This window comes from Durio zibethinus, chromosome 6 (assembly GCF_047325235.1).
Source record: "Durio zibethinus cultivar Kanyao isolate XHJ-2024 chromosome 6, ASM4732523v1, whole genome shotgun sequence".
NCBI lineage: Eukaryota > Viridiplantae > Streptophyta > Magnoliopsida > Malvales > Malvaceae > Durio > Durio zibethinus.
The window spans coordinates 6,767,057-6,826,014 of NC_143167.1; the positions used below are offsets into that span (position 1 = coordinate 6,767,057).

At 32.4% G+C, this 58,958-nt stretch overlaps 6 protein-coding genes and 1 pseudogene across 10 annotated transcripts; 3 read left to right on the forward strand and 4 right to left on the reverse strand.

The window, feature by feature from the left end:
• Positions 1-12,325: 12,325 nt before the first annotated feature.
• Positions 12,326-29,774, forward strand: RNL (RNAligase). 5 transcript variants are annotated; one of them, XM_022876783.2, is made up of 28 exons: positions 12,343-12,596; positions 12,690-12,906; positions 12,983-13,028; positions 13,134-13,179; positions 13,663-13,745; positions 14,371-14,470; positions 15,195-15,273; positions 15,614-15,737; positions 16,399-16,505; positions 17,360-17,488; positions 18,142-18,206; positions 18,348-18,497; positions 18,973-19,133; positions 19,253-19,284; positions 20,311-20,486; positions 21,037-21,116; positions 21,491-21,556; positions 21,653-21,942; positions 22,965-23,072; positions 24,161-24,258; positions 25,424-25,484; positions 27,454-27,530; positions 27,631-27,702; positions 27,778-27,854; positions 28,414-28,494; positions 28,720-28,822; positions 28,983-29,141; positions 29,225-29,774. In XM_022876783.2, the coding sequence occupies exons 1-28, from the start codon at positions 12,447-12,449 to the stop codon at positions 29,615-29,617; spliced, it is 3,330 nt and encodes a 1,109-aa protein (XP_022732518.1). In that variant the 5' UTR covers positions 12,343-12,446; the 3' UTR covers positions 29,618-29,774. The 5 variants fall into 5 exon arrangements, 4 of the variants coding, with proteins under 4 accessions (XP_022732518.1, XP_022732517.2, XP_089618125.1 ...); XM_022876782.2 differs by having other exon boundaries at positions 12,690-13,028; positions 13,129-13,179; XR_016342768.1 differs by lacking the exon at positions 28,720-28,822 and having other exon boundaries at positions 12,326-12,596; positions 12,690-13,028; positions 13,129-13,179.
• Positions 29,775-30,533: 759 nt separating this feature from the next.
• LOC111284277 (3-hydroxyacyl-[acyl-carrier-protein] dehydratase, mitochondrial-like) lies at positions 30,534-36,368 on the reverse strand (annotated as a pseudogene).
• Positions 36,369-37,419: 1,051 nt separating this feature from the next.
• LOC111285412 (exonuclease V, chloroplastic-like) lies at positions 37,420-41,429 on the reverse strand. The gene is made up of 7 exons (XM_022874861.2): positions 40,932-41,429; positions 40,734-40,838; positions 40,162-40,283; positions 39,286-39,435; positions 38,963-39,116; positions 38,577-38,653; positions 37,420-37,929 (listed from the first exon to the last, which is right to left on the reverse strand). The coding sequence occupies exons 1-7, from the start codon at positions 41,301-41,303 to the stop codon at positions 37,683-37,685; spliced, it is 1,227 nt and encodes a 408-aa protein (XP_022730596.1). The 5' UTR covers positions 41,304-41,429; the 3' UTR covers positions 37,420-37,682.
• A 981-nt stretch (positions 41,430-42,410) lies between these two features.
• On the forward strand, positions 42,411-44,787 carry LOC111286653 (RmlC-like cupins superfamily protein). The gene is made up of 5 exons (XM_022876737.2): positions 42,411-42,766; positions 42,870-43,051; positions 43,188-43,268; positions 43,351-43,725; positions 43,957-44,787. Exons 1-5 carry the CDS (start codon positions 42,436-42,438, stop codon positions 44,428-44,430), a joined length of 1,443 nt encoding a protein of 480 aa, XP_022732472.2. The 5' UTR covers positions 42,411-42,435; the 3' UTR covers positions 44,431-44,787.
• Positions 44,788-48,301: 3,514 nt separating this feature from the next.
• PDIL5-1 (PDI-like 5-1) lies at positions 48,302-51,708 on the forward strand. The gene is made up of 5 exons (XM_022876740.2): positions 48,302-48,548; positions 48,975-49,033; positions 49,126-49,301; positions 50,861-50,966; positions 51,436-51,708. Exons 1-4 carry the CDS (start codon positions 48,396-48,398, stop codon positions 50,953-50,955), a joined length of 483 nt encoding a protein of 160 aa, XP_022732475.1. The 5' UTR covers positions 48,302-48,395; the 3' UTR covers positions 50,956-50,966; positions 51,436-51,708.
• Positions 51,709-52,638: 930 nt separating this feature from the next.
• On the reverse strand, positions 52,639-54,696 carry LOC111286654 (elongation factor 1-alpha-like). The gene is made up of 3 exons (XM_022876738.2): positions 54,622-54,696; positions 53,908-54,378; positions 52,639-53,824 (listed from the first exon to the last, which is right to left on the reverse strand). Exons 2-3 carry the CDS (start codon positions 54,367-54,369, stop codon positions 52,937-52,939), a joined length of 1,350 nt encoding a protein of 449 aa, XP_022732473.1. The 5' UTR covers positions 54,370-54,378; positions 54,622-54,696; the 3' UTR covers positions 52,639-52,936.
• A 1,366-nt stretch (positions 54,697-56,062) lies between these two features.
• Positions 56,063-57,946, reverse strand: LOC111286655 (Tetratricopeptide repeat (TPR)-like superfamily protein). The gene is made up of 2 exons (XM_022876739.2): positions 57,011-57,946; positions 56,063-56,204 (listed from the first exon to the last, which is right to left on the reverse strand). The coding sequence occupies exon 1, from the start codon at positions 57,805-57,807 to the stop codon at positions 57,031-57,033; it is 777 nt and encodes a 258-aa protein (XP_022732474.2). The 5' UTR covers positions 57,808-57,946; the 3' UTR covers positions 56,063-56,204; positions 57,011-57,030.
• Positions 57,947-58,958: the final 1,012 nt, after the last annotated feature.

Genomic DNA, 58,958 nt, shown 5'->3' on the forward strand with positions numbered 1-58,958 from the left:
ATATTGAGGTCTCGAATATATGGGGGTCTAGAACATATGGATATGTGAACCCATATTGATACGATGATTTCTTAACAACAGTTTCTCCCTTACCTTATGTATTTCATCAATTCCTTTTCATTTTGTCAATCCTGCTAACATCTATTTTAATTTGGCCAACTATCTGTCTATATTTTTTACATTCTAGTAACAGTTTTCTTAATTTTTTTGGGCCCTTTCCATTCTATCTATCTAACTTGCATTTTCATTTTCATGATTTTGGTATTGGCTCAAGTGTTATAAATATGTAAATTTAACTGATCTCGTTTCTTAGGACGCGCTATCCTTAAACCTTTTATTAATTACCCAAAAGTAGAAAATGCATTACATGTATTCTATTACTAAAACTTTTAAAAATATCGTTTTACTTCAAAAGTTTGACAAAAGTATATTCACAATCACCATTCCTTATCCTTAGCTGGCTTGAAAAATAATAAATTCAAACAAATGATGTATGATATGTAAGTCAAATTTTATTATTATTGTTGAGAAGAAGCTTAAATTCTATCCCATATTCAAGTTAGGTTATTTAAAGACATTTCTTCCACCTCAAAAGTTTGGTGAAAGTACATTTACAACAATATTTCTTTTTCATGAACTCCTTTAGGCATACTATTATTTAAAAAATGAAATGTAAACAAAGACATTTATCCATAAAAAATTCAAGTCAAGAGAAGTTTTCATTCATTCTTAAAAGTTTTAAGTTTATAATCATGAACCATCCTATGACTAAGGCCTAAAAGTGCTAGACCTGTTCTTATTCCCTTTTACGTTACTTAAGAAATCCTAAGACTATGATTGTTGGTACAGACAACCTTTTACTTTAAAGCTTTTACTTTTTATTCATTATTCTTGCCAACTTTACTATTGCCTACAACATTGCTTACTACCTCGGCATAGATCGATGAAAGATTCCTATAAATAACTTGTTTCATTTTAGCATCCAAACTCAAATATTCGATTTTTATCAATCCCTATACCTTATATTTTAAAGACGTATAGTATTTTAGAGAATGACCCATGACCCTAAAATGGTATCCATATCAGACATTAGGCTCATACCATTTGAAATAAGGTAGTTTAAGGAGTTCAATAAGTTTTGAGGCAATGAGGTAATTTTTTAACAACATTGAGTATAAATCTATGTAGGACATGGGTATTTGATCAATAGGAATTTTTTCTTTAGTGTTGGTGGTGCGAGAGTTTTTCTATTCTATAGTTAGGTTGTTTTGCTAGTAAAATGATGGTATAGTTGGTGTTAGATTGAATTGGGAAACTCTGGTCAAAAATTAGGTTAAACAAGTGGCTATGAAATGTGAGGTGGTTGGTATAAATTCAGGTGTCAAATTCTCGGAGGTCGTATAAAGTTTAAAGGCCTAATCTTAGGTGCTTGAAAAGGAGGTCAAAAGTAGTCATAAGAAGAATTTAAGTGTGGGTTTGGACTTAGCATAATTTATAAGGGTTGTTTAAAGCCAGGTGACTCCATCTTGAAATCAAACTTTTAAGTTCAATCATTTGTGTGGCCTATTCACCTATTCCTCTCTTGAATTCACCTAAACTTTGATTACTGTTCGAATCTCCCAATGTCTTAGTATGCTTGGGGAAAGTACTAAAACCAATATGAGCTAATTGATCTTGATTTGATGAAATCGAAAGTGATAGCGGTCCTTAAAGAGTAACAAACTTAATCATACCACTACCTTTAACCATTTCTATCAATTGAGCAATCTGTTGTTTCATCTCTCGAAGTTCATACCAAAATTCTTTTTTATTTAACTCTAATACACTAATTCTTGCTTCCAATTAATCTCTCATTTTTATCATTCTGATTCCCACCAAGACAAGCATTTTATTACGAGACTTAGACCAAAAATTCTATATTATTACCCTTTTGAATAAATGCCACAAAAATAATTTTTAACTTACATGACACACAGAGCATATTTATGAATACATGAATATGATGACTAAAGAATATCATGAAATGCATATATGCCTAAGATAATGAATTTTTATATGTACAAGGCCCCGAATGATAAACTTTTCATCACCTATGAATGTGTATGTAATGTTCTGTTATAGGGATGGTGGGGTATGTTCATGTGAAATGCAATGCATGTTGTATAAAATCTTACTATTCATGGATTTGGTGTATGAAATGCAATGACATACTTACATAAGTGATGAGATATACACATATGACTAATGCAACATACTTGTATGAAATGCATGAAACTATCATATACATGAGATATCTCTATATAGAATGCAATGCATGTGTTATGCTGGCTTAATGATGTTGAAACTGTCTTAAGATATGTAATGAGATTGAGTGCATGCACTACCTATTAAGATGTGCATAGGATACATGTATTATTTAGTAACATGTGGACGAAATAGAATGCATATACTATTTACTGATGTAGATAAGATGAAATGCATATATTATCTATTAAAGTGTATGAGATGAAGTACATGTATTATCTTATTATTTTTATTTTTTAAAAAGCATGATAAAAATGTGTGCAAAAGATAAAACAACATTTAAATTTAAAAATCTCTCTTTTTTCTTTTTTTTTTAGAAAAAGAAAAAATTCAAGATCACGCATTTTTTTATCATACTACATAACTAGGATTCAAAGGTTTTTCTCTTTTTTTCATTAATTTTTATTTACCCAACAAATAAATAATTTAAGAAAAACTTTTAATTTTGCTTGAAAACTTTTTTTTTTAATTTTTGTTGGATCATGCTAAAAAAATTTTTCATTTTATTTTAAAACATTTTCTGAAAATACAAATTTTGGATAACCACTAAATAAATGAACTATATGTTAAAAGAAAATTTTCTTTTCTTTTCTTTTTCAAAAATGCTTTTTTTTTTTATTTCTATTTATTCTTTTTCAAAATCTTAACTCTACCTGCCAATGTTATCCCTAAATGTATATTGTATTAGAGTGTCTTAATTTGAGTTATTTATAAAAAAAAAGTTGGCATCGCTCTACCTAAGGCTAGTCCCCTAAAGTTCACAATATGCTAAGTGAGGATTTATACATCTAAAGGTTTTCAAATTGTTCTTCACTAGCGTCTGCACATAACTAATAAAGCATCCAAATTCTCACCTATTATAGACTATAAACGAAAAGGATTTAATTTAAGTGAGAGTATTTCGCTTGTCATTACGATGGTTATCACCTCATGAGAGTATAAGTACTCTATTCCCTCCTAAAAGGGACGAAGCCTGGGTATAAAGATCATATATGATAAAAATATGTGTAATCGTGTGTGTGAAAAAAAATGACATTGCAATTTCTATCTTACACGCCTCACAATTTATTAAGCATAATATATATAAAAAAAATAAATAATGGACAAATGACATAATTTAAATGAAACACAATTTTTTTTATTACTATTATTAAAAAAAAAAAAATCAAAATTAAGAAAATTAATGCTAAATACCAATTAAGACTGTTAAATCAAAATTAAAGATAATACATCATTAATTTTCTAGCCTGACTCTAAAAAAATAACATCTCCAATGGAGTCGTCAAGTTGTCGTAACAATTTTAGAGCAATCCGAAAAATTTGAGAACAGCAAGGAAAAAACAAAGTTACCACCAATCTTTTTTTTTTACTTGGTGCGATTAGCCACCTATTAAAACATATCCTTTTAATAAAATCTTAAAATTAATTAAAATTTATTAAAAAGATAATTTTAAAGTCTACTAAACAATTTAAGTTCAAGAGTCGATTATACGTGAAGAAGGATTAGTATCCTTATAGCATTCGTTTAAAATGATACCAGTTAATTACATATTATCCTTTAATCTTAACAAAAATAGTCTTAGTTTCGATGTTTGAAAAAAATAATTTCCTTGATTTTCTTTATTTATTGTAGTTTTATTTATTTATTTATTATTATTTTTATTTTATTTTATTCGAGAAAAATAAATTGAAACTTTTTTATCAAAATAATTTTTAAAATATTTCAATACTCATTGGAAGCTTGTATTTATTTTTTGTAAAAGAAAGATCATGCATATAATGTGAATGATAATATGTTGATGCATATATTTTACTTTTCCTTTAAAAATTTTATTGCATTAGTTTTAATTTTGAAGAAAAGAGAAATTTTATTGTATTAAATATTTTTTTATAAATGCTCAAATACACTGATAGTATCTAAAAAAATTCTTTTTACTTTGAGATTTTTAAGGCATCACTACTCAGAATACTATAAAATCTCATCATCGAGCAAAATTTTCTTTTCTTTCATTTTTATTAGTCTTATTAATAATTTTAGTTTATTTTTATTTTACTTTATTACGAAAAAAAATTTTTTTATTGTATTGAAAACTTTTTATAAATATTCTAATACATTGTAAGTATTTAAAAAAATCTTCTCACTTAGAGATTTTGTAAGCATTGCTATTCGAAATATATTAAAATCTCGTCTTCGAATAAAAATATCCTTTTTTACATTTTTATTATATTATTTATTTTAATTTATTTTTTCAAATTTAAAACTTATCAGAGGTTTAGAAACCATATTATTATTATTATTATTATTATTATTATTATTATTATTATTATTATTATTATTTTAATTTAAAATTATCAAAAATTTAAACTTCATTATTAATTTTTTTATCTTTATTTATTTATTTATTTATTTATTTTTCACTTTTATTATCATTATTATAAAAAATAACACATAGTTATTATAGTGAATTTGAAGTCTAAACATGCATAGATAATAACAATAATAAAACTAAAAATAATTTAAAAAATTAAATTAAAAATTTTAAAAAAATTACCTAAATTGAATCGATCAACACCTATTCAGCTAGATTGGCTGGGGCCTAGGCTAAAAGGGAGCCAAGTCGGGTGCACAAATCTAGAGTCGAGTTGTCGAGTCACACCTGAATCCTTAAGGTTAAAATGATGTCGTTTTGGTCCCTTTTCACCAATATAAAAGCTCAAAAAAAAATTTAGCTCATTTCTCCCTCTAAAAAAAAATTCATTTTCTTTTCTCAGCCAAAAATCTCAGGTCTAGCCAATATCTTAAAAACTGACCGTCATCTGCCGCATCAACCACCACCTAGTTCGTTGTTGGTAATCACAGCCTTCATGTCGATCACTAGCAAAAAAAAAAATCTAAAAAATACCCAAAAACTCCCTCGACCTCTATTTTTTTATTTTTGACCTTTTTTTCACCTAAAAGCCTCCTAATCTCCTTAGATCCAAGCTGAAACATTTTGGTTCTACCAAAAAAACAAAGATTTTTTTCCTTTTATTTCTACTTTTATTTTTGTTGGCATTGCATACCCTGTTCCTAGGGGTTGTGGTTTTTTTGTGTTTATTTGGCTATAGATTTTAGGCTATAGGATTTTTTTTAGTTTTTTTTTTATGTTTTCTAGCAATTTTTTTTTTTGGCAAAGTTTTTTTTTTTTTTTAGTTTTTCTTTTGCATGGTCAAGGTTTTTTTTGGTGGGTTTTTTTTTTAAGGTAGAGTCTCTTTTTTTTTTTTTTGCTTGCTTTATGGTAAAATTTTTTGGTTACATTGGCAGGGTTTTTCCTTTTTATTTTTGGTGGTTTTTCTAGCAAGGGTTTCCCCCTCATTTTGGTTTTATAAAGCTTGAATAAGTGACAAGCCCCTATATTCCCCGACCATAATTCACGTTGTCAGGGGATGGTGGTAGTTACAGCTTGGGCTTTTAGGGCATGGGTCTCAAGGGTAGTTAAGAGATTGGTGAAAGGCAAGGTGCCAATAGTGCCGTGCATAGCACCCACTGCCACTGGCTTTTTTGATTTCTGTCCCATTTTTATTATTTATTATTTATTATTTTGTTTTGATTAATTAAATATTTTATTTAATATTATTTTTTATTAATAAAATTAAATAGAATCCAAAATCAGGATCTAATCTAGAGAACTCAAACAAAATTCAATGTCTATAATGGCAATTCCTTTGAAATTTTAAAAATGTGTTTCTTATTGATTTTATATAGTCTTTTGAGTAGGAATAAAATTTCTTCATGACATGAGAACAAACTTTTGTATAAAAAGTAAGGGTTAAAGGCATAAACATTTGAATATATCTTAAAGTTGATTGTACCATCATCATTTATTTGACATGGTCTGTGAAACATGAAAATGACATGATAACATGAAGAAATTATGTCTAATCTATATGGTGCATATGAGGCATTGGTGAAGAAGCTTAAACCATTTAAAGAAAATCATGAGTCATGGTTAACTTGGCAGCCTAAGGGAGATTTCTTTGCTTAAATGAAAAAGTTCACAATAGAGGTTTGACATATTAAATTCAATCGTAATGGTGTAAACTTGACAAAGGTACCACAAAAGGATAAAGGTTTATTTGTATAGACGATCAGGGTGAGGTATTCGAAACAAATGGACAAAAAAGTTTTATGGGTATGGGCCGATTGGTCTAAGTTATGGTTATCATGAGCTCGTACGAGAATAGATTGGAATTTGTAAATGAGTTCTTTTGCTCTGCTGTTAAGAGTCCTTTTTTTAATTATTTGCTTGATATTTAAAGCAAGATTTTTCACTTAGATGTCTGAAATTAAAGATGAAGGTTGAAAGGATGGTGAGGGATTCATCATTGCAATAACTGAAATGATCTTTAAAGTATCTGAAGGTATGGATAACATATCTGAAAGAATATTATCCTTTTCTTTTTATATGATTTGTGAGGAAGGAATACTTTTAAAACCATTATGAGAATCTTAGCAACTGAGCATGGCATCTACTTTTTCTTAAAATTCATCATCTGATTAATTCCTTTAATATGTAAGATTCTTCTACCATCTAAGGCAATCTTCAAGGCTAGAATAGATTTTGACTTAACCTTGAGTATCTTTACTGCATGTGCTTATTTTTTAGACCATCTAGAAGGCTCTTTCTTTAACATTTATTTGAAAGGATAAGTTATCTGAGCAAAATCTGGAAGAAATTCATTCATGTAATTCCCATAGTCTTTAGAATAGTGAATTTATCTCTTCAAAAAATTATAATCTAAAAATTCTTTAAGTGCCTGTGCAATGTGAGGTTAAATAATGCATTGTCCATATTTTAAATGTATACTAAAAAAATCAATTTCTGTTGCACCAAAAATCATCTTTTTTTCTAACAGTATTATTCTATATTATTGCATAATCAAATGGAATTTCTCAAGTAACTGTGCATGAGTTGTCACATTTGGAGAAAAAAAAAAGATATCATCAATGTAAATGAGTACATTTTCGAGGATTGAAATAAATATTTTTATATTGCCTTTTGAAACAATGACAAAGCTACTTTCAGACTAAAAGGTAAAACTATCCATTAAAAATGATGCTGAAGAATGCAAAGCATTATTTTGTATTTGTCTTGTGGATATATATCTGGCTACCAAAATCCTGTCTTGAAATCAAACTTCGAGAATACTTTTGCCAGTGCCAAATTTACGAACAATAAATACTTTTACCTATCCCAAATTTACGAACAATAAATTTTTGTTGGGAAGAGAAATTTTATCATCTGCAAAAAAAAAAAAAATTAATAGGCTTGAAATTGATAACCAGTCTTAATTTTTCTCGACTTTGTTTCAATATTTTGTTCACATAGAATGTTTCATATGCTTATGGTGAAGAAGTTGGTTTAATCAAATCTTAAGCTTGGAGTTGTGACCATTTTTCAATGGCTAACTAGAGATGATATGGATTCATGCCTAAAAAACTAGCTTTTGTAGGATTGACATCTTTATTTTTCTTGAAAAAAAAAGTGATGAAGAATTCAGGGTTTTGTCGCAATAGATTCTTGCACTTTTAAAGAAATTTTAAGTGAAAGTTTGCACATGAGATTTGGACTAATTTTTGCTTGATTTTTCGAAACAAATTTATTTGGATTGTCATGGTGAAGAGATTGGGAATGTGTTTTCAAAGCTAAAAATAACTTTCAAACTTGATACATTTTCTATTGAGCTTTAAACCTTGTATTTTGGTAATAACATCAAAATTAATAACAAGGTCTTTTTGTGGAAGTAGTGACCCTAAAATTCTTTGGGTTATTTGATAACTTAGAAAAATCTTAATGGTAATAGGTTTACTGATAAAATCTATAAAGAAAACATTTCATCAGCAATTTTGAAAAAAGTTTTTTGTCTTTTCCAAAAGGATTTGGTAGGACAATAGAGTTAACTATAGTTTGAACTGCACCAATGTCAAAGAAAATAGCAACTCTTTTAGGAAGAGAGTGTTTATAGGTAAAATCTAAACTGAGACTAAAGGTGTCTTTGGAGGCTGAATGGTTTAGATTTTTTGGAGTTCTTGGATTGACATATAATAAAACATTGATCATCATCATCTGAGTAGTCATATGAATATGTGTCTAAGCTATCATTATCATATTGCTTTATTATAAATAGTGACTGAGAAGTCTATTCATCATCAATAGAGAATACTGATTTGAGATCATTATTCAAAAGATTAATACCTGAGATATTTGTAATAACCTATATTATCTTAACGAACTTCTTGTTAGATTTTGGGTAGTTTTTAGCAAAATATCCTGATTTTTCACAAAAAATATTTATTATCTTTTTTCTTTGGGTCTCTTTTCTTTCTGCCAAACTTAAACCTTTAAAATCTTTTGGACTTTTTGAAGAATTTCTTATGTCGAAAAGATTGGAGTTTCTAGGGTGTCTAAAGACATTAAACTTTTTAAAATGTTTTTTTTTTCTTCTGATGACAATGGCATAAGTAGTCTTTAAAAGAATATTTGATTTGTAAACCAATTGAAAAATAAGAACATGATATATCCATTCTTCTGGAGTTGTTCACCAAGTTTATAATGTACTTGTGCTTTTTACAAAACTTGTCAAAGGCTCTCATCATAACCTTGTGAATGTCACTAAGGTTAATGCATTTCAAATCAAGGGATCTAAGATTGAGTTAAGTCATTGTCTGTTAGGCAAGTTTTTCTGAAATTGGGTTAAGAAAAACTTATTTCAAATTAACATTATTGAATCCACTAAAAGATAAAAATACTGAAAAAATTGTAGGTAGCATCTGTTAAGATCTTTTGGATGAAACGAATAGTATTTTAACTTAAAAAATTGCTCTCTAATTATCTATTTAATGAGCTTCTTGGCCATAAAATATTACTGAAAATTGAGATACAGGTTGTGTGATTGTAAGGCATTGGATAAACTATAACCGTTTGTATCCATCAACATTAACCTAAAAGTTTGTGAGGGTTTCAAATAGTCTTGAAATAAATTTGATTAATACCATATGCATTATAATGTTGGGATTGAAATTCAATTTAACTACTCCCCATACTATGAATTCTTGAAATCTTGAGTGCTATTTTGATGAAAAAATATCATTAATTATGAACACTGAAAATTTAGATGAAGATGAGGAATTATGAGCATGAAGAGGATAAAGAGGAGTTCGTTGATCACTATCCATTGGTTTTAGGTTGTGAACTTCTGGATTGTCATCAAAAACTTCAATTGTTGGTTCTATCATGAAGATATGATGAAGAGGTTCAATAGTATCTATCTCAAGTGTGTCATTTGAAAATACTTCATCAAAATCCACCATAGAAGAATATGATACATCTTTAGTAAGAAAGATATTTTTAATTGAAAATCGAAGAAGAATTTCTTGTGCCATTTGCTTGAGCATATTAGAAAATATGCTTGGTGTGGAAAAAATCATTAGTTGGGAAGGAGGTTTAGGTGAAACATAAGAGGAGCTTTTAAGAGTTTGGTTAAAAGTGGGGTTTAAAAGGGTTACAATTGTGGTTATGGTTGTTTTTAGCTTTAAGGGTTGAGGAAGTAGTTGTCCAGCTATCCTTTCCATTCCATTGGCTTTTTTTCTCTAAATTTGTTTATCCATTTTTTTTTTGTAATGCCAAAGAGAGGTTGTTTTGATGAAGAAGTATAGAATAGTCATTCTGAGAAGGGTGTGAAGAATGGTTTTATCTGAAGGTATGAGGCTATGCTTGTGAATGGGGGTGTGAATATTGGTGTGCTTGATTTTGGCTGGTATTGGAATAAAGTGAAGAAAGGTTTTGAAGGTGAATGTGGGGTGTATGCTTAGTAAGGAGTATCCTACATTCTGTGTTAACAGAAGTAGAAATACTTGAGGTTTGTTGTTGTTGGAGTTTCTAATGAAGTTGATTCTGTTGAATCTTAGGACTTTTCATTTCTCTTTCGCTTTCAACAAAAGCATAAATGTTATCATTATTACTTTCAACCAATTGTCTGAGCTCTTGATTTATAGTTATCATTCTTACCTGAATGTTAGGAATAATATTATAGAGATTGACAATATTCTAGTTAAAATGTTGATTCACTTAATCTAACTTATTCTTTATCTTGTAAAAGGCTATATTTTGGATAATAAAATTTTTTGTTTGCCAATTCAATACTGCTTCTACTTAAAAAATTCTTTTCTGGTTTTCATATTCATTTTTATCATGAAGTTTAGGATTTTTTAGGTGTGTCTGTATTTATCTTTTGTGAATTTTTAAAGAAGAGGAAATTTTGCATCATAAGAATAAAAAGTTGGCTGCATCATGCAAATTTAAGTAAGAGGTTGACAATTTATGGTTGAGAAATATCTGGAACAATATTGTTGACTTGTTGCTTCAACTTAGCCTTTTTTGCTTCTTCTTTAGCAATGTAAGTAAGACTCGCAATATACCAAGATAAGGGTTTTCTCGATCGAGGTTTTAACTTTTTAGGTTTTTGGATTTTTAGATTTTTCGTTTAAACAATTTGGTTGAGGGATATCTGACTTTTTATGTTTGAAATAAATAATATAATAATCAAATTTTCTCGAGGGTTTACTAAGGATATCTGCTTCAGGGTTTCCATTTTCAAATTTTTTTTTCAACCTTTGCTAGGAAGATTTATGTCTTAGTTTCTTTTCATCATCATCAAAGAAACTTCTACATCTTTCTTTCTAGCATTGTTTATAATTGCAATCAATGTTTAAATAATAAGTCCATTTGGAGATCTATATACATATACAAGTAATCCATTCGGCTTAAAGTGCATAACAGCTACATTTGGCTCTAGTTAACATAGTTATATCATGAACTGTGTAAGGAAGACAGAAGTTGAAATAAGGGTTTCTTTTTACTTGTTGTGGTTAAATTTGATTATGACTGTGCCATCTAGATTTATGGTGAAAGAATGATCAAAGTGTTGGATGTGTTCATTCTAGTTCCAAAGCTTTTGACAACTTGTTATCCATGAGGCAACAAGTTATTCATTTGATATATGTTTTGAAATGTGAATATCTTTGGGATTCTTGTCAGCAGCTTCTAGTTTTACAAACACTGCATCATTAGTGTTAGTTTATGGCCTAATCTTAGATTTTGTAAGCCATCTAGTAGTGAAAATTTGCTTAAAATCCTTTCATCTAGGTTTCAACAATCTGAACTTAAACTTTTAAAGCATTTAGGAGAGTTAGATCATGTAGAGACATGTTATAGTTGGGAAATATTATGAAGAAATAGTCTCTATATTAAGAGTCATCTTAATTATGTCAAATATTACATACTTGTAGTTTTTTAATCTTATATCTAATAACGTTATCCTGGTACAAATAAGAATACCATTTCACCTATAAAAGTTTAATGTTATTCTAATAATATCAAAATGGATGTAGTTGCATCTTTGTTCTATCAACTGTTATGAAAATTCTAAAAGAACCTAAAAAGTAATAAAGTACTTTTGAGATCTTGCTGGAAGAATACATTTATCAAACTTGTAAGTTTGAATATATTTTTTTGGAGCTTGAGATTTTTGTTTGAAAAAGATTTTTATAGATCTAACTAAAGAAGTAGGATATTTAAAGAAGGCATTATAGAGATTTAAAAGAGAAAGTTCTATTTCTTGAATTTTTTTTATTTTCTAGAATATAATTAATTTTATAAAAGAAATCTAACTTAAAAAAAAAAATTTTCTAAGTATAAGAAAAAAGTATAAAAAAAAAAGAATTTAGAGGTTAAAAGTTCTAAATCAAACGTATTCATAGGAAAGAAGTTTTTGCTCTCCAATTCGTGCCAATCTAGTATTAGGCTAATATCTTAAAAAAATTAAAAAAAAAAAAAAAAGAAAGTTCGACCGTTAATGTAAAGTTATGCCATCATCTATGATAAAAGCGTGGCAAACCGTTAACCACGGATCCCTACAAATAACCCTGTCCCAGCGACACACCAAATCAGCCCTACTTCACCTCCCCGGTTCAACAGCCCACTCCTCTCTCTCTCTCTCCCAAGTAGTCCTCAGAGCCGTTTCTAGATAGTTTCGTGTAAATTGAATAGCTGGATATTTAACAAAATAATCATTTCGTATTGGACCCTTTCTCCAAATATTAAATGTCGGCATCGCAGAGACTTCTCTGCACACTCTCCCATTCTCTTCCTTATAAATCCACTCCTTTTCCTTTTCTCCGCCCTTCTCCCTTTTATTATTTTCCTTGCTCTCGCCCTCTCTCCTTTCCTACCGCAATCATGTCCCAAAATCAGGTAACTGAACTTTTTTTTTAATTTTAATATTGAAAACTTTTTGTTTCCTCTGTTTTACTCAAAAGTAATTTATCTTTTGAATTTTTGATGCAGCGAAAGGGTGGAAATAGAGAACAAACGTGGAAACAAAAGCCAAAGCCGAAAGCGGTTATGTCCGCTTCCGCTTCAGTCACTGAAGCCGTTACGAACAAACTCGGCGGTTTGAATATCTCTGACGGCCAAATTTGGAAGCCGAAGTCGTATGGAACCGTGACTGGACCCAACGCCACCGCTGTTGATGTTCAAACCGAGAAGAGCAGTGTTGATTTGAGTAAAGTTTTTTTGAAGCCTAATTTGTTAGAAAATTTCAATGTTGATAATTCGACTTATTCACTTGCACAAATCAGAGCTACTTTTTATCCGAAATTCGAAAACGAAAAGTCTGATCAAGAGGTAAATTGTTTGTTGAAACTTCTCCTTTTTTGGATAATGAAGCAATTTGATTTTTTTTTCCTGTTAATTAGTTTTGGTTCTTGTTTTCTAATGTGCTTAGATTAGGATACGGATGATCGAGATGGTGTCTAAAGGTTTGGCTACTTTGGAGGTATGGATCACGCAACTCTTTACCTTTGTTTGGAAAAAGAGAATAGTTGTAAAGTTCTTTATTAAGAAGCTCATGCTTCTTTTGGCTTTAATGGTTTTGTACATTATTTTGGAAAGGCAATAGAGAGAATAACTTTAAGATTTTTTGTTTTTGGTTCTCTTGGTGTTGATTTTGCGATTTGCAATTTTGCTTCCCTGGAAAGTTACTAAAATGGAAATGCAAGAAGTAGGAAACAAAATACAAAATCATACTATTTGTTTAAAAGTGAGCCAATGCTTATAAATATGGTAATATATAATTACATATACAAATGTTATTGTTCCATATGAAATTAAATTCATAAATATTTTATATTCACAAAAATTTAGTTCAAAATTTGCAAAAGCAAAAAGCAAGTAGAGAGTATCAACCAAATGAAACGTTATTTTTTAGTATTTGTATACAGGAACGCATATAATTTTTTATTCTTACAAATTTGTGCAGGTTTCGCTTAAACACTCTGGATCTCTTTTTATGTACGCGGGTAATGAGGGTGGGGCATATGCTAAAAACAGCTTTGGAAATATGTATGATTAAATAATCTTGGATCCTCTTCTCTATATTTTTTTATTTTTAAATTTAATTTGTTGGTGGTTCTTCTGTTATATCTAATTTATTGATTTTAAGAACTTGTTCTATCAGGTTTAATAAACCAGTGGGTGTGGTATATGTTATGCATTCGAGATATGCATACTTTGTTTTTTTTTCATTATCAGTGGTACTTGTGACGTAGTGTAAAAATGAGTATTAGATGTGCAATGCATTGGCAAAAAAAGAGAAAGTAATAGTTGTACTAGAGATTGTGGAGAGATAGGCATACACCATTTTGTGAAGTACAGCTTATTAAAATATAAAAACTGTATATGATATGAGGATGTGTCAATGAGGTGTGCCTTTTAGGTGTCTCTTTCCTTTCAAAAATGCATGGTTAGGTGCCAAAGGTGTGTGCTTTGGTAAAGGCACCTTACCCATTTTTTCCTCTTTTTTTTTTTTTTTTGGGGGGGGGGGGAGTGTCTAGCCTCTCAAAGCACCTGAGCTTGTGTAGGCACTTGTCTTGACTGGAATCTGTATGTATATTTTTCTCCCTTCTTTTTTGTGGTTCTTCTCTTCTTCCTCAGTTGTAACTTATCGGATTTAACTCTTTTACTGCAGTTACACTGCTGTCGGTGTTTTTGTTCTTGGGCGCATGTTTCATGAGGCATGGGGAACTAAAGCTGGAGAGAAGCAAGCACAATTCAATGATTTCATTGAGGTAGAATACTAATAATGATTGTGGATGAACATAAAGCGCAAAGGAAATCCACAAAATGAAAATTATATTAAGCAATAGCATTCTAGCCAATTAGAGTTTGCTTGATCTCTTTCTGTCTCGCATGCTATTTCAACTTTTCATGTGTATTTATATAAATATTGCTAACAAACTGGAAGTTGATGACTTGGTGATGATTTAATTTAAAAGGCTCATGAAAGAAGATTTGTGATTTTTGATTAATCAGATATTGAAAAAGCAAAATGTAATTTGAACTTGTGTTTTTGTTTCTTTAATTAGATGTTGTACGGGCAAAATGTGACTCTTAACTTCTGTTTTATTATATGCCTTTCAATTTGGGGCTTGTTTCTCAAATAAAGACATATTACAAAGTAAAATGAACAGTGGAAAATAGATTATATGTTGTTGCTTGGATATATGGTAAAATGCAATTTAAGTACAATTGATGCTTGACTCCATTTCTTGTTATCTTGTTTTCCGCTCTTTGGTAGCATTTTTCCTCCCTTAAAATGATTCAATTGTTAATATTCAAGAAGGACCCATTCTTTTTATCCCTTGGCCTTAGAGGCAGGAGACCAGCCTCTTTTGGCTGTCTAGTTGATCTATATTATTCTAGATGTGTATTCTTTTTATCAATTACAATGGTTATTGAAGTTTATTTTGACTTCTTAATTGACAGTTTTATGATCTTTAATATTTCTTTCAGCGGAATCGTATGTGCATATCAATGGAGTTGGTAACTGCTGTTCTTGGAGACCATGGACAACGTCCACGAGAAGACTATGGTTAAGTGTTTTTATCTTATTATTTTGAAGTGTTTGACTAGCTGTCAATCTAATTTTGTTGATGACCAACAAAATACTTTAAACATATAGTAAGAAAAAGTAATCTACTTTTCTTATTAATATGTAGAGTCTCTATTAGTGTTGTCAGCAGATAGGGTACTTTTTTCAGCTTAGTCAATGAAATGCTAGCGCCAATGCTGTTTTTTTTTTTTTTCCTTTTAAGAGTGAAAATTATTTTATATTGTTTATGATGTAACTATCCATATTAATATGCTACCATTTTTTAATATTGTTTGTCCTACATTATGCTAATGCTTACGCACTTTATTGCTTCCTTCAGCGGTAGTAACAGCTGTCACTGAATTGGGCAATGGAAAGCCAAAATTCTACTCAACTCCTGAAGTGATTGCTTTTTGTCGTAAATGGCGTCTACCAACAAACCACATATGGTTGTTCTCAACGAGGTGATGATATAGTGTTTGTATAGTTACCAAGATTCAAAAAGTGGTTTGATTAATTGTCTTACATTTACATGTCCTAAAATTAATGGTTCTTAAGAGGTTCTTTGTAGTGATGACGTTGAGGATCAGATATTTATGCCAGTATTTCAGTTCTACCGTGCTCTTGTGATTGCCGGAGACTTGTTTATATTAAGTTATCAACAAGATAAACAGAAATTCTACATTTATATTAATTTTGAAATTCACATTTTTTCTTTTTCTTGAGTTTGTTGATAAGTAATTTTTAACCCAAATTTCTATTCCTCAGACTTGGCATGAATTCTTATTTGTGCCTTAGTGTATGTCCTTTCTTTCCTTGTTCCCTCTCACAAAATTGGTTGACTTGAAAGCTTAGAGTTTCTTAACATGGCTGATCACAAAATTCTGCAATTATTTGTGGTTAGCTTGTGGCTTTAGTCACTTTTTTCCATTCTTCAGCATCATCTTCTTTTTTTTTTTCTCATATAGAGTTCTGCTATTTCTCTTTTTACAAATGCATTTTTGCTTATTCTATAAATATAATTTCTTAATTGTGGCCTCCATTATTTAGTAAGTTCCTCTCTTAGATGCACATAGATTATGAAACTGCTAGTTATGGCATCTGATTATTCTTCTATAAATGTAGGAAGTCAGTGACATCATTTTTTGCTGCTTATGATGTGCTATGTGAAGAAGGAACAGCAACTTCTGTATGTAGGGCTCTTGATGAAGTTGCTGATATATCTGTAGCTGGTAAAGATTTTCACTTAAGATGTCTTTCAGTTAGCTGGTCTGTTTCTGTTTTTTCAAGGAATTGCCAATTGTATAGGAAGTATTGCCAGTTTACCAAACTGCAGGCCAAGTCTAGCCATTACTACTCAGAAGGAGTTTGAAAGTAGGATGAAAGAATAGATGGTATTTAATATACTATGTGTAATTAAAAGGTTAAATGCATATGAAAAGTATGCCTTACTTAAGTTTCCCTTTAATTTCTTTTGTTAGCTATGAGCAAGTATTTTATGAGGACTTTTGCTTAATTATGATAACAGTTGATCTTTGAAACACATTAATCTTGTGATGATCTCTTTTATGTTTATTATTAAAGGATCATATAGTTTAAGCTTTCTATACGTGATACATAGAATTTCTGTCACAGATAAATTTTTTTTCAAAATTTATGCCCTACTTAACTTAGATGAGTACTTTTTTGTACATTTATCTGGGGCAATAAGGGGTCCTATTGCCTAGAATCTATGAAATAGTTTGGAAAGGAGGGTACTGCCTCATATAATTGCATCACCTCTAATACATGCTAGTCTCACTGATTTCACACCCATGGAACGACATTTTCTTCATAGATACATATAAGCTGCATCATGAAGTCACTGATTCCAGCTTAAATTGTGCATTTGCTTTTGTGACCTACAACATTGTGAAGCACCTGCTTGGAAGCAATTTTTTGCAAACTTTTCTTTTTTGCATACTCAAAAGTTAGGGTCAGTGGTATTGGATTCAGTTCATGCGCTATTCCTTTTCTGTTGTAACTTTAAATGAATTTATTATGAAGTATCTGAGCAACATTTAATCTCCATGTTATCAACATGTAGGTTCAAAATGTCATATTAAGGTGCAAGGAGAAATCTTGGAGGGTCTTGTAGCTCGTATTGTGAGTCATGAGAGCTCAAAACATATGGATGAGGTCTTGAACGATCACCCTCCTCCTCCGGCTGATGGAGGTATGATGTTGTATCTTCTCATGCATTTTGTTTATAATCTTGGTTGCTTAAGCAACTTTCTTGTGAAGACATCTATGTCTTTCATCCCCTTTTTTTTTCATTCCATTATTTATTTTTTTCCAAATAAATTTATTCACTCTTAACACATTCTGAAGTGAACTGGCACAATGATTTATAGTTAGAAGCAGAGTGAAAGTGAACTGTATGAAAAGCCCATGATGACTAATATATTCAACCAGATAGTATAATATCTATGTCAAAAAGTGCTACCATCCTTACCTTTTTTTTTGGTACAAAGGAGGTTGCAGCCTGGGGATAGGGGAAGGGGTTCCAGGTGCTAGGATCTGAACCCCATACTTGCTGGATGCCGCCTATTAAGGGTGGCTGCATGAACCAATTGGGTTAAACCTTATGTTTACAAGAACCTTTACCTATGCCTAGGCAAGCAATCTTCCTGAGTCATTAGATGGGCTATTCCTTCATTTGTTGACTCTTTAGCTTAAAGCTGAGCACTATTATTCTTAACTATGGTGTCATTCGCTGCATTTTTGTCATTTTAATTCTTTGCATGGTTGCCTGAATCTCCCTTGCTCTTTTGAGTGAAAACTAATTAATTCTCCTTTTGAATTATGGAATTTCCCTGCTTATTTCAGCTGGCATAGATTTGGGACCAAGTCTAAGGGAAATTTGTGCTGCAAATAGGTCAGATGAAAAACAGGTGACATGGAATTTCCTTTAATATGAAATACTTTACTTTGACTTCTGGTTATTTTTTGACACTTTTGATTAAGAAATTATTATCAACTAGAATTCTTTTTAATTGTGAATCTTTTTCTTTTTCTTGAAACTACCACTGCAGCAAATAAAGGCACTCCTTGAAAATGTTGGTTCTTCTTTCTGTCCTGATCATTCAGACTGGTATGATGCACACTCAAGAAATGCAGATAGATCTGTTCTTTCAAAATTTTTGCAAGCTCATCCTGCAGATTATTCAACCACTAAGTTGCAGGTTAGGCTACTGTGCATTCTCCTTTTTTTCCACTTGTACAGCTTGTGCTTATCCAACATGCCTGAAATTGAACCTTGAATAACCTCAAAGTGGACAGCTTGAACATTTAACCTCCAACATTTAGAGATTTGCATTAGTCAACAGCCCAAAACTTGAAATGACACAAACCGAGCAACCTAAGCTAAAGTGACCATTAAGTCTGTCCTCCCTTCTTACTCTTATATGTCTTATCTATGTGAAAGAGCAGCAAAAAGCTGTTCCCATCTTTGTTTAGGAACCAACCCACCAGAAATTGGAGCCCCAATTGCACTGCCTCTCATGGTGGCAGCAAGCATTCCTTTCAACTAGCCAATTTAGCTTCCTTCATTGATTGAATTTTGGTTTTTAAATTATGTGATCTTTTCAATTGTTACAATTAATATTTCCAATTATAATTTACATGTGAAATAATAATTTGATTTCTTTATTAAACCAGGAAATGATTCGTTTGATGAGAGAAAAACGTTTTCCAGCTGCATTCAAATGTTATCATAACTTCCACAAAGCTGAATCTGTATCAAGTGACAACCTTTTCTATAAAATGGTCATTCATGTCCATAGTGACTCAGGATTTAGGCGTTATCAAAAGGAGATGAGGTATTTCTTGAATCTATAATTTACTTAGTTATGGCCATCTTTTTCGGTTCATTTTTACAAAACTCAAAATTCATGTTTTTTGCATTTTCTTATTGAGCGAAAAAATTGGGATGTTTCAGGCAGAAGCCAGGATTGTGGCCTCTTTATCGAGGTAAAAATATTTTATCCAGATACCTGGACTATATCCATTTTGAAAATTCATGTTCAAGTTTTCAGGAACATGTTTGTGAGAATTTGGTGCTCCCAAAATTGAGAATCTTATTGTGATTTGTGAAGCATTTTGTTACATCTTATCTCTGTGCTTCATGAACTTTATTTTCTGTTACTAATCTATACTTCTTGCAAGATGCTTAGAAATCAAATATCTTTTGCAACTTCAGCTCATGTGATTTTTATGATACCTAAATGTTGAATCTACAGTAGGTCACCGATCACAATGAATCATGGAAAATTAAAAAATGAAATAGGTTCTGTCATCAAACAGCTATTTTTTGTGAGAAAAAACAATTTGGTGAGTAACTGTTTACATGATGAAGGTTAGAATATTCATTAAGAGAGGGTTGCTTCTAGTAGATTTTGATAAGAGTTTGGACAATCTTATTATCAGAAGAACTATTCTGTTGAGAAAGCAAATAGTATCATGCAATTCAGGAAACCATAAGAACCAAAAATTGATGAAGCAGCTGAGATCTTTTCATCTCAAATTGTGAAATAGTAACCTAAAGCAGACTGATGGATGCTACCTAGAGTTGAATTTGTTTGATTTTGCTGTAAACCTTGTTGATGTTAGTCCTCACTTGAATTTTGTAATATAAATAATAATAACAATAAAAAAAACTAAATGATATACTCGTATACCATGGAAATCCTAGATTACCTCTTCTTGTGGTAAAGTGCTTCAGCTTAGGGTCAGCTTTTAATGGTGGGAAAAGCCTAAAACAAAATTGTGAAAAATGACTGTTTGCATTTTGGGAAAGAGATGGAAATCCATTGGAACTATCTACAATGAGGGCTAAGAACGGTGTGGTACCAAATGACTAAATTGACCTTTATGATAATGTTAAATCTTTTTCCTGTGCGTTGATATTCCATTTTTTTTTTTTCTTCTTAAAAGCATTGAAGAAACATACTTCCCTGAGTTGCAAAAAGTTATTCTCATGCTCTGTCTTTTACTCAGGTTTTTTTCTTGATATTAATTTGTTCAAGGCAAACAAGGAAAGAGCTGCTGAAATTGCAAAATGCAACAATGATCTAGTAGGACTTATAAATAATGGCAATGGCATATCCACAAGAGATGGTTTAGCAGATGACGATGCAAATCTAATGATTAAATTGAAGTTCCTTACATATAAGGTATACTTTTATAAATCTCTTGATGTGATGGAGGAACTTATATTTAATTATTATATGAGATAGGGTTTTATGATTTGGCTATCTTCATCTTAGTAATGTTGATAGAAAGTGGTGTTTTCCTTGCTTAGAATTACAGTTTGAAGATTGTTGTATTAAATGCAAGGCTAAGAGAGTTCTAATGCATTGATCAATATACACTTGGCATTTGATCATTATATTTCCTACATGACCTTTTAGCATTTTGAGCATTAAATTGAGGAGGTATTCCTCTTGGTTATAATTCTGTTATTTTTTTTCCTGCAAAATGGTAATTTTATGTGATAGTTATGAGAACAAGGTGTGTTCTGCTGTAGTATACACTCTTTTTTTTAAATGAGCATTATTGGCCATTATTTATTTGAGAGACAAATTCCCAGAGGATGAACATTCATTTCAAGAAAGTTTCATTTCTTATTTGCTTATAATTGTACAGTTCACCAAATTAGTAATTTTAATGTGATATTCTTTGGAGTCTGATTCTCATCATGCATTGCCCTTTTCCTCCCACCAGTTGAGAACATTTCTGATCCGCAATGGGTTGTCAATTCTTTTCAAGGATGGTCCAGCTGCTTACAAGGCTTACTACCTGAGGTAAGGTTTGTAAGGAAGGTTCTGTAGTGTGATACTCTACTATTTAGTGAATTATAATAAAGATAAAAAAAATGGGCGGAGTTGTGTAATCATATATAGGAGGCTTTGGTTCTTGGTTTGAGATTGTAATCATGGTCAGATATCAAGATATCTCTCTCTCTTCCTCACATTAAGTACTAACTTTTCTCCATCCTCTCTAATATCTTACACGTTATCAAATGTTCTTTACTTTATGGTGAGATATAATAATCCATAAAGTTTGTACTCTCATGATGTTTTTTATTTTCGATTGCTTAAATAAATCAATAAAATTTGTATAATAGACTTCAACTTAAGCCCATTTACGGGAAATTTTGTTCCTTTCTGGTATTTAGGCAAATGAAGATTTGGGGCACTTCAGCAGGAAAGCAGATAGAACTCAGCAAGATGCTTGATGAATGGTAATGTTGAAATTATAATTTTGTATGCTTGGATATGATTTCATTATCTAGTTCTTCCCTTACGTTTTTATTTATTTTTTAATGCCTTAATTCCAGGGCTGTGTACATTAGAAGGAAATGTGGGAACAAACAATTATCATCAGCAATATACCTTTCTGAAGCTGAGCCATTTCTTGAACAGTATGCAAAACGTAGTCCAGAGAATCAGGCTCTAATAGGATGTGCTGGGAACTTGGTAAGGACTGAAGATTTCTTGGCAGTTGTTGAAGGAGGCAGGGACGAAGAGGGTGATCTCTCTTTGGAACGGGAGGCAGCAGCAGCAAGTATTAGCCCATCAGTCAAGGACACTATTCGGAAAGATGAGGGTTTGATTGTATTTTTCCCAGGTAACATTGAGTTTCCAATTGGCTGAAGCCCCACTTTTTTTCTTGTTGATAATATTTTTACTGTTTATTTGTGCAATTAACTCACATTTATGATCACTGAAATATTACTTGGTGGCTTAAGATCTGAGTTTTATGATATATTCTCCTTTTGTTGCTAAAAGTTAGGGTCTTTGAATGTTGAAGGCAAGAGGGTTTCTGAGAATAGATCCTAGGCTCCTGGAATTCCTGAACAGCAGCCTAAAAGGGCAGTTTTGGAAGTGCTTAGTGGGTTATTCAATGCACAGGAATTTAAAAACACTAAGATTGTCTTTTGAACCTTTTGAGTCCTTCGTTAACTAAAAGCAAATTTTTTGTAAAATTTATTATTTTGCTGCTCTTATATACGCATCATGTGTGATCAATAACTATTTTAATTGTTTATTCAAAATTGACATATTAAGAAGAAAACTTATAGCATACTAACTTTCATCCCTTTCTTATTGGAATTCAAGTTCAAAATGTAGAACATTCATTATATGTTTTCTTGCATTTATGATGTAAAGTTACAATAGGTTGAGTATTTTTTCCATTACTTAAGAACTTTAAAAATTATGATCTTGAAAATTGCAAAACAATTTGATAATGCATGATACAAATGTATAAAAACTGTCCTCACCAGTTTCCTACTTACGTTTTAACCATAACTATAAATCTCTTTAAATAAATATACACTATTTTTTAAAAGGAGTTTCCTTGATCATAAGTACATAGGTTGAGTAGTTATTGGTAGGTAATGGGTGGATAAATATGTGGATGGTTTAGTTCATGTATTAAATAGCATGATTTGGGTTGCAATAGAGGAAAAATTAAATTTTATCTGAACTTCTGAATTTTCTCTAAAACCACAATGAAAATAAAGTAATATTGCATTTTCTCATGTATGATTCAAGATTTGATATTTTATTGTTCTTTTCACTATTTACATTTAGTGTAATGTTCATCTTAATTATTATGCAGTGACTCAATATAATTGCCATTTTCAGGAATACCTGGTTGTGCGAAGTCTGCACTTTGCAGAGAACTATTAAATACCCCAGGAGGGCTTGGAGATGGTCGACAAGTTGATAGTTTGATGGGTGACCTTGTCAAAGGTATATGATAAATGTGAAATTGACTTTATGCTTTCTGAATGTGTTACATTTGGTGGTTTTAAAACTTCGTTGTAAAAGTGATTTTCTTACTTGAAATGTCTCTTGATTGTAACTAATGGCTTATATATGCTGAATTGTTTTCTGCATATTTCTATCTAAGCCCTTCCTCTTTTTGATATTTCTCTGACATACAAGGTAGAAATGGTTTCACATCCCATTTGTATGCTGGAGTGTTGACAGCATTAACTGTTGAATGTTAATGATTGGTTGGGATCAGTATATCAATTATTGGATAAAATAGTTCGCAATTTGTATGATAAAGTCTGTCAAAATGTTGTTGCAAAATGTTTTCTAAATCTTAGGAATAATTTTTGGTCACATAGTTGATAAATTCCAGTGAAATCTAAAAAAAATGTATCAAGTGAATGAAATACATTTAGTTACATCAAAGAAATACAGTTTCATTGTACATCTGGATTATGGCTCATAGTACTTACTTTAGTTGGACCAACATTAGGAATGCTTTTCACATGTGTGGTTTATGTGTGGAATAAGTTTATATATATTCATCAAAATCTATCGAAAGTTAATCGTATAACATGGTGCAATGAGCATTCCATAACTTTTTGTCTGATCATGTTCTGCCAATGAGACTTTTGAATCTACTAGTCTATCTATTTGGATCATGAATGCCAGTTTGAAATCAATTGGTTAACATTATCTATTCCATTTGTGTTTATCAATGATTGCATAGAATGACAAATGTAATTATGACTGGTATAAAAGTTGTCAAAGCTGGTATTTCTTAACGTTTTTGTATGTGCGTGTGATATATCAGATGCATCAGTTTTTGAGAAAAATCTGCTTGAAAAAAAAAATTATTTTCTGCTTTTGCTGATTCTCACAAGTTAAATTGGCTCATCTTTTGGGACTTGACTAATTTGATAGTTATTTTTTATGTTAAACAATACAATTATCAGCAACAGGATTGAGCATCGAAGTTAAAGGATTAGATAATGTTTTAGTGGTTTGTTAAGAATTATTTGATGTAATTGAGGTTATACGTATTTATATTGTGTTATTAACAGGAAGATATTGGCCAAAAGTTGCTGATGAGCGCAGGAGAAAACCATATTCTATAATTCTTGCAGATAAGAATGCACCAAATGAAGAAGTTTGGAAACAGGTAATTCTCTCATTGTTTGACGTTCGTATGGTGCACTGCTTCAATTAAGTTAACAAAAGATAAATTGCGAAGAGGATTTGGACTGACAATGGCTGTATTATTACTTTATACTCAACTTTTGAAAGCTGAACTACAAAAATACTAAAGAGGCTACTTTTACTGAATATTGCTACCCTATATGCAAATGATGCTATATCTTGATTCTTCTATTAATGGTTACAGAGCTTTTATGGATGAAGTTAGGTAGTTAACATATATAGTTTGAAAGATTAGCTCTCTCCCCCTCCCATTCTGTTCGTATGGAAAAGTGATTAGATAGTGATATGTCATTTATTTGATAAAGGAAATACTAGTCATAAATGGATATCTTGTGGATGGTATCTGCGAAAAAGTGTCAAGCTTATGCCTTTCAAGAAAAAAAAAAAAAAAAAAAACTCATTCAAAATATTTTAGATGGGATTATTTATTTGTAGTGTTAGATGGTAGATTTACATAGGGATAAGCGGAATAGGAACTCATGCATATGATAGGAATGGCTTTGAATGTAAAGTAAGCCAGTTCAATCATTAATGGTTGATTTTTTCTCTCTTTCCCGCTACCAGACTAATAAAAGAAGGGTGAATTTTGGAACAGCATGATAGACTCTTAAGTGACCTACAGTCAAATTGATTTGATCTCTGTCCAACTAGAAGTTAATATCTGAAACCTCCTCTAGTAGTGAAACAAGGAAAAAAATGGAGTAAAGTGTTTAGATTCTCAAAACCTGATGGACTGCATGAGTGTTTATGGTTCTATTGTAAACTCCTTCATAGGAATTTTATACTTGGTTTTAGATCTGACAAAACATTAAGCTAGTTCTTCAGATAGTGTTGGAATGAAAAATTGCATCTATAGTTCGGAAGTACCGTATCAGTAGCAAAAAGAGTTGGAGAGATCTCCAAATTTTTTAGGTCTTTGTGGTTCATATGCTTGATTGTGGAGGTAGTAAGCAAATTTCTTATTATCTATTATTGTATCACTACCCAAATAGAACGGGAATGTAAGATGTGTGATGTTGGCTTTTCAAAAGTGAAAGTTTATGGGATATTTGTTTTGTGATTATGCTATAATTTTTGAAGTGTTAGTTTTTTGGCAATTTATGAAAATTCATTTGATTTATGTGCAGATTGAAAACATGTGCCATAGCACCAAAGCTTCAGCTGTTCCAGTCATACCTGATTCTGAAGGTTATATCTTATGCCAATAGAAAGTTAAATTTTTTGGCTTTACAGTGTTGTAAATAGTTACAAATTTCTAAAAGTATGCTTTGGGAGCATTTTATATTTTGTTCGCCAGTCTGATATATTTTGTGTGCATGTGATTGTCTTAAATTTATCGCTGCTATTTCAAATGGGCGCATTTCATATTTTGTTTGCTAGTCTGATATATTTTGTGTGCATGTGATTGTCTGAAATTTATCCTTGCTATTTCAAATCCATCTTTCAATATGAAGTGGTATACAGATAAACTAGTCTGTTTCTTTTGTTGGGCAAGTGGCAATCAAGTGGATTGGAATTGGTCATTTCAATTTTCAAGTTGTTTTGAGTTGGTTGGGTCTTGGGTAATTTAGGCATATTAGATAGTTTCCCTGCCCCCCCCCCCCCCCCCCAAAAAAAAAAAAGAAGATAGTTTCACAGTCAGTTTTAGGTCTCAAAATATTTAGATTTGGATCATTTTTGTTACTTGAAGGTTCATTGTTTTCGGCTTAAGGCATGTTTTATGTTACATTTGGTTTGATTCCCCTTCCCAAAAGAAAAATGTATACATGAGTTTGACTTAATATCCTTATTTTGATTTATAATAACATATTGTTATGCCTATGCCTAAATTATATGGTTTATAAAATTAAGTAGACAAAAATATTTATGTAGGACTAGTAAATGAAAGTTTTAGAAGATTATTATATTCATTAAAATTATTTGGATTAGTTATTGGCCAAAAAAAAAAACTATTTGGATTAGTTATAAAAAAATTGTAAAACCATTTATTGTCTTTCATGTTAGCATTGGCATCTAAGTTCGTGGTTTTTATTTATATATTGGATTTCTTTCAAAAAAGTAAAAGTCATATTAAGTCTCAGCCTTAGTTTTAGTTCTAAACATGATTATTTAGGGTGCCAATATTTCAAAGAGTTTTGCATAATAAGATTTCAACTTCTTATTTGCTATACTTGAAAGAATAAAAATCAAAATTTTGTTGGTAATATTTAAAGCTTTTCAATCTACTTGTTTTGATGTTATATTAACCGGTTATATAGCAAAGATGGTTATTTATTATTATTTTATCATTTTTTATTATGTGTCATGCATTCTTTCTGAAAGGAAAATAACCAAATTATTTCTGGTTCGAACTTTGGATCATGTTGAATTTTGAGGCAACTTTAGTCGAGACAAGGTGGGTTTTGAGTAAGTTAAGGTGGGCTATTCAGGTTGGGTTAACCTCTGTTGCTTAATGCATTGTTACCGATGCAAAACTTTTCTCTTGAATTACCTTAGATCTGACATGAGGATATTAGTATAAAAGGGTAAAATAAAGGATATAGGTGTGGAGACTCATAGACTTAATAAAGTTTGGTGTATTTCTTTAATTGTAAGTATTTGAGTTACTCAATTGTGATAATAAATCCACTTTGTTGAAGATGATGCATGAGGATGGAGACTCCTTGGATTTTCAGTTATGGAAGGCTTAATTGGATTTTATTTGGTCTGAAGCAAAAAAAAAAAAAAAAATGCTAAGTAGAACGATAGAAATTCAATTGAGTGTCGCCAACCCAATCTCTGAAATTCAAGTGTGCCACAATGTTTCACTATTCTGAACCTGCCTACATAAACCCCCTTTGTAAGCTTGAAAGATATCTCTTTCTCTTTTATGCAATGATCTCTTCTGGCATCAAGCTTAAGCTAAAGTAGAAAAAATAAACCAAGTTTTAAGAAATCCAAGTTACGGAAATGAAGAAAAGCCAAAATTAAACCAACATTCACTGTTCATATGGTGTCTATTGCATGATTGATGATTTGTAAGGGTGTCAGTTATGTATCGCACACTTATAGCAAGATGGTACTGCATTTACTCATATGTTAGGAAAGTTAGGAGTCTAAGCAACATGGGTTTATTCATCTTTTCTCTCAGCCCCAGTTAAATTTCTCCAACTTGCAGGGACCGACTCAAATCCATTTTCTCTGGATGCATTAGCTGTATTCATGTTTCGTGTGCTTCAACGAGTTAATCATCCGGTACTCAATTGCCTTTCTTTTAATTATAGTAGTTCTGTGAAACATCACACTAACAATTGTTACCATCTAGCTAACACTTCCTCAATTCTTTAAATTCTAGGGTAATCTTGACAAGGCATCTCCAAATGCTGGCTATGTGCTGCTAATGTTTTATCACCTTTATGAGGGAAAGGTACTTTAATCTATACCAAGTGTGGTCCAAGTTCTCTTTTACTTAAAGCATTCTAACACCTACTCAAATATTTAGAGTCGCAAATACTTTGAGGATGAATTGGTAGAACGTTTTAGCTCTCTTGTTAAGATGCCATTGCTGAAACCTGACAGGTGAGAACATTGGCCCCTAAATTAGTTAGCTATTTTAATAATTTTATATATTTTATTTGTTAGACGAAGGAACCATAAAAAAGATGAGGGAGAACAGAAACAATGTGAAAATGAAGAACAAGGACATCTGTATAAAGTTTAAGAGAAACCAAGAGTAATTTCTTTAAAAAAAAAAAAGATGTAAAGAGAACTGGAAAAGAGAAAAGTAAAAGTGGTATCAACAGGCCCCTTTAACAATAAAAAGGGAAAAGAAAAAAAAAATGTGGTCTTAAAGATTAAGATCCAAAGAAAGTGAAACGGACACTTGAGGATTGGTGATGAGATTGCAATCACATTCCATTTTACCTGAGACTGACCTATTGTATGAATGATCTCCATCATCCATCTAACTTTGAATTGTATGATTGTACTATCCTCTAGACATTGACTTTGTAGTGTTTTATTGTCATCCCTCCCTTCACATGATGAAAATTCTTTCTTATGAAGAAATGAAACTGAATGGCATTTATTTCTCCCTTTTTTGTTGGACTAATGTTTTGTGTACTTCTTCCAACTGCAGGAGTCCTTTACCTCTTTCCTTGAGATCAGTTCTGGAAGAGGGAATAAATCTATACAATCTTCACACTAACAGACATGGAAGGTTGGTAAAAAAGTTTAAACAACTGCATACATTCGCACAAAATAGTCATGATTTTTTACCAATAAAGTAAACAAAATTAGTGGATCAAAGAGACAAATGTAGGTATTGAAAATTGTGTTTCCCCCTAAGTGGTCTCATAGTTGTTCCTAGTTTTATCCATTTCTATTATAGGCTTCCGTTTTGGTGGCACTATTGCCATTACTTGTTTTTTGTTGTTTCCCTTAGATTGGAATCAACCAAAGGTACGTATGCACAGGAGTGGGCTAAATGGGAGCAGAAATTAAGGGACACTTTATCTGCCAACGCTGAGTATCTTAATTCTGTTCAGGTCAACATCATTATCATGATCATCTACTGCTAACATTTTAATGGCACTTATGGTGTTTGGTCCCTACCCCAACTTTCAGATTCTTATTACTAAGGATTGTGGGGGAACTATTTAATCCAAAGTCAAAACACGCTTTTAATTTTTTTGGGTCTTTTGTCAGGTTCCATTTGAGTTTGCAGTTCAGCAGGTGGTGGAACAACTGAGAAAGATAGTGAGGGGTGAGTACACGGTACCAAGTACTGAGAAGAAGAAACTTGGAACCATTGTCTTTGCTGCTGTCAATTTGCCTGTTGCAGAAATCCAGAGTCTCCTTGACAAAGTGAGCAAAAAAATTTTGTCCTCAACTTTTCTGAGTTTTGTCAACAGAAATTTCGAGTAACATAATTCCCTTGAATGGAACAGATGTCTGGGAAGAACGACAACATCAAAGCTTTCCTCAAGGACAAACATATGGAGAACATCCTCAGGAAGGCTCATGTGACTCTTGCTCACAAGAGAAGTCATGGTGTCACAGCTGTGGCTAGTTATGGCCTCTACCTCCATCGTCAGGTTCCTGTGGAACTGACTGCTCTTCTTTTCACTGATAAAATGGCAGCACTAGAAGCCCAACTTGGTTCCATTGATGACGAAAAGATAGTCTCGAAAAATGAGTGGCCTCATGTTACCATATGGACTGGGGAAGGAATGGCGCCCAAGGAGGCCAACACATTACCACAATTGCTTTCGGAAGGGAAGGCAACTCTTGTTGAAATCAATCCACCCATCACCATATCAGGCACTCTAGAATTTTACTGAAAACTCTGTATAACCTTTTCTTCATTAGCCTATGAAAGTTGCTTATGAAAGGGGTTGGAATTAGATCGAGTTGCTGAGTGCACGTTCCCATCTCATGGGATTTTGCGGATACATAATAAAGGGCGTATGCCTGGTGCAGTGGCACATTTTTGTCAAAGGAATTTTGGCTTCTATGAAATACTGGTGTACATAACATGAGTGGAAACAGAAGAAATATGTTAAATTCATCACTCATAAAAATTGTACTAATCAACCGAAAATCATAAAATTCATGGTTACAATGAGGCCATATCGACCCATAAAATACAATCAAAATGCTGCTACGAAAATGCCAATTCAAGAATCTAACCCAACTTTACTGTTTCTATTGACACAATGTGGGTGTTATTGTTAAAGTAAAATTTTACTTGCTGCAGTCACTGAAGGCTTAGACAAATCCTTGAATTGTTATCTGTTGGCGATTATTCAACCAAAGAAAGGCAAGAAAATTGTTTCGCTGAAATGGTCAAGATTTCAGCGAAACAAAGTCCACATAAACTCAAATCAAGCATGGAGTTGATGTAAAGGTTATCATCTTTCCTTGAGATGAAAGGGTTTGAAATCCAATGTTTAAATTATTTTTCCTTTTAAGCTATTCAAATGTCTCCAATTCAATCTGAAGCAGCCAAAATCATAGTACAAGTCAATGTGCTCTTCCTTGAGGATTTTTTTACCAATGCATTAGAAGGATCACTTTATTCAATTTTCTTGTTCGAGCCTTTAGGACAGGAGAGCATAGCTACTTTTCCGCAAGCTAACAATGGATTTTATTGGAGTGTGAAAAAAGACCTAAAACCTAGAAACTAGTGAACCAGCTTCAGCCATGGGTATGCATAGTCTCATAAGCCACCCTCAACAGCTGGACAGACTACCCTTCAGTTGTTAGTGTCCTCCGGGCTAAATCACTTCCTTGACTCTGGCAAACAGCAAATAAGCAAAGCATAGCATCTTCAAGTGCAATGTCATTAATCAAATTGTAATAAAAATCGGTGTTTCAACTTTACATCAGCTTCTACCATCGTGGGAATGCACTTGTTCCACAACTAGAGTTGGTAAAATTGCCACCATCAAGAACAAGAAGCTCGCCATTCTTGAAACACTTCGTTGAGAAGTTTGCTCTGAACCATATAATAGCCAAAAGCCTTAAATCAAACACTACAATTTCTTGTTTACTTCTACGAAATTTGAAACTACTTGAGGGCATGTAACAAACATGTACATCTTCTTCTTATCTTTTATATTAATAGCTTGTATCTCACTTGCAATTTCATCACCAATGTAAACTAGCGACCTGAAGTGCAAGCTTTGGGAAACATATATAGCTCCAGGCTCAATGATTCCAATTCCAAATGCTCAAAAAGTTACACAAACTTCTTTTGCATATTGACTTTTTAATGAAATAAGGAAAAATACAGTTTCTAAAAGGCATATAAGCCTTAGTAGGTAAAACCCATGTCTGGGCTTCAAGATATTTCTTTCATATTTTGCGAGAATTCTAACTTTATCATCGAGAATCCATGTGCCTTTTCATAGTGTCTTTTCACCTTAAAGTGAAGTAAAATCTTGATAAAGCTTATTTTTTCACTTGGCATTTTATCAGACAGATAATGAAGTGAGGAATTGAAAGCTGTCAATTATCGCATTTAATACAGTAAAATTTTGGTCAATCTTCACCCAATGCACTAAAATCATCAATAAAACTGTCAATTATTGCATTTAGTATAATATTGATACGTGCATCAGACTAATCACTGAGTTTGCGAAAAATTAAGAAAGTTGAGAGGAGGTAAAAGCGACTTGCAAAGTGAGGGGAAATAATCCGAGGAAACAATGAAGCAACAAGCATGCCATGTACAAGCCGATCTTCAAAGCCGGTAGCTCGAGCAGATTCAGAATCAAAGTTCAGAGGATTTGCATCATGACTGACTTTAGAATACTCAACAACACCTTCATTTAATCTTTTATGTCTTAAAACATCTCCAATTGTAAGTATACTTGATGTTGATAATGACATATGTATCGCAAACGAATATTATATTGTTCATGTATTACGTACAATTTACATATATGGTATTATTCATGTATATACAAGTGTAGCAAGTTTTGAAAATTTCCAAATATAATATCGTGGAGTTGAAAGGAAATATCCAAATACATTCTAATATATTGTTCCCTATACTTGAACAGTTTTGGCCGAATATTTTATGTATCGTGAACAACACATTATGATGATCTTTCCAAGTAAACACAGGCTTATCGCCAAATGTCTCTTCTATTACGAAGACCGCCTGGTATCAGAGCCAAGTTCTACAAAGCCAAAATTTCCTGTAACAACTAGAGAAGCACTGTAGCTATCTGTAGAGGTACTGTAGCACCAAAAAATTTTTTGTTTTGAGTTTTTCGTGATGGTGGCAAACGCAACATCTTCAACGAAATAAGAAGCGGAGAATTTCAATGGCAAGAATGATTTTAACCTGTGGAAGACTAAAATGAGAGCTTTGTTGGTACAACAAGGTTTACTCAAAGCAAAAAGATGCTTTACCAGCAAAATTAAAAGGCGATCAAAAAGAAGATCTCTTGGAACGTGCAAAAAGAGCAATCATATTGAACTTATCCAATGAGATAGTACAAGAAATTTCAAAAGAAAATACAATTGCTGATTTATGGAGGAAATTAGAGTCTCTCTACATGGCGAAATCTCTAACAAATAAGCTGTATATAAAACAGCGATTATAGTCTCTCCAAATGAAAAGAGGTGCATCCGTAAAATATTTCCTTGATGATTTCAACAAGATAATCTCTGATCTGGAAAATATTGATGTCACGTATGAAGCTGAAGATCAAGCGATCTTATTACCATGCAAATCACCGGCCTTATACGAGCATTTTGTAGATGCTATGATGTATGATAGAACCAATATATCCATAGATGATGTCAAAGCGGCTTAAAATTCCAAGGAATTGCAAAAGCAAGTTACTGGTGAATACATGAAGAATCAGGCAGAAAGCTTCGTCGTGAGAGCCAGATCAACAGAAAAAGGATCGAGTAGAAGAGGCAAGTCAAGATCAAAATACAGATCTCAAAAGGTGAAATGCTTTGAATGTCACGAAGTTCCACATCAGAAGAAACTGTCCACCGCGGAAAGATAAAAGGAAAAAGAAAATCTAAGATTCCTCTGATTCGGCAAACATTGTCAGCCAAGAGGAAAATTCTAATGATGCTGAATCTAGTGGATTCTAGATTCAGGTTGTTCATTCCACATGAGGCCCAATAAAGAATGGTTTTTCACTTTAAAAGAAAATAGATGGTGGAAAAGTTCTATCGGCAGACAACAAGGAACTTTCGTCTCCTAATAGAACTTTCAGTTGTTGGCGTGGGTACAGTCTGGATCAAGATGTATGACGACATTGTTACAACGTTGTGTTGGATAATGACTTAAATTTTAATTGAGAATCAGATTGAATTATAATGAAATTTCAAATAAATTGAAGAATTATTTGATAATTAAAAATAAATATTCTTAATGAGTTAGAGTTTTTAATAAATAAAAATTTTTGATAATCAAATAATAAAGTTTTATAGATATATTGTGAGTATTAACTTTTAGAATTATGAAAGAGAGGGTTATGAAATTTTTATATGAGAAATAGATTTGTAAGGATGTGAAAAAGAGTTTGTTTTGAAAAACACAGATTACGTAAGATAAAAGATATTTCATAAGATATACACTAAAAAGCTTGAAAACAAGGATTGTTTGAAGGGCTTGAAATTAATATTTGTTTATAATGTTTTGTACTCTTTATAATTTTTACATTTATAGTGAATTTTCTCTCTTGTCCATGATGTAAGCAATTAAATCAAACCATATTAAATATTGCCTCTTCCAAGTGATTTATTTTGTGTTGATCTTATTGTGGAATTTATTTTTACTTAAAAAAATCCCAACAAGTAATATCAGAATCAAGTTAACAACATCTCCTTGTGAGCCGGGCATAGAAGCTCTTCCTTATGGTCTAATGTGTGAAAGGGGGAGAATGTTGAGGTTATCCCACATCAATTGTGGAAAGGAATTTGTTGTTGTAGATTGTGTTTGTGAGATCCAAGACATGCAAGAGAAGATGCTGTAACAAAGCGTTAGCTAAAGATGGAGTCAACCAAGTGAAGTTGTTTTAGATGCACGTGAGTATTGACTATTTTGTTTGAATCAGGTTGAATCAGTACTGATTCAATCATGTGTGGTCGAGATTCCTTGAAGGTCGATATTGTAGTAGAGTTTGTATTAAAGTGAAGATTTGTTAGATATTGATTTAAATTTTAATTGAAAATAAATTTGAATTCTAATAAAGTTTTATTAGTTAAAGAATTACTTAGTAATTAAGAATAAATACTTTTAATGGATAAGAATTCTTAGTAAATAAGAATTTTTATTGAGCAAATAATGAAGTTTTATAAATATAAAGTGAGTATTAACTTTTATAATTATAAGAGAAAGTTGTAAGATCTCTGCATAAGAGATAAGTTTGTAAAGATGTAAAAAAAAAATTTGTTTCGAAAAACATCAATTGTACGAGGTAAAAGATATTCCATAAGTTATAGACGCATGAAAACAAATATTATTTCAAGAACTCAAAATTAGTGTTTGTTTATGATATTTTATACTTTTTGTAATTTTTATATTTATCGTGAATTTTCTCTCACATTCATGATGTAGACAATTGAATTAAATTACATTAAATATTACTTTTTGTGTGTGATTTATTTTGTATTGATGTTGTTGTGAAATTTGTTTCTGCTTAAAAAAATGCCAACACATTGCAAATGTGGCATGTTCCAGAATTACGGAAAAAATCTCATTTCAATCAGTCTTCTTGATACCCGAGGTTATTTGTTTTTCGCTGAAGGTGGAGTTTTAAAGGTTATGAATATCGCGATGAAAGGGAAGATTGTCAATAGCCTCTATCATCTTCAGGGGAGCACTGTTACTGGAAGTGCTGATGTGACATCCTTGAGAGATTCAGATGATGATACTACTCAGCTATGGGATATGCGACTAGGGCATATGAGTGAGAGGCGATTGACAGAGTTAAGTAGACGAGACTTACTTTGTGGACAGAAGACTGGCAAGCTAGATTTCTGTGAGCATTATGTCTACAGAAAACATTGCAGGGTGAAGTCATCGAGAAATTACTTTGAGCATTTTGGGATGCAAAAATATATATCTGTGAACAACCCACTTGCAAGTTGCAACGCACTTTTAATTATCCTCAAAGTTGTCACCTCAAAATAAGGAGGAAAAGGAATATATGTCTCACATTCCTTATGCTAGTGCAGTTGGGAGCCTGATGTATGCCATGGTCTGCACTTGTCCAGACATTTCACATACTGTCAGTGTGGTAAACAGATTTATAGCACATTTAGGAAAAACTCATTGGCAGGCAATAAAATGGATCCTTAGATATCTTAAAGGTACTGCAGATATAGGTCTTACTTATGGAAGGGATAGCGAAGCTCAATGTACTGTTGAAGGCTAAGTTGATTCAGATTATGCTGGTGATTTGGATAAAAGGAGATATCTGACGGGATATATTTTCACTCTTTCCGATTTTGCCATTAATTGGAAAGCTGTTCTATAATCCACAGTTGCTCTGTCTACGATAGAAGCATAACAGTGAAAGAAACTTCAGGGCCGAGAGGTTTGGTTGGGCGACCTTGGCTTACAGCAAAAGTCAGCTGTAGTATATTGTGACAGCCAAAGCGCAATACATTTGACTAAAAATCAGATGTATCATGAAGTCAGATATCACTTTGTTAGCAATGTCATATCACAAGGAAATATTGCTGTCGAGAAAATTCGTACAGCAGATAATCCAGTAGATATGAGGACAAAACCTATCCCTGCAAACTATCTAGTAGATAATTCAAAAAATTCAAAAAGGAGTTGCCTGGACTTGAATGGTATCCACAGTCAGTGAATGCCCTGAAGGGCAGGAGTGGGTAAGGCGATCTGGTAAAAGAATTTGTTATGAATTGGCTTTGATGAACTTATCAAGCTAAGGTGGAGATTTGTTGGATAGTGGCTTGATAAGTCAAGCCGAAACCTTTGAATTTTGTAAGCCAATAAAGTCTTAGAAGGAGCAGCAAAATTGGAAGAAAAGATAAGAAGAATCAAAATAGACAAAGCAGCTAATGGCGTTGAAAATGAAGAAATTTGCTTCTGGCACCGAAAGCATGTTATGTTGAAAAGCAGACTGAAGCCCCTGGAAAGGAAGTCCAAGCAATGCGACATTGCCCATAAATAGTCAAGGATTGCAATGCTTTATGGATCCCAAAAATCAAAAGCAAGCTAGAAAACTTGAGAGAAAATTAGAGAGTGAGTTAGCAGAAAATAAAAGGTGCTCACAGTGAGGTTTTGGCTAGAGTGTCCTATTTCTTGTTGTCTTCTGTAAATCTCCGTGAAATTCTTTTTGATTGTCTTGGCCCGTGGACGTAGGCTTTTAAGCCAAATAATTCTTTGTGTCCATTATTTTATTTTTGTAGATATTTTATTTTTCACTTACCAAAATACTTTATTCTGGTTGAGGGATCTAGGCTGAGAAATTTTATAGTGTTCACATATTTCACATATACGATACTGTTCATATATACCCACAAATAATAGGTCTTAAAATTTTCCAACAACCCATTTACTAAAAGATAAGTCTTAACAAACATCCTCGTAAACATGGTTCAAAAATGAAGAGACAGACTCTTAATATTGTCTTTGGGTCATTTCAACAAACTTTGAAGTGCAAGCTTGTTTCCAATACTAGGAAATCTGGTGAAACTAATCCAGCCGAGGAGGCAGTAATAAAAAACTTGTTTTCCAAGTCATATACCATTAGTAGTACAATAATAATAATGACATTCATTGATAATGTTTTTGCATGTCTTATCTAAAAAAAAAAAGGTGAGAGAAAAAAGAGGAATAATTATGATTTGTAATAAAAAAATATAATCAATGGCATTGAAATTATTATTTTAGAGCACGTTTTCGAAGCTTAAGTAAATATGTTACTTGAAAATGGATAAAGAAGTAATTAAGAGAGATGAAGATGATAAGGTCTGTGAGAAAAATTTCAAATGGAGGAAAGCTCAAAGTCTAATGGTATTTTTTAGTTATGATTGTCTTATATATTTAATCTTTTTATTATCTTCTCTTTGAAATAAAGAAACGATGACTTGACTAAAATAATAGATAATAGACAAATTATTTCCTTAAAAGATGAATGACATAATTGTCTAGATGATTCAAAAGTATAATTGCATTGATCAAGTCATAACCGCGTAACAACGTCGTTAGTATATATCATTGACTTAATTTTATAAACGAAATTTTAGAATTTTTTCTAATTTTCACGCATGCAATTGAAAAATAATTACCCCTTTTTATAATTACTAACTTCTTTTTATTTTCTCTTATTTTGCTAGTTTATTTTCACTTATTTTTATTCTTTCACCCGCAGAATGAGTGTACCAAAATTTAATACGACATTGTTACGAAAATTCAACTAATTTCATAGTTAGTTTAATTGTTTTATTATTTGTTTGATTTGAAAATTATTATCTTCACTTTGAGAATCTTTATTCTTTTTTTTTTTTTACGAAAAAAATATCACTTTGGAAAAAGATTACAAATGCTAAAGTTTAAATACAAAATCTGTTAAATGTTATTTTTAAAAAGATAATTGCACGAATCAATTACCATAAATTATGGGATTCAAACTAAACTTTTTAAAAAATAATAATAATTAATAGATAATAGTAAGTTAGTTTACAACAATTATTCACCAAGGCCTACAACACATGCATCCAAGCAAATTTTACAGCAAATCTTGCAAATAGATGCATCCAGTGAACGGTTGCAGACAAAATAAAAATTGCAAAAAAGCATCTATAAATCTTGCACTTCTTTTTCAGAAGACAATATCATCACATTTATGAAGGAACTCTGAGAGAATATCATAGAGGAAGGTCAGTGTTCTTTCTTTAGCTTGAAGGACTGCTATCATCAGAGCTCGAGGAGCTACGTGGACTATTAGGATTGGGGTTTCCAGGGCAAATTGAACGGAATTGACAATGCCGACATTTCCAACGCTCTTCCTCAGGGGTGTAACTGGCATCTCGCTCACCTAACCAAAATTCAAGACTGCCTCGAATTTGTTTTTTGAGCCAGTCAGGATCATATGCAAATTGATCTTCACCGAGCACTGACTGATCTTTTTGTAGTTCATACCTGCTTCAAAGCAGCCAAGTAATGCAGCTTGGTGAAAAATCTAGCATATTACCATATCTAAATGTTCCTCATGCATGAAGTAGGAGCGAAAGTATATTCTATAATAAAATACAATTAGATAACAAGTTCATTAAAATGGCATATCCATATCATCATTCCTTCTTTGCTTTTCCACTTTGAAAGCGGCTAGTGTTTCTAATGATAAATACAAATCAGTTCCCACCATAAAAAGTTGACTAATACGGCTTCTCATCTTAATAAAACATTGCTTCTTAAATTCTCCTAGTTTTTGTATTGTTAATGTCAACAGAGCTATAGGGGTGTCACTGGAACAGAGATTAAAGAAGCATCCGAGCACACAAGGCTGTAAATAATAACAATGTCACCTTTATCATTGAGCTGTTTCTGACTGGCTGAAAATAAGTTTGATTTCAATATCAGCAAACCGTCAAAACATGTCATGCTTCACCAAACTGAATCAAAGGCCTCCTCTAATTTTTAAAAAAAGACCATTAATTCCAACTATCATGCCCTAAATCTAATCATGTAATAATTTCTCTTCACGTATGGGTAGAACAAAAATATTCAACTACCAAAACTAATAAAAAAATACTAACAGAAAGTCTACAGGACAATTTTTCACCCACCTCAATAGTAGCTGGTCCTGAGCAGGGGGAAGCATGCGATATGTATTTCTGTAGTATCCAATCATGTCATTAAGTGTCTGCACATCAATTGAAGGGAAAAAGTGACCACCGGTGTCAGCCTTGAGGCAATGAAGATATATTAGTTACCTTGGGGACTCTTAACTCTATGTTTCACCCCTTAACATGACGCACAAAATCGTGAGATTTATTCGTGGGCGGCAGATTAAACCATCCTCACCAATGAACAGGACTAAAGAACCAAAAGATATGAATAGAAGTCTTATAGATTTTTAGGAATAAAAATGATGGTACATCAGGCTCTAAGTACCCTGAATATTGCAGATTGAATGGAACAAATAAATTAAAAAGAAGATATACAAAGTTACCTTAGCTGGAAAACCTGAATTAGCAGCTTTCTCTCTGATGTTCTCAGATAATATAGAGTTATGGTTCAATGAAAAGAAATCAAAAAACAGTCTGGAAGGAAAACTATCGGCAACCAAGGTGTCCCACAAATACTTGTAGCACATTAATTGAAGCCTGATATGGAAAATAAGTTAGATTCATGAAATCTTTTGACATTTGGTACAAGCAATATAATAAATTGGATAAAAATGCTAATGGCTAGTCATTAGAAAGATTTTGATGCATTATGTACCAAATCTTCATCATAATTGCATTAAAGCAAAAGCCAGTAAAATATGCAAACCTTCCTTTTCTCCTTTGTGGTTCGGCAGGAAGAGAGTGTCGTGCACGAGTCTTTGTGTCTACTAATATTGAGTTTCTATCACTTCCATTTTCAGTCATTCGGACCTCATCAATAACTCCTACCACCCATACACCTTCCACAAAACCTATTCTGATGTTATATAAGCAACACAGTCCATTAGCAGGGAAATTACAATGAAAATCAATAGCTCTAATTTACATCAAAGTGGAAAGAATTACTTGAAGGGCAAATTAACAACTAAAAGTGACCTAAAACAAGTTAACAAACCATTATTTAAAACGTCATTTTAACCAAAATTTTTAGCAACAAAAACTTTAATAAACACAAGCATACTAAACATTTCAACAGCACCATTTCTATGCCAATTTTAAAAATTGCATGTAGTAAACTTCTCTTTCATTGCTTCATCGCCATACCAATTTAGAGGCATTATTGGGATAAGAAAAACTATACTGAAGGTTTAAAAGCAAGAACAGTGATTAAAACATAATATATATATATATATAGCCAAACTTCATTAAAATTGCTTACTGAAGTTTGATCTAGATTGGCAAATGGCACATGCTTAAGAGGGAAAAAAAATGAAATCTGCTAATCGAGATATGGCAATCTAGAAATATGGATCTAAAAGCAAAATCATGGGAAGTTCTTAAAACCACTTTCTTGAACTCAATTTGTCAAATAAACGCCTTACATGAAAGATGTAATAATCTAGAGCTCAAGCACAAACTGTTACTCTTTCATACACAACAAAATTGTTCAACTAACTGCCATGTAGTGGCTGAGAGTTATCTGAACCATGTGGAGCAAGAGATGGATTTTGATTTTGGAGATAACATAAACAGTTGAACTTACAGCGGTAGCTCACGTGTTAGTCCTTCAAACAGTAATTGATTTGCACCAGTTATGAAATCAATAAACTTTAAGGCCCAGGTATCTTCAACTGATTGAACACGAACTTTTAATTTTTTAAAAACCTGCAAATAAACACAATAAATGTCAGATAATTATATTAAGTGTACCTAAAGAAAAAGAAGTTGACAATGAAGTTCTAGAGAAGATTACAGAAATTAATGATAGAAACAACTTCGGAACGTGCAAGGTGATTTAAGCTTGAAAGTAATCTCAGTGCCATGTGCAAGCGTCACATACTTGGAAGAATTTCATTCAACCAGGTTTTTGTTATTTAATTTGACAAGAAATTAACCTGATTAATTGAAGAACATAACATTTGGCATACAATACAACATTAGGAAAACAAACTCATCTATTAAATTAAAGGGAAAATCTTGCCTAAGTTTGAGAATATGAAGGTAAATGCATAAACAATAAAGAACCTAACTAAGACCTGTCAAGTAAGCCATACAATATGCAAAAAACAGTCTTATTTAAAGGAAATTTGAAAATTCAGGAGCTTAAAACAATACCTCTTCTTCAAGTTTCACATGGCGAGCCCGACCAGCTTTCATAGCTTTACTGATTTTTCGTTTGCCAAAGCGGAGGGTAAATTCCATTTGCTTTTCACACCATTCCTACGAAGATATATATTCAATCACAAATTAAATTTCGAAAGCAAACCAAACCCATACTCTAAAAAGCCTTCAAAAAGTAAAAAATTTCCATACCGTGTCAGTAATATCAGTAACCGACAACCCCCTTTTCCTTCTAAACCGATGCAAAAATGGCTGAGCCACTCTACTTCTCTTCTGGGTATTCTTTAAATGGCCGGAATCTTCTATATCCAGCTCACTGGAACCATTTAAGCCCCGTTTAGACAGGAGGGTAATCGACTGGATTGACCTCGTATTGGTTTGAAAGCGAGAGCTGGTTGAACAAATTGAAGAAGAAATGGAGGAGGAGAGGGAGGAACGAGTTGCTGCATAGGCTGCTTCGATGATAGCCATGTCTTCGTCACTCACGTACTCGATTGGGATGGTGGGAATGGTTACTTCTTGGGGTCTTGGCTTTGGAGGACTGTTTTGAGTGGACTCAGTCATTTTCTCCAAGTGATGAGTTTTTTCCGCGGAAATGACCGTTGGGATTGGGAACAAACAACCTTTCGCCTAATTGCGTGGTTGCCTCAGTTTTTGCTGTCTTTTATGGATTTTCAATCGTATTTATTTATTTAAAAGCAAACTGAGGATTTTCTTAACGTTAGAGCTTCTATAAAATTGAGAATGGTAGGCTCTCAAAGCATGGCATCTACTTTTTCTTTTTTTTTCTGAAAAACAATAATATTACGGCGTTTGAAAAGTAACAAAGTCCACTGGCCAAACATAAAGAAGTGATAAATTCCAAGTTGTTCCCAAAGTTGCGCCCTTTTTTGTCCAATCAAGTAAAGAATTAAAAAGAAAAGAAAACATTAGAAAAGCAACTTCATTGCTTTTAGGACCATATCGTTTTTACATATTTAGATTTTTCATAATTCTTCCATGATAAATTATTGATGATCCAATGTGTAAACAAATATTAAGTTGTGATCCTAATACTTCTGACTCTCAAATCTCAATCCAGGTTTGTGTCCTTTTTCAGTTTTGAGATAGAGCTCCAACCCCACGTAAAGTTTGGCACTGAGCTAGTGGCTTTTAGCCTCCTTCCTATCAGAGCAGCTCATTCACAATTGACCATTTGCCCACGTTTTCTAACTGGGCTTCATCCCAATACTGAAGAGATGACAGAGGCTTGAAGAATAAGGGCCCCCATTTCCTTTGACAAATGGAGGGCCAAGGTCGTACTAAACATAATTGTCTTTTTATTTGTACGGCCCTTTTTTCTCCAATATGTATTCATAAAATAATATATATATATATATATATATATATAATACATGCTTCGCAAAGAATATTGTAAATATTCGACTTATGAAAAATCAACGTAAGGGAAACATGGAATGAAAGAAACTTACCAAAAACAAAAATAAAGGAAAGAGCAACAGATCGATGCAAAAGACTTTGTCTTGTAGGGAACTAATATTTCTCACCAGATCTCAACCGTGTCTAAACCATAATCTGCCACCTAAACCAGCAAACCATGCATGGATTACACGCGTCTCCCTACGCTCTCTTCTTCCCCTCTACATCTACCACTCCAACTCAACTCAAACCAAAAGCAGTTGCTAGAGAAACAAAAATGGGAAAGGGAGTGAGCTTTTTGCTGTTGGCAATTGTTCTTTGCCATGGACTGACAATGACAATGGGGTACAAAGGAAAGAAAGAACGGGGGAAAGAAAGAGAAAGGAGGGAAGGGAAGCAGGATGAAGGAGGAGGAGGAGAGGAATGGTTCTTGTTGCCAGACTCAAAGCCCGTGATGAAAACCGATGCTGGAGAAATGAGGGTGGTTAAAAGTCTTGGAGGGAGGATTATTGAGAAACCATTGCACATTGGGTTCATTACCATGGAGCCTAACACCCTCTTCATACCTCAGTATCTTGACTCCAGTTTGATTCTCTTCGTCCGTGCTGGTATGTCATTTTTTCATTTGTATTTCTGTTACATTGATGACTCTCACTAGTTGCTTCGTCACACCGTGGAAGTGAAGCTCATGGGATACTGAAATGGATGCAGGGGAAGCCAGGCTAGGTTGTATCTACAAAGATCAGATGGTAGAGAGGCGACTGAAGATTGGAGATGTGTATCAGATTGCAGCTGGTTCAACATTCTACATTTTGAACCCAGGGGAGGGCCAGAGGCTTCACATTATTTGCAGCATTGATCCATCTGAGAGTTTGAATTTGGGTACTTTCCAGGTACAATACTCATTATTCAACTCCAGGTTAACATTTCTTATACACCAATTCATGATCACAAACACATTTTCCTATATCTTTTATCACTGTAAGACTGTAACATATGAAATTCTCTAATTCTTATATCTGCATGCAGTCTTTCTTTATTGGTGGAGGAACCTATCCAACATCTATCCTTGCTGGCTTTGGCCCTGAAACTCTCTCAGCAGCCTTCAATGTAAGCAAAATACATTTTATCTATAGCCAGCAGAGCTTTGTGTTGGTGAATTGGTCTAGCATAATAATGCACATGATTACAGGTCTCGGTGTCGAAAGTGAGGGAAATTTTGAGCAAGCAACAGGAGGGGCCATTTGTATATGTGACTAAGTCTCATGTACAAAGCATTTGGACCAAATTCTCTCAACTTCAGGAGCACGATAGACTTAAGTACCTGAAGAGAATGGTCCAAGGAGAACCTGAACAAAAGAAAGAGTGGTCATGGTGGAAACTCTTTGACACGATTTTTGGAATTGAAGACAATAATATGAATGATAAAGCCCCAGACTCTTACAACATCTACAAGAGAAGCCATGACTTCGAGAACAACTATGGATGGAGCATTGCACTTGATGGAACCGAATATAGCCCTCTCAAGGACTCTGGCATTGGCATTTATCTTGTCAATCTTACGGCGGTAATCAATCTCAATTTCTCAAATCAGTCCATATATTGCTATTATTTCTTAGATGGTTTGCTGCAATTCTGCATTACATATAGTGCAATCATATCTATGGAAGTGTTACATTAAATGTATAAAAAATACTGCCAGAAAGATTATTAGCAACACAAATTGGTAAAATGCAAATTAAGGTCATATTTTTTGGATAATTGCCAATAACTCATTACTGATCTCATTTAATTTCAGGGGTCAATGTTGGCACCACATGTGAATCCAAGAGCAACTGAGTATGGCATTGTATTAAGAGGAACTGGTAGAATTCAGATTGTGTCTCCAAATGGAACCTTAGCCATGGATGCCAAGGTAAAAGAAGGCGATGTGTTTTGGGTTCCAAGATACTTTGCATTCTGTCAAATTGCATCACGAACAGGCCCTTTGGAGTTCTTTGGATTCACAACCTCATCACGCAAGAACCGGCCTCAGTTCCTTGTAGGCGCAAACTCCTTTCTTCACATTCTGAACAGCCCTGAGCTTGCGGCTGCATTTGGTGTGAGCGACAAGAGGATTAGACGTGTTATAGATGCTCAACATAACGCTGTGATCCTTCCTTCACCAACAGCAGCACCACCTGATGATTATGAGCAGAAGAGGGTAGAGTCTGAGGCAGTGCCAAAGGTGATCAAGAACTTTGGCAGCGAACTGATCCTGGGTTTTGATTGAGGAGGAGTTTTGGGTTTAGTTGGTAAGAGATGGGAATGTAGGTTGCAGGCTAGGAAGCATCTTGTTTTTTGGTGTTGGTTTTTGTTTTCTTGCTTTCTCTTCAGCGTTTGTATGAGTTTTCTGTCAGTGAATCAAATCATCACCACGTTTTTCTTTTTGCCCCTTGAATAATCAGTTTCTTTGTCTTTTTTGCACTCTGTCGACTGTCATGCTAATAAAGCTTTTTCTAGCTCACTTGCTTTCTTGTTGTCATTCCTCGAAAATGAAGAAAATGAGGAAGCTAGACAACAAAATTCACCAAAAATTACATCTCGCAATCAAATGATGAAACAAAATAAAGTGTCTCTTGGATGCTAGCATTATTCTTGTTATGCTCAATGGATTATCTTTTTTGAATCTCACCCTTTTTTTTTTTTCAATCTCAATGATTTTTCGTTTGGACAACTTTGTTTTGGTGCGATTCATTCTACATGGCATCAATTGGAGGAGTAATCTCTACTATTCATCCTAAGTAATCTCTACCAAAGGAAAAGGGTTGTTGCATTCGTTCTAAGTAATCTCTACTAGTGGAGAAGGGCTTTTGCGATTCATCCTACATATGGCATCAGTCGGAGGAGTAATCTCCACTGCTAGAGATTCATCGCACGCCACCCCATATTAGACTCTTTTGTCCACACTAATTTCTTTTAATTCAACTTTACCCCTTCTTTGAAAGTTTATTAAGATTAAAATAACTAATTTGTTTTTAATTCAACTTTACCCTTTCTCTTAAAATTTATTAAGATTAAAATACCTTTAGTGAATTTAAAAATAATATTTTATTTCTACTCATATTATTAATTTTTTTGTTTAATTGTATCCTTATATAATTAATTTTTAATATTTTTAAATATTAAATAAAATTAAAATATGCATTAAAATAATTTTTTAAATTTACTTTTAGATTGATGTATTTAATGATTTTTTTATTTTTACATCACTATTATTATTATTTTTATATCTAAATATATATTTTATTATTAATTTTAATCTTATAGATATAATATTCAATTTAATTAATTTATTTTTTATCCCACATAAACCATTCTTAATGTCAATTCCAATGAACTAATTATTTGAGCTCCGAATAAAAAAGAGAGAGAAGTCTGCAACATGATGACTTGTAACTTGCGAGCATGATTCCAACTCCATAGAAAATTTAGTGTTCACGCTTTGCAAAAAATTTAGGTCAACTGAAAAATAAATACAAAAAAAAAAATTTTGAATTCGAATTCGAATTCAAATTAACCTAATTAACTTGCTGAACCTAATTATTAATGTGATTGTGAACAACAGTGATAATAGGTCTCATAATCTTTGAACGACTGGAACTCAACAATAAATTAATAGCTTTGGACTTGGAAAAATTTTAAATGTTCATTTAAATAAGTGATGAAATTAAAAATAATAATGATCGTAAAATTAATTATTATAATAATCATATTAAATAAAATAATAATAAGATTAAAATCAATAATAAAATATATATTTAGAACGATAGTGATAAAATGAAAATGACTCTTAGTGTCATTAATCTAAAAGTGAATTAAAATTTTATTTTAATGTATATTTTAATTTCATTGAACATTTAAATATTAAAAAATTAATTACTTAAGGGTATGAATAGACAAAAAAATATAATATGAGTAAAAATAAAATGTTATTTTTAAATTCACTTATAATTATTTTAATCTTAATAAAATTGTATATATGAATAAATTTGCATTAAAAAAAAATAGTGAGGACAAAAGTGTCTGAAATGAAGAGCGGTGGCTCACTACCACTTTCCCTAACAATGAAAAATTTTCACCTCACTGGATCTACATAAGCATAATTGATACGTAGATATGAAATCCAAGCAGCTTAATGCAATTGCTCCAAAACAATACTCCATCGCATTGTAATGTGGTTGTGATTTAATCCGCATAGAGCCTAAGTCACCTTAAAAATGATAGGATTAATATGTAAAATGATAGTACAGTGATATGTCAATTTCAGTTTAATATTAAAAATATAAAATTTACATTTACATATTTTAATTTTTATTTCATCAAATATTTTAATATTTTGTTTTACTATTACTAATTAAATAATTGAATATTCAATAAAATTATATCAACGTATTAAAAATGCTCAATAATCGTCAGACTAGCTATTGCAACGTGAGTAAAAAAAATTTTAAATTAAATTTTGATTTAAAAAAAATGTAAAAGATCAATGAGATGAGGGAAAGGGGGAGAGAGAGGTGAGAGTGGGGTGGGGAAGAGGCAGCATCATCGATTGGCACAAGGCCGGATTGGGTTTGATTTGCCCCTTACCTAGCAAATTGGCATCAATTTGACTCAAACGAGCGAGCTCAACGCTAATTGGCCATGTCTAAGGCAAACCAGCCTCGATTTAGGCCTGGGCCGACCGACGGTAATGCCTCTACTTTCTATCTTCCTCTGCTCTTTCTTTCTTTCTTTTACGCCTCTACCCCCTTCTCTCTCCAATTATTTCCCTTTCTTATATATATAGATATATATATATTTGTAAAAATTTTGAATTAAAAAGCATTTTTTAAAATTTTTTTATTAAAATGCTAACATGATAAATAAATAATATAACAATGAGTGATCATTTATATTATATGTCATGATTTTATTAGGTATTAATATTATGTAAATAATTTAACTAATAATTTTGTTTAGAGTATCAAAATACTCTACGGAATAAAAGTTTAGTTATTTATGTGTAAATTTTATATTTTTAAGAATGAAATTAATAAAAAATATATAATACATAAATTATTTTTGTATTTAACTTAATATGATATTACTATCAAATTGTCAATAATCATATGATTTATTAGTAAAATATTAGACTTTTGCTTATAGTGATCAAGATTCAAGTTTTTGCAACCTCAATTATAAAAAAAAAAAACTACTTAAAGTTTATTTTCCGTTCACTTAGACAAAATTAAAATAAAATTGTATATAACTAGAACTCAAAATTAAATTGACAAGTTTGGGTTTAATAAAATTTTAAATCACCTTTAAAGTGATATTATTGAAGTTTCATTTAATATAGGAATTGATTTTAATGAAATTAACAATAACAGTAGCAATGATATTGATAGATAATTTCACTAAACCTTGATATCTCTACTATCCGATTATAAGTGAGCACTCAATTGTGGGAGCGGTGAAAATGAAAAAAAATGTGTGGATGTAAAAGTAATAACGATAGTTATATGAAATGTAGTGAAAAAAATAATGATCATTAAGGATATTAAATTAAAATTTATATAAAGTAAAAAACTTTAAATTATTTAATATTTATAAAATTATAAAAAAATACAAAATTATTTTTAATAAATTATTAATATTTATTAAAATTATTTTTATCAAATAATATTATTAATATATATTTTAAATTAATAAAAATGTTAATTATATATTAAATAATTTTTAATAAAAAGAAATTCATAATAAAATATTTATGCAAATTGATAATAATTAAAAATTAATAATATTTTTATATTGCAATTGTAATTATTTTTATTCAAATTAAAGTTTTATTTAGAATTTTATTTTTAACAATATATTTAGATAGATATTAATAAAAATAAGAAAGTAAAAAAAAGATTTTAGAAAAAGCAATAAATGTAATTTTTTTTAATAGTAAAATTTTTAATTTTTAATTTTAATAAATAAATTCAAATTCATAAACGTTCAAATATAAAATATATATATTCTCAAGTAAAGGAAAATACGAAAAAGTAAAAGCAAACAGTATAATGTCACGTGAAAAGCACGTGCCATATAGCTTTTCCTTTTAGTCTTTGGCTTTGCTGAAACCGGTTCAAGAAACAATCTGAGTCGCGAATCAAGAACAGCTAGCATCTCCATCTCCAACCGCTTTTCGATTCTAATTGAAAAGAAACAATGAAAGAAAACAAGCTCGTTGAAGAAACACGTTTATCAGCCATGAAAATCAACGGTCGCTTTGCTCTCCTTCTACTTTTTTTCTTGATCTCAATAACTGTTCAGACAGAAGCCGAAGTCATAACCCTAACTCCCGACACCTTCTCCGACAAGGTAACCCATAAAATGTTTTACCTTCCCTTTATCCACATCAATGTCGCAAATTAAAAAAAAAAAAAACATTTTAGGGTTTTTCTTATTATTTTAGTTGAATCATGTCAGTCAGCAAAATCGGGGTTTTGTGTTTTTTTTGTCAAAATTTAATAATAATGTGATTATTTGTAATTTTTTTAATTTATTTCAAATTTAATTTCTTCCCTTTGAGAATTTCTTAGATATATTCTATTCAATATTTTTTTATCTTTATTTGTGAATATTTTGTTTTTCTTTAACGAAACACCAATATTGAATAATCTTCAACTGCATAAAATCGAGTGGATAACAACACGGTATTTGAATTCGAATTTGGAGTTTTTTTCTTCCTATGATAAATTACTTGATGTTTATCTTGATTTTGCATTTTTTTTTTGTTGTTTTCAGGTAAAGGAGAAAGACACGGCATGGTTTGTGAAGTTTTGTGTTCCTTGGTGTAAACATTGGTAATTATTTTCTGCCTGATTTATTACATTTATTGAGCTATCTGCTATTTTAATTTGCTTACTAATGACTATAATAATAATGCGTTTTTTAGTAAGAACTTGGGAACATTGTGGGATGACTTAGGAAAGACAATGGAAGGAGAAGATGAAATAGAGATAGGAGAAGTTGATTGCGGCATAAGCAAATCTCTATGCACTAAAGTAGATATTCATTCGTATCCCACATTTAAGCTCTTTTATGATGGAGAAGAAGTTGCCAAATATCAAGGTAACATCCCTATTTCACCTCTGTGTTCTTAATATGCTCTTTTACCCATACTGTGAATTTCAACCCCAAAATCTGGATGCTCTTTGTGGGACATTTTTTGTGTTGTATATACTATATAATTTTGCTGCAAAGGGTTAATATTTTCATATAAAAATAAAAGATATTGCTATCTGCAAAAAGTATTTAGGGCTCTTTAGACTTAGTTGCTTCAATTCAATAGGGGATGGAAAGCTTTTTGGGATCCGGATTGGACACTCTATCAAACAAAGCAGAATAGGCCATGAATGGTACTAGCGTACAATTTATTCTCATAGCAGAAGCTAAGAGGACTCAGTGGAGTAAAACTTTTCAAAGAGAAGTAGTCTCTAACTTATCAAACTACTTTATCTTTTGCCTATCTACGTAGCCAAAATACTTCTAAAAGGTAGATTTACCTTGTGCTTCACATCTAGCATAATATATGTCAATTCCTTTGGATCACATGTCCATATCTATGTGTCAGACACTGGCATTGTCTTGGAATATGCCTCAATTACTTCTTGAGAGGGACAATTCTGCCTTGTTCTCTTAAATAATCACAGAAACCAGTTCTTATGCAGAAAGTTTAGAGATCAGTAAATAAGATGCAGATAATAAGGCTACTCTATTTAACAAAGAAGAGGCTGGTTAACCTGCATGGGAGAGCCTTTTAAAGCTTTATATGCCTTAGGAAGAACAGTTGCAACAGTTCAATGACAGAATAATATAGTTGGGAAATTGGGCTGTTTTGCCTTGGGTTTGAGTTTAAATTCTGTTGGGGGAAAATAAGTAAATAAGGGATTGTATTTCTCTCATTATCATCCTATATTCTCTTCCATTTTTCTTGAGTGGATTTTTGTTTTACTATGCAAGTTTAGTCTTGAAAGGAAAAACACATGTTCACTCATCTCGTGTATGCATGACACAAAATCTTGTTAAAGGATATTATGTACTGAAATGTCTGAATGTGGGCATTCCTGTTTAATTATCCTTAAATGTGTTTCAGATAAAAATAGCACATTTTTCACTACTTAGTCTACAAGTGTTTCCAATCCATATGAACTATGATTGAGATTCTTTACATAGCTAAGTGGACATTTCTCTTTCATAGCTACCAACACTGTAGAGCTAGCATGCAGTAGGCAAATTGCTGAGCATTTTGTGCCTGTTGGCCACTCAGCTTGGATAATCTTTGTAAAGGGCTATCTAACATGGTATTGGATATTTTTATGATTACCCATGGCATTCAAAGAAGCCTAATTTTAATTTTTGAAAGTACTAGATTTTTCTTTTCCTTTTTGAGCCATTGAACTGCATATGAGTCTTAACCACCACCAAGCAGATAAATCTAGTTATTTGTAATTAATCTGATTTTGTTGCATGCCACATCATAGTTGTTTTGGCTTTCACCATAAAGCATATTTGTGTTTAGCTTCTATGCATGGTAATAAGCTTCAGTTAATAAAGATTTCAAAAGACTGTTTTGGAACTATTTTTGTTATTGAAATATTTTTCACCCAGAATGTTATGCAAATGACCAGGGCCTAGGGATGTTGAATCGCTAAAAACATTTGCATTGGAAGAAGCAGAAAAGGCTGCAGAAAAAGCACAGCTAGGCAGTGATAAAGAGTTGTGATCATCCAGAAGGTAAGCACCAAGGTCTCTTCATTATGCTTAGCTGTTCCATAAAATTTGCCTGAAATATTTTTTAGTGGTTAAGAATGATGAGGAAAGGAGGAGAGAGAAAAAAAAAAGGAATAATTTAAGTGTAAAGCTGCTTGTATGAAACCAAATTTTGATCTAAAAAGGGCGCACCTAATAGTTTGACACAATAGATGACTTCCTAAGCTACACACTACAGAATCTCTTATTTATGCTTCCTATTTTTGGTGCAAAAGTATGGTATTGAAACCTCTTGCATCTGGTGAAGCATTCCATGAAGGATTAAAATAAGTGGAGTTTGCTAGTATATTTTATATCCTGCTTCTCAATTTCAAATCATTTCTCCATTCTTGTTGAATCTTTGTAAATGCTACTCAGGGAAATTGATTTCTAATACCTAACGTAATTCATTATGTTCTTGGATTGTTGATCAATATATAACCATCCAATGTAGAGGTGAAACTTCTGAGAAGAAACAGGGTGGCGGTTGCTCTTCACAATGGGAAGCTTAAATTTTGAAGACACCCTAAATTACACAGGGTCTTCAGGGCTGTACTGGATTGTGTAACGAATATGATGTTTGCGTCTTTTTCTGCATATTCCTAGCTAGATGTGGGACTAATCTTGTGGGCATGGCAATGGCCTGTATTCGTGAGAATTTATACACTGAATGTTGACTGATTTTGAATTAGTTTTGCGTGTTATGGATATGATAATCTTAATCTTAGTGAAACAATCTAATTTTTGTCTGGAGGGATAAAAAAACAGTATTAAAATTTTTGAAGGACAAGTCTTCTTTCTATTATTATTATTTTTAATGATCTGGTTTTGTATTATAATTTTAGATAATTAGGGAAGTGGCAGGATTCCTCTTTCAATGAATTTTTATAAGCACATTCAACTATATTTTTCTTAGTGGGGCAGTAGTTCTGAAAAGACAAATTCCCTATTTTTTCTTTCGTCTTGGGTAGGGCTAACTCAAAACTCTTCCGGTAAAATAAGAACAGCACCCACATTCAAAGCCCTTTTCTTACCATTAGTAAGAAGTTGTTTCGGTTGCATGTCATAACTAATTTTAACCAGTGTTTCAAATACAGTATCAGGAAGTATTGCTTATGAATTCTCAACATCCACAGATTTATTAGCTAAATGGCAATTGACGCATATAATATACTTAAAACGAGATATGCATTTGAAATGAATGTCCCGATTATTATATTGATCATGAGCGGTACGTATTTGATCAAATCATCTCCTCTTTTATCCAAGAAAAATATTTCTAATTTACATGATTCAATCATTGAGTCCGAAAATTTCTACAAGCTTCAAGTTCTCAAGTATTGCCTGCGAATCGGTCTCGGATGAAATTGACTAACCTTGCGTGTAATGCACATTTTAGATTTGGGTTGTGTTAAATGGCCCAAAATCCGAAGAGGAAAGAATTTTTATAATATATCATTCAAAGCCTTTCCTGCTTTCCTGCTTTATGATAGAAGGATTTTAATATCTTACTGATTTTGTAATAAATGAATCCATGTTAAGGCGGCATTGAACTCAAGTCCGGTTGACTTAGATTTCGGGTCGTGTATGCGAATTGAAAGAACCCTGTTCAAATCAAAGCATTAAGGCAAAAAATGGAACAAGATACTCAAGCATAGGCACAGAAACAGATCAAATATATAGAAGATAGTTCCGCAAAATTAGACACAAAACTTCTAGATGCCTTGGCAAACCAAAGCACCTCAAACTTTAAATACTCCACAAAACAGGTTATGAATGCCACCTCCTACCAAGCACCAAATTCTGAGAATTGCTACTCAAATTCGAAGGCAATAAACTACATATAACGACAAAGAAAACTTTTAAATGACTCAGAAACCCAAGTTCTTAAAACAACAACCAGGATAGAATACTCCATCGGCACAAACGGCAAAACCTTAGAGCTGTTGCATTGTTCACTTTCCACCCTTCTTAGCAGCAGACTTGGTGACCTTGGCACCAGATGGATCCTTCTTCTCGACACTCTTAATAACACCAACGGCAACAGTCTGACGCATGTCCCTCACAGCAAAACGTCCCAAAGGTGGGTACTCAGAGAAGGTCTCCACAACCATGGGCTTGGTGGGAATCATCTTCACAAAACCAGCATCACCATTCTTCAAGAACTTAGGTTCCTTCTCAAGCTCCTTACCAGATCGTCTGTCAATCTTGGTCAACAACTCCGCAAACTTGACAGCAATGTGCGAGGTGTGACAGTCAAGGACTGGGGCATATCCATTTCCAATTTGGCCAGGGTGGTTCATGATGATGACCTGAGAAGTGAAGTTGGCAGCCTCCTTGGTAGGATCATCCTTGGAGTTAGAAGCAACGTAACCTCGCTTGAGATCCTTAACAGCAACATTCTTAACATTGAAGCCAACATTATCACCAGGAAGAGCCTCTTGAAGTGCTTCATGGTGCATCTCAACAGACTTAACTTCAGTGGTCAGACCAGAGGGACCAAAGGTAACAACCATACCAGGCTTCAAGATACCGGTTTCAACACGACCAACTGGGACAGTTCCAATACCACCAATCTTGTACACATCCTGAAGTGGGAGACGGAGGGGCTTGTCTGTAGGCCTCTTGGGTTCATTGATCTGATCAAGAGCCTCAAGGAGAGTAGGGCCCTTGTACCAGTCCAAGTTGGTAGACCTCTCAATCATGTTATCACCCTCAAAACCAGAAATGGGAACAAATGGAATCTTCTCAGGGTTGTAACCCACCTTCTTCAAGTAGGAAGAGACTTCCTTCACAATTTCATCATACCTAGCCTTTGAGTATTTAGGGGTAGTGGCATCCATCTACAAACATAAAACAAACAAGAATCAGTAAAACGTACAACCAAAGCAATCAAATGTAACAATAAGGTTGCTATCAACCCGACCTTGTTGCAGCAGCAAATCATTTGCTTGACACCAAGGGTAAAGGCAAGCAAAGCGTGCTCACGAGTCTGACCATCCTTGGAAATACCAGCCTCGAAACCACCAGTGGTGGAATCGATGATCAAAACAGCACAGTCAGCCTGTGAGGTGCCAGTAATCATGTTCTTGATAAAGTCCCGGTGTCCAGGAGCATCAATCACAGTGCAGTAATATTTGGTAGTCTCGAACTTCCACAAGGCAATATCAATGGTAATACCACGCTCACGCTCGGCCTTGAGCTTGTCAAGCACCCAAGCATACTTGAATGACCTCTTATTCATCTCAGCAGCTTCCTTCTCGAACCTCTCGATCACACGCTTGTCGATACCACCAAGCTTGTAGATCAAGTGGCCGGTGGTCGTTGACTTACCGGAATCGACGTGGCCGATGACCACAATGTTAATGTGAACCTTTTCCTTACCCATTTTGAATTACTGGAAAACAAATCCAAAGAACATAGTAAATCTAAGGTTACTAAAACATAACCAATAACATAATAATAACTGAAAAAAAGAGTGACCCAAACTAAAATCAAACATGACCAAGATATCTGGATAGAGATTGGGCTTCAGAAACTACTAGATCCAAAAAATTTAAAAAAGGAAAAAACAGAAACCATAGTTTACAAAGAGAATTAGAGAAAAAAAAAGTACTAATAATGAAGAAGAAATTTGAACCTTTTGGGAAGAACCGAAGAAGATGTGCCGCCTTGGAAATGGAGTGAGAGAGAGGATGGCGAATTAGGAAAGGATACAAAGGTTGTGGTTTTAAGTGATGTTTTATGGCAGACAAAGGTTCGGTTCGAGTTTAGGGTTTCTGTTCTGGCCGTTGGATTTCAGTAGTTTTCTATCCAACGGTTTTGTGTTAAAGTTTCCTTGTCGGATGTGCACATAATGAAAATGTTGTCGGCGTGGCTGGCATATTCTTTTTATTTGTTTGTTCCTATTTTTATTTTCCTGTAAATTTCAAAAACAACTTTATTGATTAGGATTAGTCGTCCATTGATTCTTAATATATTATTGGAGTTAGATTACGAGTTTAAAAAAATTTATGAATGTAATATATTTTTCAGCGACTTTAGTACGATAGAAAATTTTTAAAATAAATTAATTTTTTTAAAAAAATTATAAATAATTTTTAAATTATAATTCTAAATGTCATATTAATTAATTTTTAATTCAAATATTATATTATATATTTTATAATAATATAAAAATCATTCATAATATAAATCACATTAAATATTTTATTATAATTAAAAATCATTCGTAACATTAATTCTATTAATTATTAAAAATTGAAATTGTTAAAATAATGCAACTTATTGGAATTAAATAAATATTATTTAAAAAATAAAATATGAAATTTATTTAACATCAAACAAAAAAAATTATATTCAATTATTTTTTATTAGTTATTGTGATACTCTTTAGCATAATAATTAATTAATTAATTATTACATATATTTTGATATGTGAGTTAAGTTAAGAACCAAAATGGAAACATGAAACTTAGTTAAATTAATTCTTGCAATCAAAATAACATTTAACAATTTTAAATTTTAAATTCTAACATAAAAATATTTTCTCTGGGTATGTTGATACAGGCTTCTTCAATGCCATGGGTTCTTAAATGGTTTATAAGCGGGTTAATGGCCCAAATAGACGGTTGCCGATGTGGGTCATTTTTGCCGGTCAAATTCTTAATTGGGCTTCTTCCAAAAGGGATTTTTTTTTTTTTTTCATTTTTCATTCTTGCATTCAAACACAATTTTTGCTAATTTGCAAGTAATACAGCTAAAAAGTAAATAAAACCTTAATTACAATCTAAAGATGAAAATTTTCATGTATTCTAAGGAGTATCAGTCTCTTTTCTGGTTCAATTTTCAAACCCTTATTACTTCTCCCGTTCTCAAAGCCAATGCTGTAAATGACAATTACCCATCAAGACACAACTGATAATATATTCATTCCAAAAACAGGATTATGCCATCCAACAACATTATAATTTGAATCCGGTGCATAACATGCAGGCCATTCTCCGGCGTGTTCCCGGCTGCTCACTGCAATGTATAATAACAGCCAAAATACATTCAGATGAACCATTCCCTTTGTTTCAGCAGCTGTGTACATGAGTTCAACAACAGTCCAGCAACCTGCTTCCCTGCACCCTCCAGTGGATTACACACACCTTTGCAAAGCAGAACTAGTCGAGACAAAAATTGGTACAACCCTAGCCATCTCCAAGCCATTGAATATTTCTGGTAAAAGCATAGAAATATACCATCATGATGATGCATGCCAATGAAAAGAAAAATACTGAAATAGAAGGAAAACTAAAAGAGAGTAAAATATTATTTTTATCTGGAATTTTATACTTTATTATAATCAACAGATAGGAGTAGGAATATTTTAAGCACAAGTGAACATGAGCTGACGAGCAGGCAGAGCAAAACTTCTGGAAATTTATAACCAATGAAGCTCATGAAATCTATTTCTCTGTAGTACTCAATTGCTTATTAGATAGCTTGACTTTGCTGAAATTATTGTTCAGCCAAAAACAAGAAGTTTGTTCATATATCAAATTGTCAAAACCTTTCTTTCTGGCTTCCACTTAAAATTCCAGTACCACAGATGGCAGAACTCAAAGTATCATCAATTACCACAGCATGTATTCAGCACATGGAAGAAAATTTTCTTGTTTGACATAAGTTTTCTTTTTATGTTCGAATGTTTCCTTCATAGCATCTAGGATGAAATTATTTCAGCCAATCCATAGAAGTTGAGAAAGGAAAAAATAGCAATTGAAGATATTTGAGAATAAAGTATTTGGAAAGGTTTTCAAATGCAGCATCAAAACTTGAACTCAGGTGTTCTTAAAATATCTCTGACCAAGATAACCTCCAAGTCAGACACAATTCAAAATTACAAATTTATAAATCTGAGCTTAGGCTGACAGTGCATATTCTAGTGGTTGGCTTTGAAATAAATACCAAAGAAATAATGATTTACACATATTAGAACAGAAGATTTCTTGAATAAAAATGAAAAATCTTGCAAGCTATACCTGATCTGGCTTTGATAATTTCAACTTCCGAAGTCATTCTGCATTGCATAAAGAAGTTTCCTGTAAGTATGTCCATCAACAAGATCTTTATCTTGCAACTCTTTTAACAATCCCATGGCCTCCTCAACCCTTCCTATTCTGCAAATCTCATCCAAAATTGTTCTGTATGTTATGAAATCAGCAGACTTCCGCATGTCAATCATCTCTCTTAGGAAATGTACTGCTTCCTCTATCTCTCCAGCAAGTGCCAAAGCATTCACAAGGGAGTTATATGATTTACTGCTAGGAATAAACCCATTTTTCTTCATTTCATCGCATAACTCCCTAGCATTATTTGTTCTACCTTGGGCACATAACCCATAAATAAGATAATCATAGGAATAAGCATTAGGCAGACACTTATAAACCACACCCATCTGGTGAAACACTCGTAAAGCATCATTGACATGAAGTGAAAGCACGTATCCTTTTATCATAGAATTCAATGAGAAAACATCAGGCTCAATCCCATCATTGACCATTTGCCTGAACAGACACCTAATAGTCTCCATGTACATATGGTTTATATAAGAATCCCTTCCCCTACTCAACATTGCCGTGAAAAGAATATTATATGTTCTAATAGATGGCCTGCAATCCATTTTTCTGTTGTTCCTCATATGCTTAAATATATTTACAGCTCTAGTCAACTTTCTAGCTTCTGTAAAAAAGTATATGATGGTATTATAAAGAGGCTCAGAACCAAAAGAATGAAGTGCAAGCACTTGGTTAACAACAACATCCATTTCTTCATACATTTTAGCAACACCAAGCTTCTTTATGGTAATATGATAAGTGGAAACTTGATGCCTAAACCTAGGTTGCTGCGCCGCCCAATTGAATAACTCCCAGCATACTAAAGGATCTTCTTCTAGATTTATCACATTACAAAGCTCTTCAGCAGTGAATCTAGGCGGGAGTTGTGAAACGGCCCTCTGAAATTTTGCTTGATCAAGAACAGGTTTCCTATTAGCTTTTAATCTCTTATTGTTTCTTCTTCTAAATGATCTAGATGGGGCTCTAGTTGAGTAAAAAGAAGAGAAAGAAATGAAATAAAATTGGTGTAAAATTGCAGTGCGAGATGTTATGGATAATGGGTCAATTTGGGTAAACCCGAAAGAGCATTGTTTAGGCTTAAAGTTGTTGATAAGAGGATTCAGATGAAAAGAAAAAACAGAGTAATAAGAAAAATGGCAAAATCGGTTCGTAGAAATAACAAACCTTGCTTTATGGTAAACATTCCTCAAGCAATCTCTATGAAGAGCAATCATATTACTATTGATTAAGGGAACTTGCAGCTGCCTTGATCGCTGGATATATATTAATACGAGAAGAAAGACAGCGAGAGAACGGTGTTGAGAATCCAACCTCAAAACATGTTGGAGCAGCCAGGGATAAAGGCTTAAAGCTGAAGATACCTAGTAGTGAGCAGCAAAACCCAAGAAAACTGAAGAATTCTGTTTCTCTCCATTTTCAGCTCCCCATCGATCAACTCCAATATGCAGAATGTTCGTGAGCCTCAACAAGTCAGCCCCAACCACTTTTTCTTTGGGCCGAGATAGTCAAACAGCTATAACATGGGGCCTTAGTTTTGGTCTATCTTGTATCAAATCTTCAGGTAGGAAAGATCCCAATTTTACCCGTTAAAGGAGAACCTTATTTTTTACTTTAATGGAAATGTAAATAGTTATTATATTATAAATATGAAGATAGATATTATTTTAAATTTTATTAGGTATAAGTATAGAGATCGGTAATATAATATATGTCTCGTATTTATATTTTATATTTATATTTATATTTATATATATTTAATAAATTAATTTTTTTATTAAATAATATAAATTATTATTTTAAATTAATTAAAATTAATATATTTTTATTGAAAAATATGTTAATAAATATTTAT

What these genes read in the sequence shown, in the direction of transcription:
- PDIL5-1 (XM_022876740.2), top strand. Translation starts at nt 48,396, where the DNA reads ATGAAAGAAAACAAGCTCGTTGAAGAAACACGTTTATCAGCCATGAAA. An exon ending in CCGACACCTTCTCCGACAAG is followed by an intron (nt 48,549 to 48,974) that starts GTAACCCATAAA and finishes TGTTGTTTTCAG; the next exon opens with GTAAAGGAGAAAGACACGGC. An exon ending in AGAAGTTGCCAAATATCAAG is followed by an intron (nt 49,302 to 50,860) that starts GTAACATCCCTA and finishes GCAAATGACCAG; the next exon opens with GGCCTAGGGATGTTGAATCG.
- LOC111286655 (XM_022876739.2), bottom strand. Translation starts at nt 57,807, where the DNA reads ATGTATGAAGAAATGGATGTTGTTGTTAACCAAGTGCTTGCACTTCAT.
- LOC111285412 (XM_022874861.2), bottom strand. Translation starts at nt 41,303, where the DNA reads ATGACTGAGTCCACTCAAAACAGTCCTCCAAAGCCAAGACCCCAAGAA. An exon ending in ATGTGAAACTTGAAGAAGAG is followed by an intron (nt 40,284 to 40,733) that starts GTATTGTTTTAA and finishes GTTTATTTGCAG; the next exon opens with GTTTTTAAAAAATTAAAAGT. An exon ending in CTAACACGTGAGCTACCGCT is followed by an intron (nt 39,436 to 40,161) that starts GTAAGTTCAACT and finishes ATATAACATCAG; the next exon opens with AATAGGTTTTGTGGAAGGTG.
- RNL (XM_022876782.2), top strand. Translation starts at nt 12,447, where the DNA reads ATGTCGGCATCGCAGAGACTTCTCTGCACACTCTCCCATTCTCTTCCT. An exon ending in TACAAGGCTTACTACCTGAG is followed by an intron (nt 21,117 to 21,490) that starts GTAAGGTTTGTA and finishes TCTGGTATTTAG; the next exon opens with GCAAATGAAGATTTGGGGCA. An exon ending in AGCAAGATGCTTGATGAATG is followed by an intron (nt 21,557 to 21,652) that starts GTAATGTTGAAA and finishes CCTTAATTCCAG; the next exon opens with GGCTGTGTACATTAGAAGGA.
- LOC111286653 (XM_022876737.2), top strand. Translation starts at nt 42,436, where the DNA reads ATGGGAAAGGGAGTGAGCTTTTTGCTGTTGGCAATTGTTCTTTGCCAT. An exon ending in TGAATTTGGGTACTTTCCAG is followed by an intron (nt 43,052 to 43,187) that starts GTACAATACTCA and finishes ATCTGCATGCAG; the next exon opens with TCTTTCTTTATTGGTGGAGG. An exon ending in CTCTCTCAGCAGCCTTCAAT is followed by an intron (nt 43,269 to 43,350) that starts GTAAGCAAAATA and finishes ACATGATTACAG; the next exon opens with GTCTCGGTGTCGAAAGTGAG.
- LOC111286654 (XM_022876738.2), bottom strand. Translation starts at nt 54,369, where the DNA reads ATGGGTAAGGAAAAGGTTCACATTAACATTGTGGTCATCGGCCACGTC. An exon ending in TGATTTGCTGCTGCAACAAG is followed by an intron (nt 53,825 to 53,907) that starts GTCGGGTTGATA and finishes TTATGTTTGTAG; the next exon opens with ATGGATGCCACTACCCCTAA.